The 71,196-nt window shown below is 42.5% G+C and overlaps 3 protein-coding genes and 1 long non-coding RNA gene across 7 annotated transcripts in view; 1 reads left to right on the forward strand and 3 right to left on the reverse strand.

The window, feature by feature from the left end:
• Window positions 1-634: 634 nt before the first annotated feature.
• Window positions 635-5,729, reverse strand: LOC133280582 (uncharacterized). Of its 2 annotated transcripts, XR_009747239.1 has the most exons (4): window positions 5,580-5,729; window positions 4,011-4,222; window positions 2,097-2,520; window positions 635-2,057 (listed from the first exon to the last, which is right to left on the reverse strand). It is a non-coding gene; the product is annotated as an uncharacterized LOC133280582 (long non-coding RNA). The 2 variants fall into 2 exon arrangements; XR_009747238.1 differs by lacking the exon at window positions 5,580-5,729 and having other exon boundaries at window positions 4,011-5,466.
• Window positions 5,730-6,059: 330 nt separating this feature from the next.
• TMEM63A (transmembrane protein 63A) lies at window positions 6,060-35,197 on the reverse strand. Its single transcript, XM_061475415.1, has 22 exons — window positions 34,925-35,197; window positions 32,695-32,774; window positions 31,115-31,178; window positions 29,674-29,711; window positions 28,377-28,519; window positions 25,913-25,964; window positions 24,656-24,764; window positions 24,193-24,263; window positions 23,375-23,455; window positions 22,638-22,761; window positions 21,424-21,557; window positions 19,021-19,158; window positions 18,011-18,164; window positions 17,270-17,376; window positions 15,471-15,557; window positions 14,771-14,833; window positions 13,714-13,876; window positions 12,499-12,604; window positions 10,828-10,995; window positions 8,167-8,282; window positions 7,762-7,824; window positions 6,060-7,161 (listed from the first exon to the last, which is right to left on the reverse strand). The coding sequence occupies exons 1-22, from the start codon at window positions 35,108-35,110 to the stop codon at window positions 6,991-6,993; spliced, it is 2,418 nt and encodes an 805-aa protein (XP_061331399.1). The 5' UTR covers window positions 35,111-35,197; the 3' UTR covers window positions 6,060-6,990.
• Window positions 35,198-37,615: 2,418 nt separating this feature from the next.
• Window positions 37,616-56,600, forward strand: LOC133280533 (left-right determination factor 2-like). 3 transcript variants are annotated; one of them, XM_061475333.1, is made up of 6 exons: window positions 37,616-38,034; window positions 51,517-51,747; window positions 52,309-52,790; window positions 53,656-53,893; window positions 54,722-54,961; window positions 55,250-56,600. In XM_061475333.1, exons 3-6 carry the CDS (start codon window positions 52,526-52,528, stop codon window positions 55,587-55,589), a joined length of 1,083 nt encoding a protein of 360 aa, XP_061331317.1. In that variant the 5' UTR covers window positions 37,616-38,034; window positions 51,517-51,747; window positions 52,309-52,525; the 3' UTR covers window positions 55,590-56,600. The 3 variants fall into 3 exon arrangements, with proteins under 3 accessions (XP_061331317.1, XP_061331315.1, XP_061331316.1); XM_061475331.1 differs by having other exon boundaries at window positions 51,517-52,790; XM_061475332.1 differs by lacking the exon at window positions 37,616-38,034 and adding an exon at window positions 49,206-50,582 and having other exon boundaries at window positions 51,517-52,790.
• Window positions 56,601-63,565: 6,965 nt separating this feature from the next.
• The window catches only part of SDE2 (SDE2 telomere maintenance homolog), a 9,374-nt gene continuing 1,743 nt past the window's right edge, over window positions 63,566-71,196 (reverse strand). The window contains exons 3-7 of the mRNA XM_061475124.1: window positions 69,409-69,520; window positions 68,709-68,878; window positions 67,883-67,994; window positions 66,855-67,263; window positions 63,566-64,269 (exon numbers count right to left, since the gene is read on the reverse strand). Coding sequence (XP_061331108.1) covers window positions 64,054-64,269; window positions 66,855-67,263; window positions 67,883-67,994; window positions 68,709-68,878; window positions 69,409-69,520 — 1,019 coding nt within the window. The 3' untranslated portion in view covers window positions 63,566-64,053. The remainder of the gene's footprint in view (window positions 64,270-66,854; window positions 67,264-67,882; window positions 67,995-68,708; window positions 68,879-69,408; window positions 69,521-71,196) is intronic.

The following is a 71,196-nucleotide window of genomic DNA, read 5'->3' on the forward strand; positions in this document are numbered from 1 at the left end:
AGTCCAAACGTCAGTCTTCAAAATACCTTCCTGATTGGATTTGAAGACATTAAGGATGCTCAGGCTCTTGCCTGTGTTTAATAACTGAATGTCTGCAGTTCTGAGGATAGGAACGATAAATGAGATTTAAGTGATGACTTTCCAGCTTCTTAAATGGAAGATAATCCCCTTTGTAGCAATGGTTCAAACCACTGCAGATGATCAGCGCAAAGGGAGTACAGTGCAGAGAAAAGAACAGAAACACAGAAAGGCAAAACTCATCTCAACAACCAATACAACAAAAGATACCAACAGAACAAACTGAATTGTATGTGAAGACTGACTCAACGACGGTTTTAACAGCACGAAAGTGGTGCAAGATGGCTCTCCACATTGCCTGTGCTTCCCATCCCAGCAGCTGCAAGGGGTCCAGCACCCTGTTTGCAAAGCCTTCTGCCCCTTGTTCCATCTGCTCTGGGCCAAAGGAGGGCCAGGCCCTGGAGGTGAAAAGAGAAACTGCACCCTCTGCTCTGAGGTTCCTCCCAGTCCCTGACTTGCCCCCCACTGGTATCTGCATCCAATGGGAAACCAGCTTGTGCCTCTCCTGCTGATAGGGGCTTCCTTCCTTCCTAACAGAGCCCACCAACCGTTCCTTCATTCCCAGTTATCAACTACACAGGAGTGCGTGGGTATGTCCCACCCCAAGGACTTCAGGTAAGTGACAGATGTCACCATTTTCCTCTGCAGAGAGGAACATCTTAACCCAGCCAACATTCTTCCCACTATGTCTGTATAGCATCCCTTGCTCAGTGTGATTTCCTGAGCTCCAACTGAGCCCAAGCAGTCCCACTCACTCACTTTGGGACTAGAGCCATGCTCCTTCGTAGGATCTCATCTCCGCTCAGAGTGCGCCTACTAACCTTTCAGCTTCCCCACATGGAGGGAAGTGTTAAGAGCAGCTTTATTTCCCAGCAGCTCTCAAGCTCTTTTGCAACCAAGCCTGCATTGTTGGGGTGGGTTTGTACGTAAATACACGTGTATCTCTTGAGTTCTAGAAAACCTGATACAGCCTCAAGGGAACTAAGGATGCTACAATTCTCTCAACTTCATCACTGTGTCTTTTCCCTTTTGAAGATAAATAGCAGGAATAATGGTTTAAATGATTCCTGTTAAAAGTGCACAACTGATTTATTCCTCAATTTTTGCCCTTCCCAACAGATTCTGACTTCTGGTCATAGAAGGGAATGAATTATTCCTGTTTTAGGATCAATTTTTAAGTTACAGATGTCAAATATAAAGGAATAAGAAGAAAACCCTACTCCATTCTATAAAGCTAGAACCCTGTCATAAAAGAATTCAATGCCTGCAACCAAATTATGGTACTTAGCAATTCTTCATATTATTTCCTTCTCCATTTCCCTCTGTGGAGAGAGCTGCTGGTTTTATTTCTCTGTGTCTATAGATGGAGGGGAAAAAATACTGATAATAATACTTAGGGAAAAATTATATAGAATTCAAACTAAGTTTTGACATGGAACATCTTCAACTGAAAGAAGCAACTTGATGCTTTCCACTTCAGGAGAGCAGGCTGTAATAAAGCTAATTGATCTGAAAAGCCACGTATAAAACACCACTAAATGCATGAAAGATTCATGCAGAAGGGAGGCGAGCTGTGTACAAAAATACATCTATCTCACATTCCCTCTGCTCTCAGTCTTCCTGCAATGCAGCTCTTTTTATGTTAATAAACGGCTAAGATGCACAGCAGAGAGATGCCTTTCAAAAACAGTCACTAATTTCCATCACAAACCTTCACTCTTTTGCAGCACTACATGAATACTGAAGGTTCACAACCACACAGCACTAATGGTAAGAGACAGCAACAAGTTCTGGCTCCTGTTTTATTTAGGAGATAGCACACATTAGAGTGATATCCACATGTGATATGTGGACATATCGCACATTAGAGTTCTAGAACTCTTTTATTTGAAACATCACTTTTGGTAAGTGTCTTCATTAACTATTAACCAGCATTTAACTAACCACTAAATATAGCAGCTGACATGAAAATTCACCCTCTCTTCTTCTTGGCTATTTCCAGTCCCACCCATTCCCACCTGAATATCATGCACAGACCTGGTACAGAGCATTCAAGGACATCAGACCTTCCAACCAGATCTTCCTGTGACACTCTGGAAGATGAAGTGTATAAAGGCCCTAAAATGACACTATCATATCCATATTATACTGCATGTACCATGTATCTCTCACATCTCAGGGGAATGATAAAATGGAATGAAGCTCTAGACTGCTGAAGACCACAAACGTTGTACCAGTAGACATTTCCAAACTAGAACTTTAGTGGAAAGGGAACTCCATCCAGAAATGAAGCTGGAGATTTATTTAGTTTTAAGTTAAGTGAAATTCTTACTTAAAACACAGAATTATTACTTTCCACTATCCATAAACACTGGTCTTGAGGTGGGACTTCCAATCCATTCAAAAGGGAGAAGATCAGATGCGTGTTACACTGGAACTCACCTAGGAAGGCAGGAAACAAACGGCTTCAGCAGGGAACAAATCCTCCTCTAGGAAAGCAACAACATTTGCTTTCAACCAGGAGTTCAGAGTCCCCCAGTAATGGGGACTGCAGGCTCCTGGTTGGAAGAGATTAGTAATAGGGGCACACTGAGTATGGAAAAGCACCTTCATATGCTACAGCAGTCAATTCATGGGACCACATTTGTCAGTTCATCAAAGGAACAGAAAGGTACTTATGGTACATGCAACAAAGACGGCTGATCTTAATACCCTTTCTCTCCAAGCAACAAATGCTTACAGACTGCTGACAAAGAACAAGTGACGATAACCCAGGAGCTCTGTGTCTGACCACAAAACAGTTGGGAAGCTGCACTTGCTGCAGCCGAGATGCTATGGCCTAACCAATGGAACATCAGAAACAAAGCAAGAGCCAGGAATTAACCCAAGAACCAAAAAATTAAAGGGAAGAATGTTCTGTTATAGTGACCCAGTCTCAAGTCTCTCCACTTTGTGATTTCCTTTGTTTTGATCTGTCAGACAGCTGTCCTCAGAAAGAAAGAACAACTTCTGTACCTCTGAACTATCTGAAACAGGCACTCACAGCTGTTACAGACAGGTGACATGCAGAACCATTTGAGATGCCTTGTCTAGATTAGAGAGAGAAGGAATTTGCAAGACCACTTTAAGAAGTTAAGCCATGTCCTCTTTGAAAGTTATGACCCTGCCCATCATTTGAAGTTAAAAGTGTGTATTCCCTTGTATTTTTTTCAGTTTAGAGCAATAAAGTGTGTCTTTTCTCTGTACTTGATGGACTTCTGCTTGTGAGACCCCTCTTCCCGAGCTCTCCCTGTGCTTCTCACCTCACTTTTGCTAAGAGCCAGGAAAACAGCTCTGTGGTCCCCTGCTTCTAGCACAATCCCACCTTCCTGAGAAACACACAAGGCTTCAAATGCTAATAAATGGACTATCTGTGGATCATATATGAGGAAGCTTCTAGTTGTGCTGCTAGGATGTGTCAATAAGCAGAGCTGGGACTATGTAAAGAAACAGAAAGAACATGGTCAAATGCTGTGCTGAAGCATTTAAAACCTTAGCCAGCACAGAGATCTACTTTTGGCTCAGGGCATGGGAAAAGCCCAAAGGAAAACAGAGCATGAACGTGTGCACCTAATGCAAACGAGAAACCGCAATCGTTTGGGTGTTGAGGATGTAATAGGGTTGGAGGTGAACCAGACTGGGCATGCATATAGAATAAGCTCTAACTAGCACAGAGCTGGATGTATCCAAACAAGCCAAAGGTTATTTTGGGACTCAGCATACAATATAGCACTCTCTTCGCTATAGAAGAAAATCAGCTAGAGTGAAGAAAGATCTTTGCAGAGTGTACCAAAATGCACAATATCAAATGAGCTCTGTTCTTCAGCTTTTCAGAGCTGGCCCTTCAGTTGGGTCACAGAGAACCTCACCACAGACCACAGAGTAGGGCTTACTTGTGCTTAATGGCCTTGTCCAGATTCCCATTCCACAGGAGCACTGCTGGTCAAGGCTGCCAGAAAACAAGTAAGGACTGAGCAAGGAGTGAAATGGGGGGGAGTTGTTCCAACTGAGCAATGCAAGGCAAGCAGCAGGCACTGGATCTCAACAAATATGGCTTCTGGGAGCTACAATCAGTAACTCCAGCTGGGCCATTTGCTCAGGCTTCCTGCCAGAAGATTTATAAAAAGAACAGTAAAGAATGTGCAATAGCTTTAAGTATGTCAAATACAGCACAGCCAATATCCACATTTGTTAAGGCTTCCATCCCTCAGCTTTTCTGTAAGGCTCAGCAAGGAATGCAAGGAGTTTCTCCTGCTGATCTAATTTTATCCTCTCGGAGACATCCACCAGCAAGAAGGAATGAACTAGAGCCAGTGCAGGTCCTAATTACTTCCACATCTCAGAGACACCCAGAAGATAGTAGGGCAGCAAGCACAACTTAGCAAAGCTGATAAACCAGCCTCTAATCTGTGTGCTGCTATACATGGAGATCTTGTGATAATTCACTAATAGGTGATTCTAGCCTTTACTCTAACTAGTGCATGTCCAAGTACCACAGGCATTTCTATACACTAACTGCAACAAAGAACAGTGGCAAATGAGAATGGGTTGTTCACTTGTACATGACAAGTGAAATATACACGTGGTTTCTCCATCAGACACATGGACTGGTTCCTCAAATACCACCAGTGGCTATTTAGCAAGAAGCATGCTCTACACCTGAAGCATGTTAGCACGATGGAGGTGGGTTTATTCAAGTTCACAGAAGAGCTGGCCTTGTCTGTACCAAACCTGTGCTGGTTACAAGGAGCTTCATTACCAAGGTTCAGCAGCCTTCCAAGCATGAAAAAGGAAATCCAGCGAGCAAAAGAGATTTTTCCTTGCTATGACAGATAGAACCTCACAGTGAATATCAAAAGTCATTTGTTCAAAATAACAAGTTATACCACAGAGCACAAAAATCCTGCAGAGCCAGTGCTGTGAACAGGTCAAGTTTACAGGGAATGGAGTCATTTGATTCCTCAATTAGTATACACATAACGTCCACTGCTTCTGCAGTCACCTGTGTGAGATGGGTACCGAGCTAGAAATGCGTTAGAACAATCACAGGCTTCTGATCTAATTAATGCAACAGGCTCTGTCTCCTCCTTCCATCCTCACATCTGTATGAGAGACCCAGAGACAAGTGAAAAATGTGGAGTTGGTTGTTTTAATTTCTTCTTGGTTTGAATATCAATCTTAAGCAGCAGTTTGTACCTAGGGTACAAAGCACCTCTAGTCATACCATGATCAATAAATCCCCCTCAATGTTCAGTGTACAAGCCACCTCTAGTCATACCATGATCAATAAATCCCCCTCAGCGTTCAGTGTACAAACCACCTCTAATGATACCACAGTTGCTGAAATCAAAACACATGCAACCCCCTCACTAAACTGCCACACTGAAGTGATAACATAAAGAAGCTGACATAAATCCATGTCCCCCCACAAATAGACAAGGCCTTTTAAGCAGCACGTGTACCTTCCACTAACAGGATGGGCTTTTCAGCAGGGTTTTGAAGCTCTGCAAGGTCCTTCTTGCAGCAAGGCAGATCTCCTGCTCAGCATTCATCCAAGGTGCTGGTCTCAGGAAGCTGGAGGCAGTCCTGCAAGACACTGAACATCTGCACACACTTATTTACGGCACAGGTTTTACTCCCACCTCAAGATGCTGCTGCTTTACAGGCATGCTAGAAAAGGTCAAGTTCGGGAGCTAAGGGTTTAACAATGAGCAGGCAATGAGAGGGCTTGGGGGACGACGACAAAACCTTCTCCTACCCAAAGGTCACCAAGATGTATCCCCAGGAGAAACCTGAAAGGATTCAAATCTCTCATGGGACACACTCTCATTCTGAGCCTTATGACAGTGCCCTTATGAAGAGTTCATGACACAGCACACTGTGAGGCAGGCAGCAGCAGAACTGTTTCAATACACAAAGAAAACACAAATTTCAGCCTGAAATTCCTCTGAACTCAGTGTTTTATTGCTTCAGGATTATTAGTTGCACTTTGACACTATGTACTTCGGAGTAAATCGGCACCTACTGCATAATTTAAAATCTTAGTATCTTGCAGCTCATATAGTTGGCACTGTAGAGAAATCCCAGAGTTCTGTCATTTCGACCCAAGATTAAAAGAAAGGTAAAATTATTAGATCCTTTATTGTTGGCAGGTGAACTTTCACTGTGAAAGGCCCTTAAAAAGAGTGAACAGAAACTAACAACCTAAAGACCCTCCAAAAATATATAAAACTAGTATCACATAAAGCATTCCCATCTCCACACCAGTCTCTTTGCTTTGGTACCTGTAGTACCCGAGTGCACAGTAACCCACCCAGTGCACACTGAGTAACTCCCTCATCTCTTTTAAGGAAAAAGAGTAACATGGTCAAGTCTACACTGACTACTTTGGGTGATGAGAGACTCCCACACACCATCCTCATACCCATGCAAACATCATTTTCATCAGCAGTGACACTGCCTGAGGATTTAATGCATCCCAGGAGGTTTATAAATACCTTTTTCTTTTAAAGCAATAATTATTTTGAATAAATAAATTACAGCTGCATTTGCTTTGGTGACCAATTATTTATACGCAGCATAAGTTATCTTCATAAGGCAAGTGATGAGATAGCGTAAGTGAAGTCCCTGAGGATGAGCATCCCCGTGTTCAACAGGTTTGTTTCCCAATGTGCACAGACAGCCTGGAAAACAATCAGCCCCGAGGCATCTGCTTTTTAATCTCCAAGCACAGCTGCAGACCGCACAAGGAATTATTTCTGAACCTCTTCAGCAGGCAGGAGTATGCCAATAAAACAGAATACTTAGCAGACGGTGAGAATCGGTTCTCCTAAACCTGGACCAAGTGCTCCACCTTGTGTTAGTCCTTGGCATTCAAACCGAACTTCTCGTTGCCTGCTCTGTAACTACAGGTCCAGCGGAATAGCTCATGATTCCTTCTGCCTGTGAGGAAGTGTTGTCCATGGTGCCATACGACTGCTGCTCCTTATGGGCGAGCACCGTTCTTTCCGTAGGATGAGGATGCAAGACTTGGGGCACGTACATCTGAAATGACAAGCAATAAGGATTTTACTAGTCGCTCAAATGTTGTTGGGATAATTCTCCCCAGATTAATGTTGGGATATTCACCCTGGATAATTTTTCCCCTTGCAACTCTTCATCCACTTTCCATTCTTTCCCTTTACACATAAGGCCTTTTTCACCCTAACAGAGGCTTCCTGATGCAACTCTCACCTGTACTTGCAGACTGTTGCACAAAGGCCTCTGAGCCTTGCATCCTTTTTAGTGACTTGGCAGATAAGACATGATGCACGTCACAACTTTCAAAGTCACAAAGCTGTGGCAACTGACTGCTTTTGGCAGATGTGCAGATGTAAGGATCTGCCTCATGTAAGGCCCAGAACATAGCATACAGAGCTGCTTAAAGTATTGTCTCAGCTACTCCAAACACATATCCAAGGGTACTTCTGGAACACCACCTGGGAGCAGTCAAGGAGCTCAGCTGCAGAACTCTCTGGTCCCACAAGGAAAGTCCCACAGTCCATTCAGATTAATACATCCTACACAAGCTCTCTGGTTAGCAGGGTGAGAAATACAGTTTTTCTAGGAAGTGTAAGAGAGTATTAGTAACTCTTAGCTTCTTACAGAAGATGTGGTGATGGTTGGTACATCTGTGTCGTTTCCTCTTTCACCTTGTGTGTCTTCTACCTGTAACCAGTAATAGGTGGGGAAAGGAAGGGAGGCAATATCAAGTTAGTAAGTCAAAGCAATGGTAAGAGATGGTAAGAGCCCCAAAACCTGCACAGACAGAACTCTCTTCTCATCCTTTTGCATACTTCTTCCATACTGTTCTTCCCCCCCCAAATTCAGTTCCTGCCAACACTGTGCCTAGCAGCCTACCTCTACTATCAGCCCTCTTTGCCGTCTTACTGGAATGAACCTTTATGAATACATCGCTAGTGAGAAGGCAGAAAGCATCCAGCAGGAATAGCTGGTGCTACACCAAGCACATAGGTAGATGCTGAAAGATGCTGGGTATCCATCACTTACTTTGTAATTCAGTGGGCTCAGGTACTTGAAACAGCCAAAACAAGTATAAGCCAAGCAAATGGCGATTGTGATGTTGACAACTAGGAAGGTAAACATGGTTGTAGGTGCTTTAAAGCCTAGAAAAATATCCAGAAAATACAATATAAAAACACATGGCAAAAAAAAACAAACTAAACCCAACAAACAGAACTTCAGCCTCCCCATTTTTAGAGGCGAGGAAAGGTGGCTGCAATACTTGAACTAGAAACAAGACTCAGAGCAGCTCTTCTCCTTCCTCAGTCTATTGACCTGTGAAATGTCACACACAGAGTCCGTTTATTAATTATTACGATGGCACCAAACTGGATGGCTTGCAAGTAACCCAAAGGATAGGAAATATTTACCTTGGGGGGGTGGAAGAGGAAAAGATGAAATTGTATTTAGAAAATGTAAATAAGGGGAGATTTAGATCAGACATTAGGAAGAAATTCTTCCCTGTGAGGGTGCTGAGGCGCTGGCACAGGGTGCCCAGAGAAGCTGTGGCTGCCCCATCCCTGGCAGTGTTCAAGGCCAGGCTGGACAGAGCTTGGAGCAACCTGATCTAGTGGAAGGTGTCCCTGCCTGTGGCAGGGGGTTGGAAGTGGATGAGCTTTAAGGTCCCTTCCAAACCAAACTGTTCTGTGATTCTATGAAGTAACTACAATTCGGAATGAAATACGAAATGTAGACGTGAGGGATAACAAGCCTGTAGAATTGCAGAATACAGGTGATGATTACAGGCTGGAAAGCAGTCAATAGTGTGATGCTATCATAAAATATGGGCAGGAAATGGGGGAAAAGGAGGGGAAACAAGTCTTTAGTACCTATACAAAATAATTTAGCGCTACTAAGCCTTCAACTTCAGCAGCTTTGTCTGTGTAGGACACCGTGACAAAATAGGGATGTACTGGGAAGAATCCAAGGAAAAGGAGCATGAGAAGAAACTGAGTAAACATGAACTAAGCTGAAAGGTAAGGTTTTCTTTCAGGGTGAGGACTGCATGTGTGTGGTTGATAAGACATTAATGAATGAGAACAGTATTATCACTGTACTCTGCAACCAGACTGAAATGTCCACACCAGGCAAATCATACAAAATCAATGACTAAGCAATCAAGCCTTACACACCACAACTGATTTATTTTGCAGATTAGGAAGCAGAGCACTCTATCCCTTCCTTCTTTTGCTTTGGCACAAGAAGCAGCAGTGAAATCAATGGCTATGAAATCAAAATCTCAGGTTCCTACCCCTCAGACTCATACTATTTGGCTGGACTGCCCTATGCACTGACAAATCATTGAGCAACATCCTGAAAACAGGATCCTCTATACTGACCAGTAATCCAGACTGTATTTTCCATTACTAAGGTCCATCACAGATGATGGTTTTACCACAGATGCAAAACAAAAAAGCCCAGTATAATATAGATTTATTTTTTACTATATCAGGATTTCCTTCGTAACAATTAAAGAGGCACATCAACTGCTGTGTGTTTGAGATGATTTTTCTAAAGCATGCTCTAGCAATTTTGCTGTTATTTTAAAGGGCATAGATTTGTTGGTCTTCCTGGTTACAAAGACATCTCTCAAAGCAAGGGGAAAAAACAAGCTCTCAAATATACAAGTAATACAGGGACATCTGCTTAAACCCAAGGACAGCCTGAAGCAACAGTTTTGAGGGCCTCTTACCTCCACAGGGAGCTATCTCTAACGTTAGAGAAGAGTCTGCCAACATTATTATTTCACTACTGGTATGCTAGCAAAACACAATGCACAGCCAATCATTTGTCATCACTGCTGAGAAAGCAAAGAGGAAAATCCAGCTGGACAGCAAGGGCCTCCTTCCCAAGAAGGGAAACCCAACTCCTCCCAGCATCACTGGCATCCCTGTTCCTTGCTAAATGCTTCCTTCCTGTTTCATGGATAAAAAGCCATAAGCTATCACCTACCTTTTCTGATGTCAAAGCTACTAGTGCACCACAGCCAATATTATCAATGCCACGTGTTTGCAAGATACAGAACATCCCTATTTTTACAATAAATTACACACAAAACATGTTTTTTTATGTTACAATATGGGGAGGAGAGTCACCATCTCACTGCAGTCTGCTATGTGAAGCTTAATGGCTGATGGAGAGCATAGATCTACCCAAAATTTTAGTGTTTTAAGGTTTTTTCTAATGCCAGCTGTACCACAGAGGCAGTAGCCAATTCACCCAGGCAAATTAAACTTATGCACAGAATACATCAATGCAGGTAGTGAAAATAGAGCCCATCTTACTAGAAACAGCTAATTCTGAATTGATTTGGGGTTGGGTTTTTTTTACTGTCACTTTATAGCCCAAATGGCCAAATCAAACTCTCCAGATTTAGGGAACACATGATCTCTGGTAAAATGAAGAAACATAAAGCTCCATGCTAACAGTCTGGAGTGGACATTATCAGCCGCCTCTATCAAAGTATCTTATACAAGCTTTTGTAAGCTGCAAATGTTGGATAATTCTGTGCCACGGGTAACCACTATGACTTCCCATGTAGGGAAAGAAGAAGAAAAGCCCACAAAGCCTCTGAAACTTCACACATCATTCAGGTAAGTTGGCAAGCTGGGAGCAGCTTTTGCATGGGAACAGGTAATACTTACTTACCTAGCCGCAAAAAGGAGAAAAAATAGAGCCAGAAAAGGCAGAGAATCGGAGCCGCAAGGGCCTGATTCACAGCTGCAAAGTGCATCTTCTTCTCCAGCTTGGCAGGCAGATATGCATAGTAAAGGTTGTAACGGTCAACCATGTGCTTCAGGAGTATGTATATTAAACCTGGAAGGAAAAAAAGGAGAGCCAAGGAGAGGCTGTGAAAGAAGACTTGATAAAAAGCAGAAGACTTGGTAAAAGAAGACTTGCTAAGAACCTCACTACTGGAAGAGTGAGGTCTAGATGTCAGTCACTAATCAAGTGACTGAAATCTAGATACCAATGGCAGACACAGCTGAGTGGGGTACAGCTGCATGATGGCATCCTGCTCCTGAGGTTGTTGCATCCCCAGCCCAAGACCCCCAGGGTCTCCCCATCTCTCCTCCTCTCCACATACTTCTCTGTGGCTCTACTTGTCCTCCCAGAGAGGACCCAGAGCTTCTTCCTAAGCCTGGCACATGAGGCCAAACCAGTAGGGAAGACTTGGTAACTCCTCCACCACCGCACTGGTAAGCAAGAAAGGTCTAACAGTGGCTTCGCGTCTCCCCTTAGCTTTCAACAGATTCATGACTGGATTTCAAGTCGGCTATTTCTTATCCTAAAAGAAAGCCAGTTTCTGCTGTGACAGCTACGAATTGCAATAGCTCTGGTGTGCAGCAACACATTCGGATATTTACAACTGCACTTTGGGATTAGAAAGGGAAAATACCAACTCTATAAAATGGTTTCAGTACTACTTATGCCTGATAAATGGGTTTTCAGAGTGGAAATATCTGTAGCTGCTGAAATGATTCCTTATACATAATTCTTATGACAGTCCAGAATCTCTGTGAATAAAAGACTCAATAAAATAAGATGTAGATCATGTCACAGTCACTAAAGATGGACAACTGTCCATGAGTTGTAGACAGATTGCTAAATTTCCTGCACACCCATACAACATTTAGTGGCTATACAGGAAGAAGAAAGTAGCCAAGTCAATGGACAACTTAGGGCAGAAATGTTACGTTTTGTTCATGGGACAGAGATAAACCAAGCGAAATAGAAAAAGGAGGTCTGTGCCTCAGATCTGGAGACCTTCTCAGGGCCCTGTAGGACTGCAAGCTGCATCTACACCACAGAGCAGCTGTATTCCATCCACATGCCCTTATCTCCTAGTGACCTGATTCGTTTTACACACATCATTCCAACTTCAGGTCAAAACTCATTTCAAACATGCCAAAAGGATCTGGGGATCAGAATGTCTCAAGTCAAGTTCGGCTCCTTAAGGTGGACTTCTGGGCTGGGTATTCTCTTGCAGCTTGCTTCTCCCAGCCCTCAAGAACCCAGAGATAAAGACAATCCTCTCATTCCCAAACTGACCTAAATTCTTATGTTTAACTATTAAAAAGCACCACCAGAGCCAATAAGCTCAAACCTGAGAAATAAAATAATCTAACAGACTTTCAACTTCTAAAGCACTACAAGAGCTACATCAGTCACCAGCTTCTGCCCTGTTTTTTCCCCCAAGAAAGAAAGTTGGATTATTAGCATTTTTGCTGGAATAAGCACGTAGAACTGGGCCTTCCAGACCTCCCACATGCTCCCATCTTGCTCTCAACAGTGCCCACAGCTCACTGGAAAACTTACCAAACGGGACAATGATGGGACACGTAATGCTATAGGCCATGATGACAGTGAACACACACAACATCCAGGCATACATTGCTCCAAATTCGTATTCAAACGCTTGTTGCTAGGAACAAAAACAAAACACTCAAAACTCTCATGTCATCTATCAATGTGTCAGGAGTTCAGAACAGATTCACTAACACAACAATTCACCTTCTCTTAATCTCTCCCCATGAGAGATCAGTGATTTCCCCCAGAGGAATAAATGATGTAATTACAGCAATGAAGTATTCTGCATTTTAAGCATCCTACTTACAAAAAATACACTGCTTCTTTCATAGCCTTAAAGTAATTCCTCAGGGAATCTGTTCTCATCTACCAGAAGCAACTGCTTCAAAGCACAAGGCAGAAAATAATCATGCCAAACTCAGAACCTCCATCTTGCTGCAGATTCTACTGAATCTGTACTGTTCCTTGTGTTGGCTTTCCCAGGAAAGTCAAAGGTATCAAAGCTTTGATGCGGTCAGTATTCCCACTTCTTCCTCTTGTGATGAGGAGAGCAATGTAAGTAATTTCAACCACAGCAAGGGGTAATACACAACAGTTAACAGAAGTGAATACCTAAAAGCATCTTTTAAAAATGGAACCCACCCACCCATAAAAAGAAGAACACGGGCAGCTGTAGACAGGCTTAAATTCCCATTTTAACACCTCTGATTTCAATTTGCAAGACAACACACCACCTGCAAGTGGAAGTGCACCACTTAAAATGGAACACAGAAAGTAAGTGTACATTTCGATAGGTGTATGTTCAGATTAGTGCAAGTTACACATGTCTGCAGCTTGACAGAAGGAACTAACTACAGACAGGTTGGAATTTCAACACACCCCCCCCCCCCCCCCCCGAAGTTGAGACTCTAAAATAATTATCATAATTCTCCTATAAAATCCAAATCATAAAACTCCGACTTGGAGATATGAAGAGAATAATACCTGAAGTTCAGAGCTTGGCATTTGCTTATTGCCCATCTCTGACTTGAATAAATACCCCCTCATTATCTGTGCTGCAAATGAAGGGAATATGAACTTGTCATGGCTGAGTGAACAAAGACCAAAAAACCAACCCCAAAACGACAGGAGATGGCAGTTAATGGTGTGAAGGATGGAGGCTCCCACTACTTCTGATAAGGATCAGTCATTTAACTGCCTCTTGCTAAGGAGGTGCTCTAATACCTGTTTAATGTTTTTCCTTTCTGCTGTGGACTTGGCCATTATCATGCGTATGGTGTAAAGGATGAGGCCAGGCAGACGAAGTAGCTCCATCCCATTGCCAACAAAAGCAGAGGCTATCACATAGTTCACAAAGAAGGCTCCCTGGTCAGGCAGAAAGACACATCTGCAAGGAAAGACATCAGACACTGACTGGAAAGCAGACAAGTAAATATAACAATGGAGCCCTATTGCCTTTGGAAATCTCTTATGATTAGAAGTGGCTAGAAGACTCCTAATAATTTAGTTGAAAAAGGGTACTACATGGCTATGAGTGCACTAAGTGGAGTACACTGTACAAGCCCGGCTGAGCTGCAGTTTGGATGAGGAATAAAACTCTTTATGAAAAGATACAGCAGTCTGATGGGTGGCCTGATAGCAGACAAGAGCATCATTTGATGTCTGCAACCTGAGACACGGTAAGACTGCAACAGAATAATTGTCTCCTAGCTGAGTAACTCCTAATTGTATTCTTGCTACTGATTTTGAAACATTTGGAAACCTATGTCCCAATAATAGCATTCTATTCTTTCCCTCCAGCCACAGTCACAAGAGCTTATAATAACCAATAACTGCAACTTCGCAAGGCTGATGTGAAAACATTCACGTTACTTAAAAACAAAGAGTCAATGGATTTCAGAATGAGAACTGCTGCAGCAATTTGGTCTCACTGGAATCCTTGGAAAGATCCCCTTGTCCATGATATGCTTCAATCTCAGCACATTTTCTGGTCCCCACTCACCTACCCCATATCATCCTGTCCTTTCTTCTATAAAACTTGTGAGGTTTGGGGAAAATAACTGTCTCTTTATTGAATGACTGCATGCATTAGCTAGCAGGAAAAAAGTATGGATTTCTTCAGAGCAAAATCACTTGCATTCTCCCCGCCCCATTCAGAAGCTCACCACCAACCCACAGGGCACCAACCCCAAGCAAATTTTAATATACACTAATCAAAGTTAGTCAACAGGAAAGAAAAAAGTCCTAAGTACTCCTTTAGCAAGGAGTTGTTAATACTTACTCCAGCCTAACTGCAGAATCAGATGATTCTCTGTCAAACAGCCAACGGAAAAAGAAATCCAGGCTGAAAGAAAGATGCTTAATGTAATTCAGTCTCCAACAGCTCAGTACTGTGTAAAACTGCTTCTCTTTTTAAGCAGCTCAGATCAGGAGAGTGGATAGAGAATTTAATCAAATAATTTGACCACTACTTTAGTTTTATCGCAATAACTAATAGTCATAAATAGGAAAAAAGATATAGAATCAAACAGAAATGTCTACTTCACACTAAAGTTTTAATGATTCATTTTTAGTAACTATTATACAGAGGGATCAAACACATGTTACCCGGTCAGCCAAGAAAACCTACTATAAAGGTAGAAAGAAAAGGACAGCTACAACTGAAGTATAAGACATAGGCAGGAAACTGGGTTCTCACTATGATAGGGAGTTTGGGTGACTTTCAATTAGTCACTGATATTACAAGGTCTTAAATTTCTCTGTTAAAAGAAAAAGTCAGCCTTTGTAAACTATAAGGGCTAGGAGGTCCTCACATGAAAGGTGAACACTGAAATCTAATGTGTAATGACAACATAACCATACAAACTGGAGGCAGTGGGGGTACATCAACTATACCTTAACTAGCAACTAGAAACCAGAAGTAAGTTATTGCATGCAACAAAAATACTCAAACACTGCAACACTGAACTATGATTCTTTACCTGGTCAGACCAAGGGAGGGCAGAATCAGTACCATGAAAATCAAAAATATGTAGACTTTATGCATCATTATTCTGTTCTCTGCAGATCTACCAACATAAAAAAAAGTAATTGAGTAAGAAACTCATATGAAAGACTTCCACACATGAAGGATCTTGCCTGGGGAATGTCAGTACTCATCAGACTTCCAGCTTCCCCAACCATATCACATTGCTACAAGATACTCCCAAAACAAATATCGAAAGATATTAATATTTGATAATATCTTTCAGATATTCACTAATTTGGACCAAAAAGGTTCTCAGTATCTTCTTAGGCAAAGGAGGTATTTCTGAACATTAATCCAGACCCTGGATTAGCACCATTACAGGTCTGCACCACAAGCAGGAGGATTTGTGACAATCTTGCCTGGTCTTTCATCCAATGACACTCACATCTCACAAGAGCTTGTAAACAGTTCTTCAAGTGTTATGCCAAGAGGGATCAGGCCGTTTGAAAAGGGTACCAGTGCCAAGAAACTTGACACTGAGACAAGCTACTTGACTGTCCTTACCAAGGGTCAAGTCTTCGGGAACAACATGACACTACTAATGCTAGATCCCTCCCCTACAGTAGCAGGAACATCTATCTAGTGAATGCTGGAGCCAGAAAAGTGCAGTGACTGCTACAAACAACTCTGACTGTTAAAGGTGGTATCTCACAGGGCATTAAAACCACAGGGTCTTATTATGGACTCGATGATCCTTGTGGGTCCCTTCCAACTTGAGGTATTTACTCTATGATTACAGGATCACGAAGCCCTTGGGCACTGTGGGACAGATCAGTGTAACTATACTGAGGCTTGAAATCAGATCTGTGATAACTAGACTTCAGAAAACTATTTCAGCTGATTGAGAAGGGCTCAAAGTTCATGTGCCTACTGCAAGCACCAAAAAAATAAAAAGGTGATGAAAAGCATACAACGTTGATGAATAAACAGTACATTCTGGATATGATGGCTTACAAGGGAATGATGCAAGTAATTCAGAAGTAAAAAAAACAAAATTGTTCTTAGAATATAAAAAAAAACAAAACCAAAAACTGGCTGCAGGGACTGTGGAAGAAGATTGAGTGAAGCTGGGTTTCAGTGTGCAGCATCGGGCTTTTATGTAACTGCAGGTAAACTGGGGATGAAATCTGGAGTGCCAAACCAAGCTAGGCTGAGTTCAGATAATCTGTCAATGCAGCATGTCAATCTCTGCAGTCATACCTGAAAATCTGCTGGCCCTTGGTCCCATAGATCTCTTATCACCACTACCAATATTCAACAGCATCCAAGCTGTGTATCAAGAGTTAAGCTCAGACCATCTTTTTCCACACAAAAATAACAAACAGATGGATGCCCTTTCTGTAAGCAGCATGAGCAGTTGGAGCACTTCCTGTTGAGATGGGATTCTGGGGTTCTGCGATGTTCTCAGCCTGGAGGGGATCCAAACCCACATCTCCTTCACAGAGAGAGAGCTAGTTACGGAATCAGAGGCACTTCCCATGTTCCTGTTGAAGCTACACTCCCTGAGCCTGCTTATGCACTTTGTATTGATTAAACACAAAGAGGGGGCGAGCATGAGGTCAGGTAACACTTGCTGTGCCGACAACAAGTTAAACTCCAGGGTGCTGGATATAACATTAGCAACAGACAAGAACATGACATTCCTTGCTACAAGAGGGTCTGTGGATTTAAAGCTCCATGAAAATAAGCACTTTCTCAATTTATCTTAGTAATTCAGCTGATAAGGCCAAAACAGAGGAAGATCTTCCTTACTTTGTCCAGTGGCACTCCAGTAAAGTTGAGTAATAGACAACTGTTGGTAGTAAAGCTGAGAAGGACCAGAGCAAGAGCGTTGGGAAAAACTGACTGACAATAGGATTCTAGAGGGGGGCAAAAAAAAGTAAAAGTATTACAAACATTTTAATGCAGTTGTGGTTGAACAGAGGCTGCAATATTTTGCTTTTTGTAAATTCTAAGAGGTTGGACTGTGGAAATTATATTCAGATACAGTCTTAAAATGAGTGGGTGCTCAGCACCAGTGTGCAAGGCAAAAAAGAGTGGGATTGGGAATTAAATTCCGTGAGAGTGAAGTGTCACAAGCAGCTTATATGTAGAAATAAAATCATGGTATTATATTTCAGAGTTTAAAATCTGACTTCCCCTATTCTCTTATAAAAAAAAAAAAAAAAAATCAAACTACAAGTTGGACTTGAAATTCCGTTTTTGGCAAAGGTTTTTGATTACAGAATTTAGAATTATTTAAATCTAGAATGCAGCTTTTTCCAACAAACAAGATATAATAATATAAAGTCTCAAATTACTTCAGCCTACTATCGAAGCACAAAAGACCTGATTCTGATGCTGCTTTTTAATCAGCAGTTATATAAAGCAATACTGATAATTTCAACTGAATTAAGTTTATAGACATTATTTCATTGTCTTACTATTCACCTGATAGTTTATCAGCATTTTGGTCTGATACACAGCTCTATCCAAACATATGGTGATACTCACATTGAGGTAGTGAATAGGTTTAGTGACATTGAACTTGTCCATAGTTGAGATGATGATGGAAGGGGTAGTAAGAAAAAATAGCACAATAAAAAGCAGCAAATTAATGCAAGCCCATCTGAACCACCATTTCAGTCCACGCACCGAAAGATTCTTCCTGAAAAGACATAAACCCAAGCAGAACAAGCAGAAAGCATTTGCTGTTAAAAACATATATATACACACACACGCTGTCAAGTAACAGGTGGAACTGCTTTTTCTAACTTGAGCTTTCATAGCCTCAAAGTTATATAATAAAGCACACAAGTTTCAGTTGCTATTAGAAATAAAGAAAACTGCAAACTTTCTCCACTGTTTGATAATACGGAAGTACTAAACAAGTTAGGACAAGAAAAGACAGACAGAAGACGATCCAGAGAATTTCTGCAAGGAGAACAGCTATCAGAGGCAGAACCTACCAAGAAATTGTGACTAGAGAAAAATGAAAACCCCTTTATCCCTTCCCGCTATACTAAAACAGCATTAAACACTATAAAGAGCATTAAACCACCTTATTAAACAGGTAAACTTCTTAAATACCATCTGCAATTGTTCCCAAAGGACTGGAATAATTTGAACCCCAAAGCTAACTGTTTAGAACAGATCAAAGAGGGCCAGATCTCCAATTATGGCAACTTTTTGTGAACCTAAGTAACTAACTTGGCAAACCCCTGTGCCTCCTCTTCTTCAAAACATTGGAACGCTAAGGTATAGACATTGATAAGTTGATACTTTTTAGCTTTAGTTAACAGAAACAGCAGGTACCAGAACTCTGGGGTGGCAAAACTCCAAGAAGCCTCCCCAAGGTCAGTGACGCACATCAGTAATGGAAATAAAGATGCAGATTAGGCACATCCAAATACTAGATAATGTTCCAGTTTAGGGTTAAAGAAAAATGCACTCAGCCCCCTTCTCCAGTCCCCATTCTAAACCTACATTATCATAAATAAACGGAGGCAAGGTGGGAATCTTACCAACAGATATTCTCAGGGTAAGGAGCGTATGTAACCTCCCAGCTTGATATGCACAGCTCCTTGCTATAAGGTGATGGCTGAGGCTCTCCTTTACACTTAATACTCTGACATTTGCAGGCATTGAAGTCCTTAAGGATACTGTAAGAGACAAAAAGAAGAGGAGGCTTTTTCCAAATAATTAAAGCCAAAAATGATGCATATGTATTGAGAAGACTGCGAAGAGTAATAACGTGCTTCTGCTTTTAATAACAGAGATCAAGGTAGCACTGAGGTAACAATATATGCGTAACAATGTCACAACCTGGCAAAGTTTGAAACTACAAGCAGTTCTGAACTATTCAGTGCTTCTACCAACACTAACAACAGGAGTAACTCAGTAAAATAGATACCTAAAAAAATAAATGAAAATCTGAGGGCACTGGAAGAAATCAAGATAAAGACTGCCAGTTCTCCAAACTCTTCTTTATGGAATTACAGCTGGTGTTTTCAAATCAAGGCAGACCACAGGATCAGTCTGCACTCTTTTTCATTACACCAGTATCAAAACCAGCCAATTTGGCCTGGAGTTCTCAGCAAAAAAACCTGTACCATGCTGGTATTCTCACAATTCAAAATGTTACCTTCATTTACCCACTCCTAAAATAATCACAGTACTCAATTTTATCTTCTGATGAGTTGATTGACAATCAATGTATTTAAACAAAATTTAAACATGCCCCGAATTAATGCTTTCAAAGACTTCTAAAAACACAGCAACAGTAGTTATAGGCATATATTCAGAGACAGTACAGCTCTGTCTGTGTTACTGTGCAAAAGAAGTTCCATATAGATAAGCTCTATTACACCAGCACAGAAACAGTATATATTATGCTTGAACAGGCAGACTCTGGAATTCCTGAACATGCTTGTTCCTCAGTTGTGTTCTTAACATAAAGAAAAACACACACACAAACACCAAACAAACAAATATAACCCCCCAGATCTTTACCTTACCAGAACTCTAGTAGTGGTGTCAAACTGCCAGCATCTTGCAGCAGCAAGAATTTAAGAAAGTTAATGATACTTTTTGACAGTTTAGGTAAAAACATATATACAGAGCAAGCTTTAGCACTACCAGCCATGCTACCAAGCACTATCATTAACCCAGCTTCTACTGGGTTGATTAATGATGGTTACATTAACCTGACTCCATGAACCTCAGTCCTGGCTTCCCGTTTCCCCCATCTTATTTCAGGGTTTTGTGGAGCAAAGCCTAGTAAGGGCACCAAATAACTTCCTCATTTGCTGGTAGCCTCAGCTTCACAAGTCATCAAATCTAATTTTCCAGAGACTGGAGTCCACTGCATCAGTTCCAAGCTAAACTAATTAAAATCTTTTCAGTTCTTGCTAATTGAACTGCAAAGACGCCTGCAATACAGCCCAAGGAGACTATCCCAACAAAATTGTATATGATAAATCAGTAGCTAGAGAATTAACTTCAGTGCTTATTTCTTCTTTCAGTTTCACATCTTAAAATGTCATTTCATGCTTTATATTCTCTAAAAGTGGTGTGTAACATCACAAAATCAGGAGGGAAGCAAATTTTACCACACAATTATACTTGGGTAAAGAGCAGCAAGCAAAATCTTCTGCAGCATCTCAAATTTTTGCAAGGAATTCTATACCCTAGACTTCATGGAAAAGAAGCCTGAAAGACTGGCTCTCCAACATGACTTGCGGGTCAAAAGAATGCAGACCATTTAAATGAGAGGCTGTGTTATTTTTGTAAGACAAATACAATTCTGCTTCCCTTTGCCCACTTTGTGTCAGTAAAAGATGCTCACAAAGAGCCAACAGAAAACAAGAGGCTACATGCATTTTCTCTACAAATGACCAAGTAAAAAGCACTGAACAACTTCTGATAGTAGGCCTACATATATATCTGTAATAACAGGTAAGAGAGATACATAATGAGTATCTATCACCTATGACCAGGTCAGTCCCTGACTCTGCTTGGTTGAGATGACTAACTAGCAGTGTAATTTGTACCCACTGTGATCATTAAGTAATTGGACCATCTGCACAGTAGAAATGGAGAAATCAGTAACTTGTATTCAAGAGCCAATTAGTCTGGCCTACTATTAACCTACACTGAGGGACTGTATACAGAGAAGAGAAAGGCTCCTTACCCCAGTAAGTGTCCAGACCCATTTAGTCCCTTAGATACATTTCCCACTCAACGCACAGATGCTAAAAGCACACTTACAGGAAAACTTACCAAAAAATAAAGCAGCCCAAATCCACAGGATGGTGGAGAAGAAGAAAGGAAGAAGAACCAACATAAGCACACAAGCGACACAAACAGGAGATCAGTTCTACTATTACAGTTCAAAGAGAATAAACAAGACAGCAGACAAAACTTACTAGGTTGCCATGGATTTCTCCTGAAATGTTACAAAAGCCATTCCCAGAGGGTTATTGTGAACAGCTTGTTCCTCTTTTGAATATTCTTCCATCAGTTCGTTTGTAACTTTGGTATAATAATCTACAGCATCCTCCTGTTGGGAAATTGATGACTGTTACATCCGAATACCAGATGGCTAATATCTTCATTAAAATACAGCTTACACAAACCATAGTCTGTCGTCCTCTTATTACTTCATAGTCTCTCGTCCTGAAATTACTTATACAAGTACACGCTGGGCAAAGAGTAGATTAAGAGCAACGCTGAGGAAGAGGTGTAGGCTGACAAGAAGCTCAACATGACACAGCAATGTGTGCCTAAAGCTCAGAAAGTCAACCGCGTCCTTGGCTGCATCAAAAGGAGCATGAGCAGCAGGTCAAGGGAGGTGATTCTGCCCCTCTACTGCGCTCTTGTGAGACCCCCCCCTTGCAGTCCTGCATCCAGCCCTGAGGACCCCAACACAAGAGGGATGTGGAGCTGTTGGCATGAGAACAGAGGAGGGACACAAACATGCAATGAATGCTGGAGCAGCTCTGCTATGGAGACAGGCTGAGAAAGCTGGGCTTCTGCAGCCTGGAGAAGAGAAAGCTCCTTAAGAGGAGACCTTAGAGTGTCTTCCAGCGCCTAAAGGAGGCCTACAGGAAATGTGGAGAAGGACAGCACAAGGGGGAATGGCTTTAACCTGCCAGAGGGGAGACTGAGATGAAATCTTAGGCAGAAGTTCTTTACTATGAGGGTGCTGAGGCACTGGCACAGGGTGCCCCGAGAAGCTGTTGCTGCCCCATCCCTGGCAGTGTTCAAGGCCAGGTTGCATGGGGCTGGAGTAACCTGGTCTAGTGGAAGGTGTCCCCCATAGCAAGGGGTAGGAACTGGATGAACTTTAAAGTTTCTTCCAACCCAAACCATTCTGTGATTCTTCCACAAATTACAAATCACGTCACAACGAGAAGACAAACAGGAAGTTTTTCTTGTACTTCAATTTTTACACTAAGATTACATTTCAAAACTGGGGGGGGGGGATTCCTTTTCTGTACAATGCAAGAACTTGAAGGACAAGCCATCTGCAACAACTGAATAAAGAATTTTCTGAAGCTCAACAAGACATCACACAAAACCTGCTCTCTACTCTTCTAACAATCTACCCAGCCATAACTAAAAACGAACATGATCTTACCCTTTCACATCCTCTAATTTCACAGCAGCAGAACTGACCACATGGCTTAGGGTTGATCTGGACCCGTTTGCCATACTTCTGATGCAGATGTTCATAGTAAGTCAGGCTTTTTTCTGCCTGTTTTCTGGACAGAAAAAACATTCATAACATTTTACAGGAAAACAGTATCAACATCAACCTTAAGAAGATTATAATCCCCAAGAGAGAAAGTAATGTCAAGGACTGATAGCAAATTAATCAATCACCAAAGATATTCACATACACCTTAATTTGACTACTTAGAATAATCTATTTTCAAGTCTAATAGCATTATACAGCCAACATTTGTGGTGAGGCTCCAGAAAAAAAAATCCTGACCAATGCTATTCTTGTATAGCCCAAAAGTTAACACTCTTCCCTCCTGTGACCAGCATCTCTTCCAAAGAAGCAGAGCCCCTGAGTTATTAATTCAATAGTTGAGTTTTCCACTTTGCACTGCCTGACAATAAATACACACATAAACAAAGTCAGCAAGTCAAAGCTTATCTTACGCAACACACAATGTATCACACAAGAAACTGAACACCACAACTCACTTTAAAACAGAGCTGAATCTAACTGAAGTACAGACTAGGACTTGGAGAGCAGAATTCATTTCTAGTGTGTGCAAGCTTAGCACTAGTGGTATATGTTGATTAAGGACTGGCAAAGCATTCATGAAATTATGCTGAACTTGTGTAGCTTACAGAAACAAATACCTTTTTTTGAATAGATGGATAAGCTTGGCTACATCGTAGCACAGCTGCACCTCCAGCACAGTACAAGTTGGGTAGGCAGCCCTGAAAAGGAAGCAGTACAGGAGAAATATAAGAAAGTACAATGAAGAAACTGTTCCAAAGAGCATCACTGATGTCTAACCAATATCTCAGTCATTTCATTTCTGAAGGAGGTATCATACAGGGGAGACTTCCAAAGAGACAGTTGCTAAAAATTAATGTGAGATGTGCAGCATTATTCCCAAGTAAAGGCTGTGTGGGAGCCTGGATGGAAAGCATGGATACACAAGACACTTCCTCAGATTCTCATTTTAAGATCAGCTAACTATTGAAATATTCCTTAGACAGAATTGAGAAAAGATTACAAGACATGCTTTTAGAAGACTGATAATACAGTATGAATTTTAAACGTGCCAATGGTCAAAAAACCGTTTCTGCATGGGCAGACAAAACTAGTAGGACAATTTTAAATCTCTTATTCCTAATGATTCTACTCAAGTACGGACTTTCTATATGGGCATATAGTCACAGGACAAGGGGGAATGGCTTTAACCTGACAGAGGGGAGATTTAGATTAAACGTTAGGCAGAAATTCTTCCCTGAGGATGCTGAGACGCTGGCACAGGCTGCCCAGAGAAGCTGTGGCTGCCCCATCCCTGGCAGTGTTCAAGGCCAGGTTGGATGGGGCTTAGAGCAACCTGCTCTAGTGGAAGGTGTCCCTGTCTGTGGCAGGGGGGTGGAACTGGATGAGCTTTAAGGTCCTTTCCAACCCAAACCAGTCTGGGATTCTATGAACTTACGTGAAATGGCCATGTACCGTCTCTTCTTTTGCATCTTTTGGAAGACCAGTTATAAACAATGTGCACTTAACCTGCAGGAGAAATTGCAATTCCAATTCCAATTTAAAGAAACCACAAGCATACAAAGGCAGCAGTGACACAGCACAAGCAGGTGCGTTGTAGAGGGGAAAAAAGGTAGGAAATTTTGATTTTGATGGGAGCTGCATCTATTCAAGACAGCACCAGGTTCACCTTCTACTCTGGCAATAGGGTACACCAAAATTTCACAAATCCCTCCTCAACCCCCTTCTCTCCACTTATTTTCACAATTAATTCACTCAGTGGAGCTTTGCTTTCAGTGAGTTTCTTCACAGTTACATCACATTCTAGCAAGCAGGAGGCATGTTAGCAATTTGGGGGTTTAGCATTACCCACTTGCAAACATGCTGTATGATTTTTTTTCCACCCCAACAGAGAAACTTACTATGTTTTCTTCTTTATAGGTGACATACTTCATGTGATGTCTCATGAAGACAACAGTCAGAATCAGGTAAACAACAGCAAAAACCGTGTGCAGCCAAAGAAGATTATTACTGTTGGACAAAACATTATGAATATGAAAATTAGGAAGAACTAACTGTCCAACTGATACAAGTAGCCATCAAAATGCTAAGCAGATCAGAGCCTCTCACTGAACACAAAAATAAAGTTAGTTACTGGTAGCCAGTTACTCCTATGCAGAGGCACTGGACAGTCATTAGGGTTACTGGCTTATCAAAAAATTGTATGGGTAACAGGCTTACAGAGAATTCTGTGACATGGACATTTTCAGGCAGCATTTGCCTTGTGCCTTGTTCTTCAGATGACCAATAGCCCACACCATGTCAATTACCAAAATGTTTTCTATTGGCCTTATTATTTACTGTGCTGAGTGCAGAACTGAACTCTCCTTGAATACAATCCTTACTCCAATTGATAACAGCCTAATGCAGGGAGTAAATTCTGCTTCTCTGACAGCTCCTTCCTCAGAGCTTGCAGGAGTTCTGTTCTGCAAACACCTCTTCAATTTTGCAAGGAGCATTAAGAATTACAAATAACCTAAAATACAGGAACCTGTTTTACAGATAAATAACCCAACCAAGCAAGAACTCTCCATCAGTTACTAGGCTTTGTAACACGGTTAAAAAAGCCCCAAAGTGCATTGGCAGAAACTCTGTGAGAAATAGGGTCATGGATAGATGTGATCAAAGTAATAAAAGAGAAAAAATGTACAGCTTTGTACTTCAACTATTTTAAAGACTGTTTTAAAACACATATAAGTAATTTTAATTGTGATCTCAGATGGGAGAGAGATGCACATGCATAAATATAATATATGGGAATTGAAATCATCTGAGTTACACATTCTAGTAAAGCTGTCAGCCTTATTTTCCAATTTTCCTTCTCAAGTATGGTTTCTTTTAATGTGAAAATTTCTGAAATTTCTAGATGTGCAGTCATGAGCCAAAAAAAACATGTGGTGTAAGAAGTAAGAGCTGAGAAAGAAGGAGCCAAGCCTCTAGATTTCTTATCAGCACTGTAACTGCATAGCCTGAAGCAGAACGTATCCCCAGTTTCAGTTGATGAAGCGTGAATAAGTAAATTCTACCCCATAAGCCATGCTGCAAGCATCAATTCATGTGCTAGAGACTATGGCAGGAAACACACATAAGCATAAAGGTACTCTGAAAGATCTACTTACCCAGTTTGCAAGTTTACTATAGTTGTTCTTCCAAAACTATAGGGATCTTTATCTAAGAAGGACAAAAATAAGCAGCATAATTAACTGGTGCAACATTCACATGAAAATTAGAAAGGCAGCTTTTATTCTATTTTCTTAAAAATATTGATATGCTTCTTTTTAACGCTGAGCATATTCATTATTAAAAAGATGCAGAATCATAACCAATGCTGGTTTCCTGTATTGCGTTTTAAAGTTGGGAAAAAAGCCCCAGGATTATACCACATTCAACTCATCAAGAGAAAGATTAGTTTATTTTAAAAGCCTAAATGCTACACCTTTTCAGGGTCTCCCTTTCTCTCTCCGATCTCCGTTGATGCCCATTAGCAACACTACTCCGGGACTTGAACATATTTCCCTCACATTTTTATTTCATCTTAACTGATTTCTTATCTCAGGTTTTTATATTGCATTAATTCAGTGTTGACAAAATGGCACTGATAACCTTACTAAGGTCAAGGAGGAAAGAGTTGATATGACATTGTTTCTCTAGACTGTCAAGTATTTAAAGAAAATGATAACATGAGTGGAAACTGAGTACATGTTCACAAAGGAAAAAGAGCTAAGTGTATCTGGAAAACCAAACAGTCTTTTAGCACAGTCTGTTGAGCCACATTGCAAGTCATCACAACAGAAAGAAACTGCAAATGCACAAAATCAACATATGGTGGAAGGGGAGGAAGAAGGGGAGAAATACTAAAACTTCATCTTTGATTTTCAGCTGTATTTCCTACCATCATAAAAGTTAATGCAGGAAAAGAGAGGCTGTATTATCCTGCTTTAGAAGGCCAGACATGCTCTGCCATTTGAATTAACAGAGAGCATCTACTGGTATCCAAAATACAACTTTTACAAATTGTAGTTAGAGAAGGACAGTGCACACAAATTTATGTGTATTACAAAATCTATTTTGGTGTAAATGTACAGGCAGAAACTAAACCAGAAGAGAACTACATCCTGTAAGTTCTTTGAGGGCACTGGCATTTCCCTCTTTACAAATGACATAAGACAGCAACCAGGGCTAGAGCTGTGTTGCATTCGATCCTCTACAACTAGGCTGACAACACAAAGATGTAAAGCAGGGAAGGAGAAGTGACTGTGAAGTGATAAAGTGTTCTTTGAAAGAACAAAAAGAGAAATAAAATTCAAAAAAGAAAAAAAAAAAACCAAAACCAAACCAACTTGGCAACAGTCTTTAAGAAAGCAGATCTCAATATAAACAGGAAATTGATAAGAAAGAGCTTATAAAAAGGAAGTCAGAGATGGCAGTTCCACAAAGAAAGTGTATTAAAGGCACAGGTACTAAATATTCCATTACAGATGAGGGCTAAGTCACAAAGCTCTTTAAAACACAGGTAGAAGTAAACCGAAAACAAGAACTAAGACACATTATTAAGGACAATAGAAGAGAGTAAATTATAGAGACAAAGGTCAGCAAGATCAGTACAAAAAATAAGATGCAACTGTTGTGGTATAACAACAAACAACACAGGTAAGCACTCTGTTTGAGAACCCCTGGGGAAACCAAATGAATTAGTGCTTTTTCTTTGTATCACTATTCACCAAGATGATTAATTATGAACAACTCTGCCAACATCATCTTGACAAGACAGTCAAAATAAGCAGATTCATACCAAAGCCATCTTAATGGGCTTGTAAGAGCTCATTATAAAAAAAAAATTATGGAAGAATGTTTAACAGACTTTAACAGCATTCTGTCCACCAGTATTCTCATTAGCAACCTGAATGGCAGACTAGAGGACATATACATTGTATTTGTTGTGAGTTTATAGTGCAAAGAGGTGTCACATTTGCAGACGTAACCAGGACTAGATGGCAAGAAACAGGAAATAAATCTTTGTCTAGTCAGCACAAACACAGTCTCAGCAAGAAGATTTATCCAGTTTTGGGCTGCAAACCAAGACAGAAAGGAACAACAGGAGACAGCCTAGCTAGATTTATAAAACTTCATAGGATGGATGATTATTTTATTGATCTTACAAGCAGCCAAATGGAAAGTATTTCTCATTAATGACCAAATTAACTGGTCTGATTTATCAAAAAGATGATGACTTCATAATCCTTAAGCAGTTTAAAGGACATTCAAAGAGGAAATGAATAATCTATTCTCCCCAGTGACAGGTCAAAAAATAATGATCTTAATTTGCAGCAAGAGATTCAGACTGGACACCAGAAAAAGATTTCTCAGCTGTGAAGTCAGTTTCCACTGGCAATCATCACCACCAATAAAAATCCTAAGGAGTGCCTAGATAAACACCAGTTAAAGAGCGCACAGGTAAAGTTAACCCTGACTTGAGCCTTCTAGGTCTAGCTGTCCATGTCTGCATGTGGTTTGCCATCTAAAAGCTTTTACCATTGTATAAACCACAAAATTCTTTTCAGAATACAAAATAAAACTTCTTACCAAGTAGATCACCCGACAGGTTGACAGGTAATATAACACACACAGACAAAATGCTGACAGCAATCAACAAACAGATGATGTGCCGCTGGAAGGCAAGGTAATGTATGGCATCTTCACCACATCTCTCATGGATCTCATCATCACTGCATCACAGACAGAAAAGTACATGATCAGTCTACTTGGTATCTTTAAGGTTCTAGGGGATGGTTTCTGAATATATACTACTTTCTTAGTCTACCCAGTGACATCTCCATCAATCCCTATCAGTTTTCAACATGGTTGTGTTCTTCCACATAAAAATTTAACTTCCAAAAGTGTTTTTTTTCCTTGTGCAGTATCACCACCCAAAAATTAACATGGGGAAACTGAAGATGGAAACAAGTAATCTGAAAAACAAATAAAAATCCAAGGTCTTTTTTATCAGCCTGAAAGAGAACAAAGTCATTTGCTGTGACCTCTTGCTTTATGACAGTCACAAGGTTGAACATCTAGCTCTCAGAATTTAAGATCACACTGTGATGGGTGTTCATTCATCTCCATAAAGGCTCCCCATGAGGAAAATTACTATACAATCACCCTACTCTTATCCAATTAACAGAAGATATGAACAGGCTTCAGAATGAACTCTCATCGTCTACCCTTTTTCAGCAGGACAGATCATTAAAGTAGGAATTCTTGGAAAAGGAAGGAACTGAACTAGCAAAAATGGAGAAAGCCTCAATCTCCACTCCTTCTTGTTCCAATGTACCCAAGCTGGAAACTGATTTTTTAAAATCATGATTTACTAAACCCTAAGAGATGTAAAGAAAGAACATTACATGCCTAATGCTCAGTTTCTGGGAAACAGTGGGATGGGTTTTTCCTCATCAGTCACTTCCAGCCTCAACTAAACCACCTATTCTCCACAGAAATCCTTGCAGGGAAACCCCACTTGCTGCCTGAGGCCCTGCTGGCTTCAAACAGGGGAACACCCACACAGTACTCTTTGAAGAGTGAAAGCCTAGAGCCTAGTTATCAGCTCAGAATCCATATAAATGCCATAGATTCACACACTGTCACAAGATCAGGAAGTCCTTGGGCTGCCAGGAGGATAACTGCATCCTGAAGAAGTATTCCCATTAGCTGTGTTTTTTATATTCTTTTGCCAGCCCACCAGAGGCACCTGTATCACTGTTTGCATTAAATCTTATCTACTAAAAAAAAATCCACCCCAAACTATTTTTGAATGCAACCCCCCTTTTCTAATTAAAAAGAGCAAAGCCCAGGACAGCTCACTATTTCTGTTTCATATACTTACTGCATCCGAAAAGCAGCTGTCATCCAAGAACAAAACCCCTGTAAATTAAGAAGGAAGTTCTTAGGAACTAACATACAAAAAAACATAGTCTCTACACAATTAAGAGAAGTGTTGCCATTAAGCCAACCTCTTAGCTAAAAACCTGGCAGTCAGTTGCTCCAAAGTCAGCATTTAGACATATATAGAAAAAATACCTAATAGTCTACGTATTTTTCACAGGGTACTTCATATGTCTGTTTTCAGAGAGTATTTAAGGGTTGTTGTTTTGTTTGTTGTTCTTTCTCTCATTACTTACGTGTTTGTCACTTGGGCTTCTTAAATTTATACAAGCATGCCCAAATCCCAGTGAATGGAAGTCAAGATGAGGCTTCTAAAGATTTATTTTTAATGGATTGTTTTAGAGCAGGAAAGGTGACTATCTTTTCCAAAACCATTTCCAGATACTCTCCAATTTTAAGGATAAACTCCATGAAAGTCTAATACAAGTTAATGAATTAAATAGCAGTTAGAAACAACACTGTGATGACATTAGCAGAAAAGCTTCGTATATACATTTACAAGTCCTCCTCTGAAACTGTGCAGCAGAGATCACAACTCATTGAACGTTCCAGTACAGCTCAAAGAACACCCAAAACCTTCTCTCTCAAAAGACCTCTTCTTTCAAGCTAATAGGAGCCAAGTAAAGAGACATTTTTATTCAATAGCTTCAGTGACAAAGTTGCTTTAGGGTTTTTCAAAAGATGAAGAAAACTACACAAACAGCAGAGCAATCCTGATCAAACGCTAGTGTGCTTTTGATGCTCACACAGTTATTTAGTTGCAAAGCTAGATATTAAGTCGATGAATATATAAAAGGTTAAAACATAGGCTGCCACAATTGCACAACACTTGCATGGCTCACTCTGAAGCTGCAACACAAAATGATAGAGGTACATGAATTCAAAGACTCCAGAGAGACCAAGGAAGGAACCAATTAAAAGTCTGGCCACAAAACTATCTTCCACTCCAAACCAGCCTTAATATTAAGAGTACATGGCACTATTACTGGCCTGACATTTGCAATCCAGTTTCCTCAGCATTGTGAGGAAAACAATGTATTATAAAGACCAGCTGGGTATTATTTGCAATAATGTAACATTGAGCTGTTAAGTACAAAATATTTACTAGATATCCTTTGAAATAATAATCATAATAATAAAGATACTTAAAAACCATGAGGTAAGACACCAGTTTATGATATAGGAATAGTCTGTCAGGAAACAGAAATAAATTACATAGGGTCCTGTAAAAACACAGTAAACAATGCACTATTTATTTTTGCATATAGATGGCCTTCCAGTTTAATGACTAGATCATTGGGCTAGGTGGAACAGCAAATTACAACAGATTCCATTAAACAGCTTACATTTGAAAAAATGTATCAAAATTCTATAATACTTACTTTATCGTATTCAAGATCTTCAGGTACTGATGAAGATGTTGACAATCTGTTGTATCTTGATTCACTAAAATATATTAAATGCCGCCTTTAACTATCTTTAATAACAGATGATAGAATTCCACAGAATTATTTCAACTTTAACAATTCCGAAGTAACTACAAAAACACTTTTTCACTGTATTTCACAACTATGGTTTTCACCTTGCAGCATATGCTTAATTACAGAAATATGTGCTATGTCTGATCTTGAAAAGGGAGGATGCGAGCTCCTGATGTGAGAGTGTATAATTGAGCTAGAGAGAAAATAATGTTTTATTGGGCTATTAAAACCACAGTAACATAGAGGAACGTAACATGGGTTTGGAAGCCTGGCAAGGATCAGATTTGCAAGCTAGCTTCCTGTTCAGATATCCCTCATTAAAAGACATCACCTCTTTTCCTTCCACCTTTCTTCCTTCATCTTACAGCCACTGCTTGGAATTTCCCCACACAATTAAATCACTTACCTGCCAAGCCACTTCCTCACATAAAACCAAGTCCTGCAGCAAGGCTAGACTCTGTAGCCCTCAAAAACAGCAGAGTATCTGTTTTCAGTTGTTGCTAACTAGAAATGTTGCAATGGTGATGTGCCCATAATTACAGGATGATACATGTTAAAATGGAGTGTATTCATAGGTGTATCTGTGATAGTTTTGACCTAGTGGCTCAAATCACAGACCAGCAGGGACAGTAACATAGGCTCCTGGATGCCTGACTGCTCAAGGATCTGTTTGTCCCATGCAGGCCTTTACAGACTACATGGAAGCCTATACCAGAGCATCTTCATTCTTCCTGACTGAGCTACCTGGATTGAAGCCATCTCAGTTGCCATTCCTTTTTAATCCCCACCATCTTTATTTCACAGCTGTAATAGATTACACCTAAAACCACATTTTGAGTTTTTTCCTGATGCTTAGTTGTGAATTTACAACTTAGTTACACCACTAATACCAGGAAGAGGCTTGCTGTTAAAGTTCACCCACTTCATAAACAGACAGCTAGCTTTTAAACACCCTAAGACATCATCCTGCAAAAATAACATTTAAAAATAAATAATCAAAAGCTTATTTACAGTAATACTGAAAATCAGCAAAGAATTCCAGAAACCTGCAATGATACATTTCTTTATTTAAAAAATAGCAGAGGTTGCAGGGAGCTCTGGAAAGACACTGGGCTTGAGCCAAGATAAACAAAATAGTCAATATCCTTCTATCACAGAAACACCTTTAAGACATCAATGTGTGGGTATGTGACATGTTAGCAGACAAGCAGCCTGTTTTCTTACCTCCACTTCCTCAACCCACAACTGTAAAACGAAATTTATGATGATGCCAAACACACAACTCTATTACTGAAACCACAAAGAGTAACTTTGAGTGGGGCCTATTTCACACAAAGCAGCACAAGGACATTTTTAACAAATACGTGCATGTGGTTCCAACCATATCTGATGCAAATGCACTTCATTTAAGCCATATTTACTGTACTTAGTTACACATTCCCCAGTTTCAACAAATCAGTCTGACTGCCTATCTTTTTTACCTTTCAGCTTCTGACACCAGAGCAACACGACCGTAGTCCCAGAATCTCTTTCTTATAACAGAAAACAGTAATATTAAAACCTAGAAAAGAAAAATAAGAATCTTTGAATATTGATTTTTCCACTTCATAATAATTTTTTAGGTGTGTAGGAACCGTCAAAAAATGCTGTCCTGGCTCCTAAACCAATTGTCATATGCTAACCAACCCAATGGTGGCCATGCCACAAAGAACACTGGGACCAAAGGATGAGAACACCTGTCTTCCTCTTTTAATTTATAGAGGAGAACTGCATGGAAAAGTACTTCTGAACTGCAAGTGTATGAAGGTTGGTGACAGGAAAAGAAGCAAGCAGCACTTGAGGGGAAATCAGAACTTTCATAAATACACCTTTACACATTCACGACTTAATGACCAGAACTATGATGGAAGACAGTGATGTAAACAGGCTGCAGCGGGTTCAGCTACTTTCTCAAGTATGTGACTTATTTTTATCCCTAAAAAAGTAATGTATTATTACAACTCATAAACCCCAGAAACTTGTATTTGATTTCTGCAATGTATTTTTTTATCTCCCCCTGTATTTTTACTTTTTAAAAGATGACAATAAACCAAACACTGTATTTCACAGATGCATTTCTTTCTTTAAAAATAAGTTGCTTTGTACACTGAGGCAATGAAACAGAAGTAACAAGGCCTGTTTTCTATGCATATGCATCATATGCCTTCACCTTCCAGCCCCTCCTACATCCCATACCTGTTTGGCTAGAAAGTGGTGTAACTTACCTGGATCTATGCAAACACCAACTAGCCAGCTGGGATATGCGTCAAGATTATCTATGTGTCAGGATTACACAGCTAATTTACACATTTCACAATAAATATAATCTTCTTATAAAAGCCTTCGCCCCAACAAGGGTTATTAATTTAAATCTTCCTTCTTCAACTTGCCATTAAGCTTAATGTAAGCAGGAAAGCCTCTGACAACTTTGGTTGAAATTGCATAACATGATTTATGGTTATGAGGAGGAACTGACAGGCAAAAATGGGAAGAGAACATAATATATAAACTTCACTTCCGTAGGAAACCAGCCTAGAAATAATATTCAGAAACCCATCAACTGACAGTTACTGAGGGGATCTGCAGTAAACATGTCATGAAAACAGGAATACAGGAGTTGCTCAATAAATTGCAGTATTTGGCACTTGGAGAGAAGCCTTCTACACTGCATCTAACTACATAATGCTGCTTGATAGGAGAGTTCAACAGCAAGGAACTCAAAAGCAGAGACTCAGTATCTTAAAAACCAACCACAGCTTAAAAATTAAAGTTGTCCCAAACACTCCAACTAAATCTTACCAAATGTTGTGCCATCAGTCACAAACAGCAGTAAACATTGTACATCCTCCAAAAATGGGTTTATGGTAGCATGCTGCATACACCAGATCAGTAACACTTAATGCTACTCCATGACTGTTAGGAACATACTCTACATTCCCACAGAACTATCAGCTCAGATCTTAAACAGGTAGGTTTTTGTTTCTCCACAGAGGCTTTCTAGAACTCAGGAACTATGTCATCCCTTCAGTCTCATTTTACTACCACAAACCTCACTTATCAGGCCAGTTTGGAGGTCTACAGCTTTTTCATGTGGCTTAAGACCATGTAGATCACAGAAATAACTAAGTTTTATTGGAGTCTCAGGCTTGTCCTGAAGCCTCCAGAGCAGCAACTAATCCTCCTTTTGTCAGGACTGAGCTGATCAGAACATTATTTCCTTAACAGCTTCATAAAATCTAATGTTTAAAAAGTCTGTGAAATGACCAATTTTCCATATAGTATTCCCTTTGGAAAACCAATCAAGTTATTAATGATGTTCCCTTCCTGAAGAGGTACCTACTACTTAAACCCAGAGTAAGGAAAAAATGTTGCTGCAGTTAAGACAAAACATAGGACTTTGAGCTACCACTATAAAGCTTACCATAAATCCACATACAGGCCCTCTCTCTACATCTACACATTGAACATCCAGTGACACAGCCATCCCACGTATATGGGATCCTTTATCAATGCTTGTTAAAGTGTTTTGATGCTCCCAGGATGGCCCTAGCACATTTCTTATGTTGAAGATCCTCAGAAACAAATTTCCTGATAAATAAGAGAATTCTGAAGAACTTCACTTTTGAGAAGGCCACAGATATTTTCAATACAAGAAACAGAAACTGGACTTACAAAAAAGAAGGTTACATCAAGCAGCAGTACAGTTGGGATTCCACCAAAAGTTACGCCTTGGAGCACTGTGCTGCCCTGGGCAGTGCTATAGCAGTATGTCTCATTTGTTGAGTTGAAAGGTAGACTTCTATTCCAGAAGTAGACTAGATGAGAATGTCCAAAACCCAGGAAAAAGAAAGGGTTCATTTTGTGTTTCCTTTAAAAAAAAAAACAGAAAAGAGAAACAACCATGTGAAAAGCCTGCCTGGTATTTGTGAGATATACTAATACTGCAAGTATAAAAAGAGCAGAAAGATTCAACCAGGAAGCTACTTTGGAAAAGAAGTTATATTTGACAAACTTTCCCCTTCACCTGTAAAATATTACACAATACCTGACAGCCCCAGTTACTAGCAGTGCCCAGTGTGAGTTCCAGGCATCCAACCAACCACGTTCTGTACACACACTTGAGGAAGATGACTAAAGACCTACACAAACTAAATTCTCTGTCTTCTGAGCTCTAGTATCAAACTACTTATCCCTGCCTGGGTTCCGATTTTAGGAGTAACATGGGACATCAGATATTCCAACAGTGGCAAGTTGAAGATTTTACTCCTAGTTGATGAGCATGTGTTGAATACACCAGCTTGTGAACGTTGTATTAAAAAAATGTCAAGACCTTGAGATTATTAACTAATTTCCTACTAATCCCACAGGAAAGAACTACTACACAAACATTCATCTCTGCTGTTAGGATGCTGTGTGATTTTCCTTTGTTAATGGTATTCAACTGAAAGAAGTGCACAGTGCACCACAAACAAGAAAGAACAAAGAATATTTCTAAAGAGAACAGCCATCTACCTCATTTTAAGTCAACTGACCTGCTCAGATAATGCGGTAACATAAAAGAATGAACAAGATTTGGCTGCTGATACAAACTTTTTTTATCAGCGCAGGCAATTGCTCACTTATTTTGGGGCTTTCCACTTCAAGCATTTCTTTTCTTGTATCTTACTAGCCTGATGGCTTCAATGGAGTCTGGACAAAAGCATGTTTCATACATAACACCCTTCTGACTGACAAATTCATGAAAAAAGCATACTCCAAAAAAATACCCTTTGAAAGCAAATAAGGCACTCATCACACAGGTCCAGGGACACTGCTTTTGGGATACCATGCCTTTGTAAGAGGAACACACGTGTCTGATGGCAGCACTATTCTGGATGCTGAAAACAAAACCAAACCAAGATTATTTATAACTGCAAGTTCTCCCTTTAAACAGCAGGAAATCAGCGTGGAGAATACTCCTTCCAAACCAGCTTTTACTAAAGACTGGACTGTGTGACATGGTGGGAAAGAAATTCTGTCCCAACTGACACGTTTCATCACAGGGAAACATATAAACAAACCAATGCGTGCCGGGAATCTATACTTGCTTTCTAAGAATGCAAACTGCTGACAAAAGGTACACTTCCGAAACCTTCACCACAAGTGCACAGACAGCACACCAAGTTTCACGTAACATACGTATCTTATCAGACACAGTTTCTAGTTCTTAAAAGCGATTATTTTAAAGATATTTTTAAGCTATATTTATATTATTATCCGGCTGTCAGGAAGATAAAGAGAACGGCAAGACCTGCCACGGGTGGATTTGCGCTGCAGCAACCAAGAGGCACTTGGCCACGTTTCGAGGCAAGGCGAGCACCGGTGCGGGCTCCATAAACGAGAACCCACCTCCTTTCAAAGGGCTGGGACCCCGATAGTGTCTCCTGCCCGGAGAGGGTGTGAAACGGAGGTGTCAAGGCCCGTTTCTCGGGCGGCACACGGAAATCTTGCAAGGAGCCGACCCCTCAGTTCCCCGCTCGCCTCAGGGCAACGAACATGCGGGGGCAGCCCCCGCCCCACAGGGAGGAGACGCCTCCAGGGCCGCCCGCTCCCCGCCCCGAGCCCGCCGAGGGTCCCCTGCGGGCACTGACGAGGAAGCGGGGAGGCGGCCCTGGGAAAAGGCCGGGTCCCTCAGGAGGGCCGGGCGGAGTGGAACCGGCAGCCCGGCCACCCGTCAGGGCTCACCGCAGCCCTATCCCCTCCCCGCGGGCACCTCAAGTAGCCTCTGCCCCGCCGGTGCCCGCACAGCGCAGCTGACAAGGGCTGCCCCCGCCCTCCCTTACCTGCACCGCAGCTTCTCCCTTCCCTCCCGTCCCGTCCCGTCCCCACACGGGGCGCCGCACCACAACACCCGTCCCAACCCCGAAGTTACGAGCTTCAGCAACAAGTCCCGGGAGCTGCGCATGCGTGACAGGTCGGGGCGGCGGCCATAGCTCGCCCGCCTTCTGTCTTCCTGACGGGGTGGTATGGCGCCGCAGAGCAGCTGTGTTCGTGGTGGGGAAATGGCTGCTCCGCTGTACCCTTCTTTTCCAGACCCTGGAGTGTTCTCCTTAGGGAAGGGACCATGTAGTGAAATAACCGGCGGCGACTTGCTGTCGTTTTTCGTGTTCCATCTCATCTGTCACCAACATGGCGTGGCCGGGGGGAGATGTGATCACCCGGTTTTAGTCAGCGGAGTTTTGCTTCAGACACCCAGAGCCGTGGTGGGAGCTGGGTTTATTCCCCATACCACAAGCGAGAGCTTCAGGTTAGAGGCCTGTGTATGCCAAAGAACCTGCCTTTAAAGCATAGAATCACAGACTGGGTTGGAAAGGACTTAGTCCTAGCTCCCTGCCATGCACAGCTTGAGCCAAGCATTCCCTTGATGAAACAATGTTGAAATGGCATCTACAATGGTTTACAACAGTTATTTCTGATGTTCATAGCTAAGAAGGTTTTATGCCAGATCCTACCGATAAAACCTTTGGTAAAGAATGAAGGATTTCAAAACTACTTTGTGGTTTCTCAGTGTGGGCTACAGTGCTGTGGTTTGGAGGAAGCCATTTTGTGCCTCTATGACTCGTTATCCATTAACATTGAAAAAACCTAGACCCAAACAGAGCTTTTTATAGAAAAATGATAAAAAAATAAATAATAATAATAAAAAAGAAGAAGATACGTGAGATTTCAAGAGAGACTTCACAGTTCCAGTCTGGTGAAGTGGACAAGCGTGCAGGTACAAATGGAGCAGCCCATACACTAAGGTAACTCTGAAAGAGATTAAGTTATAATAGTAACATGGCTGTTCCACAAAATATTCGAAGCCTTTTGTCTCCACACGCCTGAGAAATAGCATTCCAGTGTTGTAAATTGGAAAAAACAAAACCTAGGGAGTTTTATCTTAATGTGCCTATGACAGATCTGGGAGGAAACTGATTCCCAGCCCATGGGATGCTGGGGATCAAGGCATCTCTAGCAGCAGAGATGAAGAAGTCAGGCCACACTTGGAATGTTGGGTGCTTAAGGACTGAGCATCGCAGCTGCCAATAAGCCAGTATCTCCTCCAGTTGACAGTGTTGCCCATGCCTCTCCATCTTCAGCTCTTTATGTTCATGTCTATTCAGACTATATTTCTTAGGGCCCTGAATGCATACCTGCTATTCAGTTCCCTGCCATTTTATTAATCCACAACTGTTTCTCTCCGTCAAATTCTTGTTTCACTTTTCAGGGATGGCTGCTCAATGGAGAGCAGCATTTGGCTGTACATGTTACCTGCCTTCGTTCAGTCTATCCCACAGAAGGGGAAAAGTACTATTTACCTGCAGTAACTGAGAGACATTTTAAGATACAACTCCGTAATTTATCTAGCAGCTGCATTGTAGATAACCTGTAATTTTACACTGTTAGTTGGAAAATGGCATAAAAGTTCCAGCTCAAAGCAGAGTGGTTCAGATTCACTGCTGGAATAAAGAAATTCCACTGTTGTTGAATGATACTGATTATTTTAGCTCTGTGCTTAGGGATATGTTGGTGCTAAGGTTGTTTGGTGTGAGTGTAGTAATTACTCCATCTTGGCTTCTCTGGAGTAACTGTTCCTGTGGACAGTGTATTTTAAAACAGAAATCTAAAGTGGATTAGTTGTAATTGCTTTCTTTTAAATAAAGATTACTGATGTAGCTGCAGCAGAGTAGACCTATCACATAGGTGAAGCCTCAGTGTATGCTCACAGCTCTTACGCTGCTAGGACCAAAATCCTTTTGGTTGATTTTCTCAGTGATTTCCTTAGCTGTTTGTACTTTTGAGTCTTGCCTTATTTTTTCAAAATTAAGAAGGCCTTGCTGTGGATAGATTATCTTCCTTTGGAGTGTAAAATAGGTGATATTCAATGATCTTGACATTATAGTCTTGATGTTCTGCATTCTGAAGACTTTTGCCTGGCTACAAAATCATTTTCCCCTCTTTCTCACAAGAGTAACATCAGGCTTTTGTCATTTGGGTTTTTTTTTCTTCCTCTGTCTAGACAGGCTCTTTAGCTAAGTGGTGTGATTTTGTTTATCTCTAATTTCAACAGCAGAGTCACATTTCCCTCTTCCCTACCTCTTGTAAATAGGGTTTTGTTTACCACTGTCTGTTCTTTTGGTGACAAAAGCCGCATACTGTCATTAGTTGGCAAACGTTTCATTCTGTTGCTCAAGCAGATGGAAGTCCAGCCTCAGCACCTGGGGAGCAGGCCAACAGAATTTCAAATTCTTCCATCTTTCTTGTATTTTGCATGTTCCATATTCACTTCAACAGCTCTTTAGCACCAAGCTGAACAAGTGTGCTGGGTGTTTACACTTACGTGTGCGACTCTTCCCTTGCTTTATTAAATGACCTTATGTCTGAAGAACTCCTCTGTCACTTTAGTTTGATTTATCACAGCAGGACTTCCCTTGATGGGTGCACTCCCAACAGGACATCAATAGTCTCTGGACGCGAGTAGCAGGTGGCCTGATGCTTTACCATGCGTGGCAGCTCTCACTGTGGTTTCTTCTCTCTGAAGAAACTCGTTAGCCCAGATTGCTGCTCCTTACTTATCTGCCTATTCAAATATATCTTAATGGATTTAATTCAGGCTTCTAGCCTGGCAGCCCTTTGCTAGCTTTTTCTCCTTCATCTAGCAGTCTGTTTACAAGGCTTGATATACCCAAGGATTTGGTGTGGGCGTTAAGGAGTCTGCCTTTGAAAAGCCTGAGCATTAATATGTGTCTAATAAAAACAAACCAGTAATAAAATCTAGACAGATAGATTTAAATGAACTATAATCATAATACAAATCAGCAAGCAGCAATGTTGATTTAAATTAACAATTTACAGTTGGTTTCTTGCTATACTTATTTTTGTAGTGCTGCTTCACATTCATAGATAACATGTTGATTTTCAAGGTAGAAATAGCCTTGCATTAAAGTTGGAATGTATTTCTAGTAAGAGAATTCATTATTTTACAAAATATTTAACCTACTATAGCTATCAATATATGATAGAAATTTGTCTTGCTTTGCTTTTACATTTTGTGTCAGGAAATGGTGAATGGAGTGTTAGTATTGATGCTTGAGCATGATTGATTTTTCTCATGAGCTTTGTCAAGATAACAACTGGAGTTTTGTCAAAATGCACAAGTAGCTGCAGTCAGAAATAGCAGCACTGAAAAGTGCAGGAGAAAAAAAAAAAGCTTATTTCAACATATTTTGCATTTAAGCTTGATTTATGAAATGGTGAATTATTGTCCCTACTTTGTGCACTGAGCTCAGTGGTTTTGATCATCCTGGTTGTGCCTGAAGAGGCATCCCAGTGAGTGCTTCTGTACAACACCCCAGCTATGAACACTGCCAAACCTTGTCATAGGCTAAGCCAGGCCTGTGCCTTACCAGGGGACAATGCATGGACTTCCTCACCCCTGTGCATGGTGTGAGGTTTTATGCCTCTGTTCTGTGGCTGTGGAGGATCTCTTGCTGATTTTTAGGTTTATTACTAGCTCGTTGAAATGCAGCCGCTGTTGATGTGACACACTTCGGCACAAAACTAGGACAAGGTGATGTGAAACATGGATGACTTCATGATTTTCTGAATATACCTATTATCTTAATGCCTATCCATGTGTTAACCGTGTGTGTATAGAACCTGAAGGGAGTTAATGTATGAGTGGCGTAGCACTAACTATAATTAAGGCAGCTCTCTGAGAGAGAGGGAGATGGAGAAACCATCTGTCACAATGTGGTCTCTCCCAGTGGAGAGGACAGCACCTGGCTGCATGACCCCTTGGATTTAGGTGAATCAGGGAGCAGGTGTGTTTGTCACCAGTATAAAATACAAACCACTTACAGCTTGCTCTTGGCTGCAACAGATGTTAGTTTTAGTGAAGAACTCTGGTGTCCTGTAGAGCCTCTGTGCTCCACAGCTTTCCTGACCATAAATAGTAACTCTCGTTGTACCAGTACCAGGGTGAAAGCAAACCTGGACAGATATTAAGAACATCCTGCCTTGGGTTCTGCTTTCCTTGGAGCAGAAAGCTGGGTGATTGCTTTTGCAGGAGCCACAGAACGCCCCAGGAGATCTTGCAGTCTAAGCTATTGGAAGGTGAAGTCAGCAGGGTTTGCTGGAAGCTTGAATTCAAAGTACGTATTTGTTACCCAACCTCTCAAATCTTGGTTTTAATTAGAAAAGATTGGAAAAGGGAAAATAGGGTTTAGTTTTTTTTCAAATACTACTCATTCTGAGCAAACTAGTTATTCCATTGATTGGTCTGCTTTATCCACTCTCTACTAAGAGTCCAGTGAGATTCACAGCTTTTAGACTTAAGAACTGGGTTTCAAGGCTTTGGTGATGGCTCTTCCTTGTTCACTGGCTTGACTTCCCTTCAGGTATCAGCATCAGACACATTACTTGAACCTTTATAAATGTAATTCACAGTATTTTTAAAGTGTCAAAAGCTGAAGCCTTAATATAGATTCATAGAATGGTTTGGGTTGGAAAGGACCTTAAGATCATCCAGTTCCAGCCCTCTGCCGCGGGTAGGGACACTTCACACTAGACCATGTCACCCAAGGCTCTGTACAACCTGGCCTTGGACACTGCCAGAGATGGAGCATTCACCACTTCCCTGGGCAACCGGTGCCTCACCACCCTCACAGTAAAGAACTTCCTTACGTATTTGAATAGAGATCTGGATTAAATGATTTTTAAAGGACTTCTAAAACGAGTAATCTTTTTTCCTTTAGGCAGGAAATCCTGCTTCCCACTTCTGGACTTAGGAACAAAAAATCAGAGTGCAGACTATGAGGATTTCAAAGAGCTTTGATTTTATTTGAATCCCAGGTTCACTCAAAGCAAACCTAAAGCAGCAGAAGAGTTATGCTCATTAGCTTCTGTGTTCCACCTAGGAGCTTGCACCAATAATTACCTCTGTAGATTTATGTGTGTTGGCCTTTAGATCTGTTAAATTCAGATTTTGGCTTTGTGAAGAGCTGAGAAGATCTCTGTTACATTTTCCACTGCAGCAGTGACTTGGCTCCTTTGCAGATACATGCTGTAGCAGGCGAGTGCGGGGTGCCACTAATGACAGCAGGATGAGCAGGATCCTGGTGAGCCTATGCAGGGGGTCAGGTGCCAGGTACGCCAGGCGCTTTGGTGACAGGATGCAAAGTGGCTTAAGCAGGAGGCCGTGAAGAGCCATTGCAATGGCAAACAGCCTTGACTAAAAGAAGTGTGGCTCTTTCCAGCAAGGAAAATCCTGCACCCAGGGCCTGGCTTTACTGGAGCATGGCTGGAAATGGTGAGGTGCTGAAGCATCCATGCTGCTTGAGGCATGCTGCAGGCATGTGAGTTCTCCCTGGACACTTCATGGGACCTGTGCTATAGGGGAACGGTAGAGTTACCTAAATACTAGCCATTCCTTAGCGTGTGATCACCTTTTGGACATGTTATCACCATACCTTCTGATTTTCCCATTCTCATCCCTCCCTATGCATTCTTTTGTTCCTTTTTTCTGCAGTAGTTTATTTCCTCCTTCCATTCATTCTTTCTCATGTTTGCTTTTCTGTGATGATTTTATTTTCTCTGAATCCCTTGTTTTTCTTTCTGTTCCATCTTTCTCTTCTCAAACAGTTGCAGAGGGTATAAAAGTATCCATGTGGCCTGATTTGTGTAAAAAAGTAATGTAGTCACTGCAAGCGGAGCTTAAAGACATGGGTGATCTGAGGACCAATGGGGAGAACTTTCTTCCCTGTACATAAGCAGTAACAGATGGCAAGAGGGATATCTCTTGTTTTACTGAGATACTCTATGTACAGTTACTGTTAGAGTCTACTGGTGATTAGGGTTTTGTTTATAGAAGCTGTGGTTGGCTGGTGCCTTTGAAAATCAGGTTATTTATTTTGGTGTCTAAATATGGACTTGAAAATTTTGGCCAGGGAGATTTGCTCAAGGTCATTATTCTGACTCAGGGACAGAACAAGGAAAAGGAAACAAACCTTTTCAGCTCTGCCTTCCTATTGATACTCTATACAGTTTCAGTAAAGTAGATGTTTAGATACCCAGATTCAGTAAAGCAGATGTTTATATATCCAGATTATATACCAGATTATAATGAAGTGAGTGATCAGAATTGATTTGGGAGGAGTTAAAAGCCCATCCTGTAAAGTGGCACAGTCACTTTGTGGAGTTTCTGGAGTGAGATGGACCCTAGAGCAGGAGAAATGCTCCATGTTGCATGGGAGCATCTAGGCCAACTATTCCTGCCTTCACAACATGGTGCACCTTTTCTTCTACATCCTGTCTGGGTCAGTTTCTGGGACTGTTTGGGCACAGCTGAGAGGGTAGGTTGAAGCTGTCACTGCTGCACTTGGAGCCCTGAGACGAGCAGACTTGAGGTTTAAGACCCTGATTTGCCAACTGCTCCGGGGAGCAGTGAGCCAGGTTGATCATAGTCCTTTTGCGCTGTAATTCCTGTGAAGATCAGAAGGGTTTCATACGTCAGTGTAAGACCTTGAACTTACTATTCAGTTGATCACAATGAGAGCATTTCTCAGAGGACATGAAATTATGTTAAGAAACCAGTTTCTTCCACTATCCTTAGGAAACAAGACAACTATGTCTTGTAATTGCTGCTGTTTCTGAATCACTTTCGAGGGAAACCCAGGCAATAGTATATTTTCATATTCTGTTGTGAATTGGAGCATTTTCTTCTTTAGGACAGCATGTGTTTAAAAGAGTTACCAGCCTGGGAACACAGTGAAGTCCAGAGGTAAACTTTCCTATCACAAGGGACTGAGAACAAATCAAGCAGTGCAGCCTCCGAAGAGATTTAAGAGCCAGTCTTCCAAGTCTGCTACACATAGTGATTTTCAGATTCCTTCCACTGGATTTGTAGAACCTGAATGTCATTGAAAACACCGTTTTGCTGTAGTCTGAGGTGTCCTAACAGATCTGGTCAAACTAAGTAAGAATCTCAAATTCATTCCTGGGCCATCCAAGTCTCCTCCTTGATTGTAGTAATTTATTTCTAGTTTTCCTGTCGCAGAGGTAAAAAGATTCCTCAGGTTTAGAATAAAAGCAGAGAAGAGGGACTAAGCACCCAAATTTTGTCCAAATAGAGAAAAAATGGATTCTGAATTCCTTTTGGGCATTTAAAAATCTTCCCCACATGTATGATTCGTCCAAAGATCCTGGATTCTGTACTGGCAACTGCTGTACTGGTGCTGCGTAAGTAAAACAGATTTTAGTCACTATGTCTTTACTATAGTTATTCAGCCTGGAAAGCTGACAAATACCAGCTTCAAAGGCATGGCATTTCCTACAGAACCCCATGTTGAATCCAAAAGTAAGGTTCAGAAATGCATTTGGTTGCTATGAGGAAATGTTGGTAATTCCTGGATTAACGCTTGTGAATAAGCAAATGGCTAGGTAAGAAAAGAAGAGACAAAAGCAACTGAAGTTTGTGTTTCACGTTCAAGTGACTTGGCCAAGTGTGGTTACATTCCCTTTTAAAATCAAGTGGCCACGGTGCATCTCCCAGGGTCCTGTAGTATGAATGCTAAAAGGATTAAAAGTAGCCAGGTCACACAGCTTTATTTTACTCTTTACAAGGGCCACGTTAAATCCAAGACTTTATACCCCTTGTTTACATAGATATGAGTACATAGCAGGAAATTACATCATTTGACCTGTGTCATGAAGTAAAATACCCCTTTGTGTTCTGTTTTGGAGTCAAATATGTAAGGAGGTGTGTTTTATCCAGTGCTTTCATCCTGAAGTCTTTTTCACTAACAAGTAGTAACATACCCCAAAACGTTACAAAAGCAATGCAGTGATAATATAAGTATTTAAGTGAAAACAGCTTTGTAATAACTGCTTAAGTGGTCTATACACACACCCTCCTTCCTGCACATTGCAGCATTGTTTGAAGGCAAAAGAAAAGTAGGGGGATCTTTTAATACTTGTTATTACGCACTTCTCAAAGGTGTAATAGGGTACCCAATGTAGAGTGAAAGGTAATGGAATGAACAAGATAAATAATAAAACAGTGTAAGTAGGAAACAGCTCACTAGCGTCAAAAATGAGTTAATGATCTGAAATTTTATAACAGGTCTAAAATCTTTTAAATGCATATCAAATACCCTGTCGCCCTTGAAGACCATTCTCAGAACTCTGAAGACGAGATGCCTGCAAAGTTCAATTCAGTGTTTACAGCAAGTTAAGCCTGCATCTTTCTGTTTAAAACCAGTGACTATGAGGATGAGGGATTATAGTCTGATTCACATCACCAGTTCCAAGAAGACTGTTTTGTACCTCTTGAATCTCCTGCACCCTCTGAAGCTTCTCAGACATTCTGCCCCAGCACCACCCCAGCTCACCCAAAGCTCGGGCAGGCAGATCTGGTGCTGTTGCTGCATCCATTCAGAATTCCATTTCATCATCCTTCCGATCATGGCACTGATGTGCTGTTAACATCAAGGAAAACAGCCATGTGCAAGTAATTCTTTGAAACTGAATACATCTATGTTCCACGGTGTAAAACCCACTGACACACAATAGCCCCTGAGTCACTTTAGCAGCAGATGTTACAGATGGAAGACAACCATACAAGTAGTTTAGCTCATTTTCCTGCTGTTGCAGGCATCTTTTTTCCTATCAATGTGTTTGCTAAGGCGCTGCCCAAGTTAATTTTAAGTATCTCAGTGAGGTCTAACGGAAGCCTTTAGGCAGTTACTCCACACTCCATCTGATGCACCAAATTAGAGAAGTCTAAAGTATTTATCAGGTCTATCTTGTAATCTCTGTGCACGTTATGACTTCATTTTGTGTTCTATGATCTTGCAGTATTTGTTGTAATTTTCCATGCAAGGAAGAGCCTTTTTTTGCACTACACTAATATTACTATACTGTATAACAGCTCACAGGGCTTAACAGAAGAGGTTCCTTTTAAATCTCACTCATCTTGGCCTTTCATCTTTATTTTTGGCCTGCAGAACAAAAACATCTTCCAGAAAAGTTAGTAATGCAAATTATTCGACTTTCATTAACGTTACTTCATAATCTTTCTGCTTTTTCAGCTTCTTTTGGTAATAGAAATAAATTACAGCTGCTAAAATACAGTGTTATTCTTTATCTGACTTGGGGAAAAAATGGTTAATTTGCATGGCAAAAAGAGGGAATTCTGTTCAGTGAAGCAAAAGTTACTAGAGTTAAAATTAACTGGAGGCAATATGATCCAGAATTAAGCCAGGCTACTTGCTGCCACAGATGAAATATGAATAGTGTTCCAAATGTATTAGCATGACAGGAAAATGGGGGCATTTCTCAGTCAGTGGAAGGCCACTCAGTACACAAACTTGGCACAGAATCTGTAGAGGGATTGGGACAGTGTTGTTTAGGTTGGAAAAGATCTTTACGATCATCAAGTCCATTTGTTAGCCCAGAATTGCCAAGTCCACCCATAGAGATGGCAGCTGACAGGGTCACACACTGAGCCCTCATGGTGACATTCACTGGAGTGTGTTGGTTAAAGGCCAACTCAGCAGCACGCACCACCAAGAGCAGGGAGAGCCTATGCAGCCACACCACCCCTGCCTGGCCCAGAGGTGGAGTCTTAACTTCCATCACCAAGGCAGGAAAAACATACTCTTAAAAAAAGGCTGATAAACTTTTAACAGCATCAACACACAGCTGCAGAGAGAGGAGAAAAGATGCAGCATTTTAACTAGGCAGATAAATGGAATCTCATTAGAAAATTAAATGGTGCTCCTAAAAAATACAGCTATTTCTCAGTAATGGAGACATTCCTTAATGAAGTGGACTGTGGTATAAAACAAGCCATTTAGGGACATATGTTTATTTGTCTGATTCAGCAGTATTTGCTAAATGTCAGTGGTTTTGCCTTTTCTGTAGCCATCAGAGTGGTAACAAATCCTGCTTCCCCAGCTCCAAACAAGGCACAGATAAGGGCAGTGGGGAGGAGACTGCAGAGGGGACGGAAAAAGCTGTATTGAAACAGTTGTGTTTGCTTTTCTGTTAAAAAAAAAGTCTTGGACATCTCTTTTCTGCCAGAACACTGGTACTTTGCAAATGCTGCCAACACAAAGTCTGTGAGCAGGCCAGCTGACATCAGCTGACCAAGGACATAGTGGGACATTGGATGTTATATCCATTCCTCTTCAAACAAGCAGCCTTTTGTCTGGGCTGTTTGACCAAAACAAGCCTGTGAGTAAAAGCAGGAGCCTGCCTATGGAAGGCATGCTGAAGTCAGTGCAATCTGAGATACATAGCACCAGGAGCTGCATGAGCTGAGTTTAAGATTAGACCAGGTTTGCAAAATCTCTCAAATAAAATGGGGGATTTACTATGCTGGATGCATTACAGGATAAGTGCATAAGGAAACATTATTCCTGTTGCTGCCTGGGGCTTCATCATCAGCATTTTGTGAGAGGAACCCAACAGGACATGCAGTTTGTAAGACGTTTCATTGGAGATAGCCAGTGCAGTCTAGCGTACGCAGGTGTTGAGGAAAAGCAGGCTCCTGTCCTAGCCTAGAGTAAATGAATTGGATAATTTCTGTATAGCTCAAGTAGATGATTTCTCCACAAAACTTGGTACTGGAATTGGCTCCTTAGCTGTCAGGCAGAGCAAACGTTAAGAACTGAGGCTGTGGTTGCAATGGTATGGGTTTTGTGCACTGTCAGGTCGGAATGAACGTGGTTCAGCTCAGAGAAGGGGCACAACGTTCTATTTCCCAGAGTCCTATTAGCCGGAGTCCACAATGCAGATGTAAAGTCCATATTTATGCACCCACTCTGGGCATGGGGTGATGGTGCATGGAAATGCTTAGATAAGGACAGGCAAGTCAGGCACAAAGCCTTTTGGCACAAGAATTAACACAGCCAAATTCTGGAACAAATCATGACCAGCAGAAAGGATTTAGTGCAGATCAGTGCTCTGCATTGAGTGGCTTTGCTGTTTGGAGCCTGGCCCTGGGAGCCAGATAAAAGTTGGATGTCTTGTGCTATCATGCCATGTCTTATGAACCTTTTCCATGCCAGGTTCTAGCAGAGTGGGCTGAAGCCATGGGGAGCAGACGTGCAAACTTATGAGCTATGCTGGCCTCACCAAATTTCTGGGTGCTGTTCTTCTGACTCTGCACACTGAGCAAGCTATTCATGCTCTGATGAAAGAGCAGCTTCTCTAGAGGTAGAGGAGGACTGAAAGCCACTGCCCCAGCGAGATGGTTTCCCAGTACCTTTCAACAGGCATATCCCATTTTCATTCATCCCTGTCATGGCGGTGATGCCCTGGCATAGGTTGTCCAGAGAAGCTGTGGCTGCCCCATCCCTGGCAGTGTTCAAGGCCAGGTTGGATGGGGCTTGGAGCAACCTGCTCTAGTGGAAGGTGTCCCTGCCCATGGCAGGGGGTTGGAACTGGATGAGCGTTAACATTCTTCCAACCCAAACCATTCTGTGATTCTATGAATTAGCGCTAGTTGTTCTGCATCATCCCTGGAGCCACACAGGCTGGATGGAGTGAGGCATATACTGCCCTTCTCCTTGCCTAAAGGCAACATCAGCATACAGGTTTGCCTCTTTGCTGGGGGTGGGACAAGTGTTGCACTGTGTTACACCTCCAGCCATGCTTGCGCTGAGGGCAGGCTAAGCCATGAGCCCTCAGACAGTATTCATGAGTGAATACTGCCTGCTGCACTTAGTGACATCTCTCACTCTCATCCTGCACTGAAGCTGCTGTGCAGCTTGGGAGGTGAGAAATGGAAATGCTTTTTGCCTTGGTCACTGTTTAGAAATTAGGCTTAAACCCAGACTGAGAGAAGTGAAGCTGCTGTGTGCTGGCAGTGGGGTGGCTTTCCAGCTTGGTGAGCTCCATGTTCTCTGTCTGGACTTGCTTGATGCAGGGCTGGTCTCTGCAGAGGAGTGGGGGTTCCACCGCCAGCACAGACTATGCCAGTCAAGAAAGAAGCCAAAGATGCCTGTGAAATCCCACTTAAAGATGTGTAACCTGGGTTTAAAATGGATATCAAGATTGAAGCACTGGCTGGCGGCTGTCATGGTGTGTTAGTGAGGCAGCACGAGAAGGGCATAATTTCATGCATCAGCTGCAGTTTGCTCCTACTTTTGAAACCCATAACCCAGCACTTCACATGACCAGCTTATTTTGTGGTGGTGTGTTTGTTAGTTATGTAAACCTCAGTGTGCTTCAGACTGGAAAAGAACATGAAACAGAACATCTACTTGAATTCCTTTCTTAACTTGGCAAGTTTATACCTGCATCTTAACTACTACTGTTTTTACTTCCACACTCCTGGATTCAAAAGACCCTGATCTGGGGGCATATCAGACCAAAATCTACATAGAGATGCGCTCCCATCTCTGTGCAACAAACCTGTTGCACAAATCAGGGCATTTCTTGGAGCACACAAAAGCTGCTGCCTTTCACACCACTCAGGCAAAGGCTGTTCTGCAATTGCAATGCGAAAGAATTGTGTCCGTGGAAATTCAAATCTTGAAAATATTTAGATCCTCGCTGACATACTGCAAATACATTTGAAACTTTCTTGTATCCCAGGATAAGGGCTACATAAGTAGGCTAAGACTTTCACACTTTCTCTCTGAACCTGTTGGATTTATTTGCCAAACCCCATTGTATAGATATAGCCAGCAAATGTCACGGGGAACCATTTGTAATGAAATTAAAGCTTAAACATAAAGATTCTCTCTTCCCTAAGCACTGGCTTCTATTAAAACTGGAAGTTGTTCATATTTAATCCCTTGCAGCCTCTGCAAATCCTCTGTTTGACATTTTGAATGTGCCATACAGGTTCTAATACACATTACACAAAAAGAGCTATTATAAAATTCCTGACTTTTTCTTGTTTGTGTGACAAAGGGGGAATGGCAAATCCTCCAATTGGACCAGATAATCACTCTCCTGTGAAAAGCCTACAATCCACATCCTCTGTTTTCTTCTTAGCTGAGCTTCAACTGTGTTTGGTCAATAATTTTGTGTGTGAAGCCCATAAATCACCTTCCAATACACACTGGACAGTGGAGAGTCCTGGTGGATTAGACATCAGCTGCAGGAGAAATCACGTCACGTCCGGATCCAGGAAAGCCAAGTGCTGCTGGAACATTTCCATTTCATGTTATGGTTTTCTGAAGAGCCCTCTTTACACAGTAGGACCACTCTCTGGAGTGAAAGATGGATAAAGGTTTACAGGATCAGGTCTTCTGACATGACAGACCATTACAAATCCATGAATTGCAGTTTTACTTAGGTGACTATCACTGTATAAATAAATTCATTGCTGGAACTGAGTTATCCAACACTTACAGAGCAGATCTAAAGAAAACTTTGTTAGCCACCCAAACATTACTTAGGTGCAGTTTGTGCCCCAAGTCTCTGAAGTGGTTCATGGTGTGACTGCATTGGTTTCATGCAATGAGAAGCAGCCGTGCTGTTTAGCTGGGGAGGCAGTACAGGGGGAAAAGCCAGGCATACTGAGCCTTCCTAAGGGGCTGAGAGTGTCACAAAGATATCACATAAACCCCTTCCCTCCTCTTGCTTGCAAGAGCAGGAGTTTCTGACATGAGTTAAAGTTGAGGCAGTCAATGAAGTGGATATTTTTCACTGCTATTTGTGTCTTGGGAATGAATATAACAGAAAATATGGAATTGTTCAGAGGAAGATGCTCTACAAAGGAAAAGATTAAAGAATGTACTGCCTTGGGCTGTGCACAGACTGTTAGTTTGTAGTCTATGTTTCCATTTTAGCCTTAAAACTCAATTCAGCTAAATAAGGTGCCCCTTTAACATTTAATGGAGGCTTTATCATGGGTAAGGAGAAAAGTTTCTTGCAAGGTTATAAAGACAAAATGTTCACTAACGCAAGTGTTTAGTTACGCTCTTTCAGGCCACTTTGTTGCCTTCCTCTGTGTACAAACCATGCTGCCTTGGCCGATGCTTGTTTTAAGGAGGGATAAACCCCAGTGGGCTGCTTTTGTACAGGTTCTTCTAGCCAGGCTTTTCCCAGGGCACACTGTTCAGCCTGGACACTGGATCAAACTGGACAAATTTAAAACCATTTACAGAGACATTTAATCCTGAAGACATTTGTATGTATGCTCAGGCATGTCACTGCTGCAGAGCATGAGAATTTGCCCAAGTGCCATGCTCCATCACTGTTATCAGTTACATTTTATTCTTTTCCAGTGTGCTGCTCCTGGGATTTGTTTCAAAACCAGACTTCCACATCTTATGCCAGCAAAGGCCAGGGAAGCAGAGAATGTGAGCTTCAAGTTTAAAGGTTGACTTCAAGGCAAACATTTGTACACATCCCCCAGCCTCCAGGCCAGCTCTCCAGAGACTGAACAGCATTCAAAATACCAATATTCCTCATCCATGCTGTGCAAAAGCAGAGTGGTTTCTCATGTTCACTGAAAGGTGATCTGCCTTTATATAAAGCCTTCTTCTCTTAAGCACAAGTATTATGAAACCCACAGGAATCCATAAAGAGTGATGGGACATTTTTCTAAAATGCCAGACCTGTACATCTTCCACCTTCTGTGATTCAGGAGCAGCATAAAAGGTCATAAACCATTCAGCTCCTGTGATTCACTGCATTGATTCATGTGCTTAGTACAAATATTCAGAGATCAAAGCAGCACCTACCCCCCCAAAAAAAAGATTTTAAATGACTTTTTAATGCTTGCCATAAAGATGGACTTCCAGCTAAAGCATTATTCTCCTGATTGATAGTGGATATTTTAGGTAGCAAGTCCCCTACGGTAAAGATTGATGCTTCCTTTAAGAATCATATGGTGTGTTACCTAAAGCAATGTACTCTGCAGATGTGTTTCCTCCCTGACCTAGCCTGAACATGAGACGCTGATCACACAGGGGTTTTCTGGGCAGAAGTTTACAGGGAGTTAAAAAAGAATGGAAACTTCTTCCCTGTGAAGGAATCTGGAAGCTCCCCTAAACCGTTTTGTATTAACTTTGCAGTGGATGAAGGTGTTAAACTGGCATGTGTCTATTGATGGGGAAGTGATCCTTTCAAGTTCTCTGCTTCATCCCCACTTGTGGAATTTGTTGTGCCAGTGGGACGAGGCTGGCTATAAAACCCCAGCATCCCGCTCAGGCAGCCTGCCACCACATCTCTGCTGAGAGACATCCCCCCTTCATCTCTGCTGGGCAGGCAGCTCTTTGCTGACAGAGGAGGATGGATGTGAGGTTCACCCGGATGCTCTCCTTGCTCTGCCTGGTCATCACAGTCCGAGCATTTACCCAGGAGGGGTTCAAGGAGGTGTTGCTGAAGCAGCTGGGGCTCTCTGGGGTCCCTACACTTCATAGGAGAGACTTGGTGGATCTGGTTATCCCAGACCATGTGAAGAACAAATACATCTCTATGCTGAAGCGGCAAAGGGTGAAGCGCCGAGCTTTGCCGAGCCTGGCCGGCATCCTCAGGGGGATCCCTGGCAACGCAGGTAATGTTTCTGCTGGGAAACTCCTCACTGTTGGGAGCTTGGGAAGCGTTGTGCTGTTGCCATGGGAGGCAACAGGATGGGCACAGGCAAACCCACGTAGGGAATGAAGTTTGGGTCTGGCTCCAAACCTGAGCTGAGTAGAAGAGGGGCAAGTAACACGCATGAGTAAGACCTTGCACCTGGAGAGCGGGTCCCAGAGCGGGGCAGGCTGCTGCTGGGGCTTAGTAGAAGGGAAAAGCTTTGGTACCCAGGTAACATTTTGGGCAGGTGGAAAAGTGATGTTAAAAAAAAATCAGTACAAAGTGCAGATCTGGCAGGTTTTGGGTCAAAAGTCTAGAAAGTCCTCTGATAAGAATCACATCTCTTTGAGGATATTTCATTCTCCCCTGTATTTTTGTTTTGATTTGTTTTTGTTTGCCTGGGAAGAACATCAAAGAGGAAATCAGCTCTGCAGACACCATGGGGTTTGCACAAGGACACTTGTTTCAATTCCAAAAGGCATACATAGCACCCTATGCAGCAAGTGAAAGCACTTTTTCATTGCAAGTGGGGCAATTTCCTGCTCTTGTGCCCAGTGCTGGCACAATGCGATGTGCACCTTTTGGGGTTTACTGGATTTGGCGTCAAATGATATAGGAGATTTCTTTCCTTCAGATTACAGAGGCTCAGACATAGAAGAATTAGGGCATTTGCAAGACATTGATTTAAGTATGCATTAGAAAAGGTATGTTTAGTGGCTGTCTCTGCCACAAGGGCTGATGTGGAAGCATGGAAAGAGTGTGTTGTGATGATAATAGTGGATGATGTGTGGGGGCATTGCTCACTGGGATGGCAATGACAGGCTGTCTATTTTGTTCCTTGGCAGGAGAAGCCCTCTACTCTGACACGACCACACGCCAGAACCTGATCTTTGACATGGAGGGCAGAATACCTCAGAACAGTGAAGTGACAATGGCTGAGCTGAAACTCTTCAAAAAGCCTTGGGACAGAGCAAACCTGCCTGCCAGGCAGTCTCACAGGCCCATCTCCAATGCTAGAGTCAGCGTGTACTGGGTGCAGCGGCAGCACGATGGCACCAACAGGACCTCCCTAATAGACTCCAGGTAAGAAAGGGACCTCTCCTGAAGGCAGGACTCTAGTTACAGGGTATGGGTCCTCTGGGCTGGGTTTGGTTGTCATGTGTTTGTGCCTGCGGTCAGTCTGATGGGGTTACATCTGTAGAATCAGGCTCTATAGCCTCTAAACCCAGAATGAGTTTGTAAGAGCAGATATTAGGTTGAGACTGCAATATATGATGATTCATTGAAATGATCGGTTTCTGTGTGAAACTATGCCATGTACTGCCAGATCTTCCCCTTTAAAACACTTTACCTGGTTCACTTCTGTCTCACTCTTAACTCACATGGGTTACTGGCAGCTGATATGCTTTCAATTGGCCATCTCATTGCCTGGTTTCAATAAGTAAACTATGCAAGAAGCATCTGATTCTGTAGCCTTGAGCTCTGTGGAAGTTTTACAACCCTTGAAGGCAGAATTAGACATCAAACCAATTTTCTGGATGGGTAGAAACTTACAGCCCTGATGCAGCCAAGACAGGAGCAGAGGGGAATGCTGTGGTGTTTAGCAGCCTCACTAATCCTGAGGCTGCATGTAACCCTGTACTGCCATATTTCTGTATGAGCACGAAGTAATACCTTAACATGAGCACACAGAATTTTATTTGGCCCTTCAGTGTCTGTTAGATCCCCATGCTCCTTTCTGAGGTGTGTGTTAATTGCTGTTGTGTTCATCAGAGTGCTCAGCAAAAATTACCATGTAATCAAGGCATGTGATAATCTATGGGGAGCAAATTATTCTGCTGCAGTGACAGTGCTGCAAGCCCAGGCTTTGTGTGATGGGCTTTTCTCTAATGCCAAGCTGTTGTCGTGCAGGCTGGTTCCTATACGTGAGTCGGGCTGGAAGAACTTTGATGTGACACAGGCCGTGCATTACTGGCAGCGGAGCAAGAGGCAGGAGCCAATGTTCCTGGAGGTCTGGATTGAGGGAGAAAGGGTAGGCAGCTATGCCTCAGAAATGGCCAAAGCCGTGCATTTCACCTCTCAGGACCCCAGGGATAAAGCCTTAAGCAAACCTGAACTGGTGCTTTACACCCTCGACTTGGAAGACTATGGGTACGTATGAAAGGTAAATCTGTACTGCCTCTAGTATAAGAGTGCCCCTGAATTATTGTGCTTACAAAAGGTGTGCAGCTCTCGCCCTCACAAGTGAACTGGAGGAGTTAGAGAGTTGCTGCTGAATCGCACCTCTCCTCTTCCCATATTTGTTGCCTGCCTATTCAAATAAAACCCCATCACAGCCCCAGTTTCACATGGCAGGGTGCTATTAACAGGGAGGGTTATTTCTCTTGCATCCCGCTTTCCAGTTACAGCATCAGTTCTTGTTTCTCCCTTGGCACACAGGGGCCCTGGGGACTGCAGGGAGGAGGCAGTGAAGGGGAAATCCACCTGCTGCCGGCAGAGGCACTACGTGAATTTCCGTGAGCTCCCCTGGGCGCAGCACTGGATCATCGAGCCAGCAGGGTACCAGGCTTACCGGTGCTCGGGGGGCTGCCTGCAGGCCCCCAGTGCCCTGCGCCGCTTCGGCTATGGGGAGCGTGCTTGTGCTGGGGTGGAGAGCTCCCCACTGCCCATGATGCTGCTGGTCAAGAGGGGCAACCGCACAGAGATCGAGGCGGCCGAGTTTCCCAACATGATCATCGAGAAGTGCGGCTGTGTGACAGATGGCATGGCACTGGTGTGAGGTGTGGGGCCAGTCAGGGTGCTACCCAGGCCCTGGCTCCTCACAGCCCTTCCCAAAGACACCCCAGGCTGCAGCCATGCAGTGATAAAGGTGCTGGGGGGACCCCCACATACCTGTGTGCAAGGGACAGCATGCGCCCCACTACCCTGCAGAGAGCTTGCACTTAAAGCCACTGTCCATATAGATGGGCTCAGAAGAGCATCCATCTTCATGTATAACTGTGTGAGGGGTACCTGTGGAGCCTAATGCTTCTTAGGACCCTCTTGGTGCTAGCCAAATTTCACTGAATTTGATGGGCCTGCATCCAGTGTATTTCAGTCCCTACCCTGGAGTATTGCAAGCAGCTACAGGCAAAGGAGGAATGATCATCACCAGATAGAGAAGTAGTACATGGGTTCAGCTTTTCATTGTTAGACTCCTGGTTTTGGTCCTTGTCTGTCCAAGTCATGTTTATGATGAACTGGAGAGCAGAAGCACTTACATGTATATATTGTATACACACACACACGTGTACATATATATAGTATAAGAATATATGTATGTATTGTTTACATACATATTGGATATATACATATTGTCTACATACATATATGTAAATAAAACATTGTCTAGAGCTCAAAGGAACATAGATATGCACGTATGTATCATATACATGCATACATGTACATAAAATATTACCTGGAACACAAAGGATCGTATTTTTGGCCCCTGCTCCATGAGCTTTGGAGAATTTCAAACAGAATTTAGAGTTCTGAAGTCAATGGGAATATTAGGACTTAGGTTTGCTCACACAAGTAACAGTTTGTAGAATTGTAGAATCACAGAAGCAAGTAGGTTGGAAAAGAGGTTTTAAGATCATCAAGTCAAACCATTACCCTAGGAAATCAGACCTTTATTTTTCTGGTTATGTCTTGCAGTTGTTTCAATTTAGGGATATTTTTGTGTGGTTACAAACTCAAGGCAATAATAAACCACAATTAAAGTAGCCATGTGTTTGCTTATATTTATTCTTAGGTATTAAAGTGGAGGGGAAGAAAGTCTCTCATGTTTCTGAATGCACCCAAGTGCCCAGCTCGTGTGAAGCTGTTACACACAGTAACAGCTCTTCTCGGTTACCTGTGTGATCCTGCCCGCTTCTGGCAAAGCTCATGGACCCAGGCGGGGACTGGCACTGGGCTGGATCTGCAGGTGAGCAGAGCCCACACCACCTGAGCTGCTGCAGAGGTTAAGCCAAGGCTTTCTTAAAGAGAAAACCTAGAAACGTACTTGTGTGTGGTGTCCCTGCCCGTGGCAGGGAGCTGGAACTAGATGATCTTAAGGTCCTTCCAACCCACCGCATTCTATGATTCTGACAGGCAGGAGAGGATGCTCTGGGTGTAAGCTGCAGCAGTGCAGTGCCAGAGCCCGCAGGCAGTCACCTGGAGCTGTACTGCAGGAAGAGATTAGCTGCTCGTGCTCCTCCCTTCCCAGGTGAAGTGCTTTAACCCTGACTGTTCCTTACGGAATGACATCTGACCAGCACATCCCCTGGAGAGATGCAATGACAATGGCTTTTGAACTGTAACAAACTGTTGGCCCGGGTGTCACCAATGATAATGATTTCCATACTTCGTGTCAGACTTCTCAGTAGGCAAGTGGCTCTGGGGATGAAGAGGTCACTGCCATCCATCTCTGTAGGATGTGGTCTCCGAGGCCCTGACTGAACCTCATGGGAGGACTCTGAAATGAGTTTGTCTGACTGGACAGGGTGGCCATGGGCTAGCTGAAAAGAGGGACCTGTTGGACCCTGTGGTGGCTTTAAGTCTCTCATCGGGAAGGCTGGATGTCAAGTGTCCCTGCTGCCCCGCAGGACCCTGGCTCTGAGGTCACCCAGGCATCTCTGCAACCACCATCACCTTGGCCTCTTGGTAGGCAGGCACCTTCCACTTGTGTAAATGTCTGTGGCAAAAGAAGAGCTTTAAGGGGAGAGAAGAAGGCAGAAGCACAGACTCACCAGTCACCAGCGCTGGGCTATAGAACCATGGGTTACTGGAATCAGAACTGGGCAAGCCAGATTGATCCCGGGCCATTTCTTCCTCATGACTAAGTAGCATCTATCTTAATGGCATTGGCATTCAGTCCCAGTTCCTCTCCTGGAACAGGGCATAGCCTGAAGGCCATGAGCTCAGCTATCTTTTGAAGAACAAAGCCGGTGATTTACCCGCACTGCTCCTGGGGAAGAAAGTGTTTGAACTGGTTCCTGCCTAAGAATTAAGAACATTAACCCTGGCTGCCCTCCAGCACTTGGACTCCGGACATCACCCCCCAGGCCTGGGAAAAATCCCATCCAGTGCAGTCGGCACCAGGCTGCAGGGAGCAGAGCACTGCACCAGGGATGAACAGTGGAACCAGAGGGGTGGACAAGGACTGAGCCCTCTTTTTCTGCCCTCCATGAGGATTCTGCACCTTATCTGGCTCCCCTTGCTTTACTTCTGGCTCCCTTTTGCTCTGCTGTCCTGTGGACACAAGGTACCTAAAAGCGAGCAGTGGGTCTGTGTGAATGTGGGTGATGGGTGGCTGGGGAGGGGGATGCAGTGGCAGAGGAGACCCATTGTTACTCTGGGGCCCCATCCAGGACCATGAGGCTGGTGGTAAGCACAGAGCAGAGGCCTGGGGAGGAGATGATTTATAGAGAGCTATAACCATAGATAGCCTGGGTGGCTGCACAACAGGCTGGGCATCACTAACACCCATGTCCAGGGTGTGGGGAGGACTCCAGAGATTTCTACAGTACAAACCCCTCAGCCGGATGCTGTGGATGCAGCACTGCCACCCAGACACCAGCCCGTGCTGCGGGAAGTTATCTCTTGTCACCTTCCATCCTGGCTGCGTTTGCTGTGATACTTTCTGCGTGCTCCTCACTGCTTACGTATCGATACAACCTGTCACACGTACAGAGGCTGTGGAGCTCTCATGTCATCCTTTCTGTCTGAGCAGCACCCACCTGAGGGAAGGCAGAACATCTTACGTACCTGGCAGCAGTGTGGTTCAGCAGTAACATCTATGCTGTGCTGTAACATAGAATCATAGAATGGTTTGGGTTGGAAGGAACCTGCAAAGCTCATCCAGTCCAGTCCCCTGCAGTGAGCAAGGGATGTCTTCAACTAGATCACGTTGCCCGGAACCACATCCTGCCTGGCCTCAAAGAGCAGTGCAGCGGTGTAGTGGACCATACATAGGCAGAAATGATGTCCAAAAATGTAAAGGTGTTTTAAGGCAAACCCAGTGTTGGAACACTGAGCATTCTCCCGTGCTACTGACAGTGCAGAGCACACACACGGCACTCAGGAGGGGGTGTGTGCTGCTCACAGCAAGGCCTTCAACAGCCTGTGAGTCCCAGGCTTTAAGTTAAGCTCTTGGGTAGGTGCTGGCAGTGGCAGCATGTCTGAGTTACAGCTTACAGCAAGCCTGAGCTCTGACCTGCCTTCACAGCACTGCTCGCAAGATGATCTGTGATGTCCTGCAATGTTCAGTGGAGCTGGACATGAGGAAATCTGTTGGTCTTACAGGAGCTTTTCTCATGAGGGAGGCTTGGGCAGGGCAGCAGTGCTTTCTCTCCGTTATCGTTACATTTTAGGAGAGATAACAGAAGATTCAAGCCATGTCAAACACCACTGCTGGCTGGCTGACACTACCCTGTCTAATCCTCACATGGTTCCATTTGAACCAGGGTTGCTCTCCCATTTTCTTTCACAATCCAGGTGAAGTGACAGCTCTACCCTGCTGCTGAGACCTTATTTCCTCTCCTCTCTTTTTCCCCCACCCCTTTGCATTTCACAAGCCCCTACCAAGAGTGTCTGACACTTTGCCTTTCAGAGCAGCCTTCTAACTGCTGGTGTAAGTGGAAAGTCAGATTCCCAATCCACATCCCAGCAAGGGTGATAATCAGTGCAGCTCCTCCGGCTTTGGCTGGGAACAGCTGGAGTCTGGGAAAGGGGAACCCAGGACAAAGCAAACAACAGCACAGGCAGAGATCCCACAGGACTTCGAGGTCTTTAGGGTTGTCCCTGAACAGTCTCAACATCCAGTTCTTGCCATCTAATTTAATGTGAAGTTACTGTGCACAGTGCTGTGCCTGCCTTTAAAAGTTTCTCTGCTTGTTGAAAATCACAGAATCACGGAGTGGTTTGGGTGGGAAGGGACCTGAAGGATCATCTCCTGTGGGCGGTTCATCATCACTACTTCCCAGATGACTGCCAGCTTCCAGCCCAGCAGTCAGTAACTCTGCCACCCTTACGAGGTCTCACTGGTTACCTTATGCTGACTACAATATCACACAGGCCATAAGGTGCCATCTACAGCCACCAGACATAGTGTTTCCACTGACGTGTGGTATTGCCAGCAGATGTCTCGCAGCTAGCTTCTGCCTCCTTACAAACACTGCCCTTCTTTCCATACATCCCAGGTAGGAATGCTTGTTGCTCTTTTTTGCGCTCCAGGTTTTGTGCCAGTTCAGTTCCTTGTGCCTGGTTAGAGGCATGGAGTGAATTCTTCCCTGTGAGGGTGGTGGAGCACTGGCACTGGGTGCCCAGAGCAGCTGTGGCTGCCCCATCCCTGGCACTGTTCAAGGCCAGATTGGCTGGGTCTAAATCCAGACTAAGCATCCTGGATTAGCCAGCCCCTGGCCCTGGCAGTGGCTGGAAGCTGCGGTGCCTGGCCAGCACCTCCTGGGCAGCTGGAGGAGCCAGGGCAGTTGTCACCTCCCTGCCTCTGGTGCCATTAGGTATGTTAATCTGCAAAGCCACCCTCATTGCTCAGCTGGAACTGAGGGCAAAGCCGTGTTAACTAAGCAGGGTGCAGTCCTTAACAACTCAGAGTAAATGTCTTGGAGGAACCTTTAAGGTTTAAAAATAGCACCTTCCTGAGAACAAGGCACCGCTATGAACAAACCTTTGAAACACCAGCATTCTCCAGGAAGCAAGACCTTGGATAAGAATGAATTTCACTGGGGGATCAAGGTGGTTAATTTTGGCTGTTCCTGGAATAGGCAGAATGACATAAACGTGACCTAATACCCCACTGCGCAGCGGCACCATGCCCATGGGGCAGGGAGGGCCTGTGTGTATTTGATCACAGGGTTGTGGATTTCATCTGCTGCTGAAACCGGACACAGCCTCTGCTGTCAGCTCAGTGCCACCTACAGCAGGAAGTGGAAAACTAAAGGAAGAAATACCTGCGTGCTCAAAGTGGTGTTCAGGTCAGGACACCAAAGTAACTCGTGTATTTGTACACAATGGCGTGGGCTGCACAGCAAGGAAAAGGGAAAGGAGCCTTCTGGCTGGAGGTTGCCAGCTGTGTCTGCTTTGGGATGACCATTCTAAACTTCCACAGCTTATTTCTCTCTGTCACTCATTCCCTGCTGTTTTCCATGTATTACATGTACTTGTATGTCTTTGCAGGGTGTAGATGGATCCGTTATGAGCTGAGGAAAAGCCCTTCCGCAGGTTTGTGCCAGTGTTTTTGCTACTTGATTTTCCTCAGTCAGTAACTCTGACATGCAACAGGAACACGAGGCAGCACTCTGGATCTTATAGATGTCTTTAATAACTGCATTTAAGTGACACTTGAGAAGCATTCTGTAAGTCACACACTTGGGGAAGTGTTTGCGTGGGAGCACAAAGCTTTGCTCTTGGAAAGATGTTCACAGTTTTGGTGTATTTACAACCAGAAACACTTTGGGTATCCAAAGCTGCATTAATCCCTGGGAAAAGAAAAGTACCAGCAGGGTACTGCAAACTCTGCTTTATCCCTTGGACTAGAAAGATCACCTGTGCTGTTGTAGGCTAACCCTTCCTGCGGATGTATCCCTGGGCACACACTTGTCTCTATCCCTTTTTCCACCCATTTTTTCCCCAGATATTCCAAGACTCCCTTATAGGTTAAAATTTCAGACATGTCAAGCACTTTACTCCCACCAAGCATCCCCTTATCCTACTGTATCATTTACTGTGTTTAAGTCACTGCTCATCATATAAACTAGATTTTACCAACAATTGTTACATTTTAGCTGCAAAATGCCGAGTTCGTCACTTTTGGATCCCATATGCAGATAAACAGGAAGAGTTTGTTTGTGCTTTCATTTAGCCCTCAAGTGCCACAAATTTACGTTTTCAGGACACTGTCCCAAAGAGATCCGAAAGTGCTGGGTTTGTGTACGATGGTGCAACGGTCACCACTGCAAGTACCTGCCCCTGCTTCGGATGCGAACAAATCTGATCTTGTGGATGCGGGTTTAGAAGCTGGGGACACTCAGTTAAAGGGATACCATGGACTTCAATTTAACCCCATCAAGTAAGCCTGCAAATAGGTAGTCTCAAATGCTGCAGTACACGCAGCGCTGCTGGCTTGCTCAGACATCGGCTGCTCTGTTAGAAATGAATTCCGGGCTTCCCAGTTCCCAGCGCTGCGCTCAGCACGGCCGAGCCCCGTCTCCTAGAGCCAGGACCCGTGCGGAACGAGAACCGCTCCGGACAGGCAGAGGGGAGCATGGAGAGGGGGCAGCCCAGGGCCCCGCAGCCCAGGCCCGCAGCGACACCTGCCGGTACCGGGACCCGCACCGGGGACAGGACACAGAGCTGCTGGGGAGAACCCAGAGGAGGCCATGGTACTGCGAAGGCTGGAGCAGTTCTGCCGTGGAAACAGGCTGAGAGAGCTGGGCTCTGGGCTCGGCCTGGAGAACAGAAGGCTCCTTAAGGGGAGGCCTTAGAGCAGCTTCTAGTGCTTAAAGGGCTGACAAGAAAACTGGAGAGGGGCTTTTGATACAGGCCTGTAGGGACAGGACGAGGAGCAACGGCTTTAAATTGACAGAGGAGGGACTGAGATGAGCTCTTCGGCAGAAGTACTTCCCTGTGAGGGTGGTAAGGCCCTGGCACAGGGTGCCCAGAGAAGCTGTGGCTGCCCCATCACTGCAGTGGTCAAGGCCAGGCTGGATGGGGCTTAGAATTAGATGAGTTTTAAGGTCCTTTCCAACACAAATCATTCTGTGACTGTATCACACACAAACCTGCAGGTCATTGAGCCTTCCAACGTCATTGTATAACACAGCCTGCCTGGAAAGCCATGTTGGTGCAGGATGAACTATCAGGTTAACCAGCATTTCAGAGCAGCTGCACCAACCCAACTGTTCAGCAGCTTGCCTGTGGAGTTCATCAGGAATAAATCCTTGAGCTTTTAACACCCTCTCACAGTCCAAAACTTCCACACATCAACAAAATGACTTCTGAAGAAAGAGGTTTTAAGACTGCAAAACTGACTGAAGCATCAGATACAAACTGCTCATGTCAGAAACATCCAATACTACAGGAGTGAACTGACTTCCCAGCATTTGAAGCACATTTCTTGCCAGTACTGCACTTCAAAACCCGATGAGCCAAACGGATGGTGTGACATCAGGGGAGAGAAGCTTTAATTTTTCAAGTGTCTCTACAAGACAATCTGAGAGCAGATCACAAACACAACATTCTCCAGCATATGGTGGTAAATGTGAGATCTGAGGCACTGAACACTTTAAAGCCTCTCAAACCAGAGCTGTGGCAGCTGCACCTATGAGGGGCCCTCACCACTGCACCGAAGGCTCCCAGTGCTGGGGAGAAGATAGTGCTCTGGGATAAATGATTGCAGTGGTGGTGCTTTTAGTCTTTCGAAGTCTATTCCACTGGTTTTAGATAGCAAAGGAATTAAAAAGAACATCCTGTATTTCCTATTCAGCTCAGACGATCACTCTGTATCTTAACTCACCTTCAGCAGCCAGCCAGTGTACATTACTCTTTTTAATTCCTTAAGGATGTGATTCTCTTTTTCCCTCACTCAGATACTTTTCCAGAGTAAAATAAGTAAATACCCTTGTTTAACTTCTTCTAAAAGAAACATTTACTCATATTAAGAATTTACATCATGCCTGACATCCCACAGAAAAGCAGTTATTTATACTGACCTCATCCATATAAAAATGTTGGGTTTATTCAAAGAAACTTCAGCTTTTAAACCTAGATCATAAGTTCAGTATTTCTCATTTGACAGTTGTATCTGTGGTAACTGCAATTCACATTAAAGGTGATTCAATATAAAGCTAAGAAAGGATTGCTATTTTTCTTAAAATAGGTGATGACAGTGCCATAAAACCACTTTCCAGAAAACATTAAGGCTATTTCTGTCCATATACAGAGAGTTTGTTTTACCTGTTGCATTAAGACTTGTTACAACCATTTGCAAAGCTGATCAAAAGAGAAGTTTCACTCCCTTAATACTGAACATACTGAATGCATGACTAACTCCCTATCTAGCGACTCACTGTTACATCACTCAAACTTCACTGAGAATAGAAACCAAAACTATTCAGGGATGCCAAAGAATTACATGTGGCCATACAGAATTTCAACAGAATAAGAAAAAACAAAAAGCACATGGATAGAAAATTGAAAAAAAATCACTTTTTTTTCCCTTTGGAGGGCTTTGCAAATAAAGCAGGATCGATCTGGTCTCTAGACAGACCTCGCACAGAGAACAGCCTTGCTGCTCTTTCCTTTAAAGTGCCTCCACATTTCAGTCCTAAAGACATCAATACCATCTTCAGTTTGTCTAAACCCAGGGCTTCCATTTCAGCAGCAGAGTTGAACACTGTCAGGTCTATCGGTTCCACCTCCTGCAAAGAGAAAAACATCCCATCAGACTATTATTGTTGTCTTCCTGATTGGTCTGGGGAAGAATAAGCACAGACAGAATGCTTCATTTTATAGAAGACCTTCAATTAGCATTGTCTCAACCTCCTAATTACTTACTATAGTTGAGCAATGTCTCAATGTGTATCATGCTGCATATTATTAGAGGTACTTATGCCACCCAGGCAAAGTATTACTGCATCGCTGTAGTAACTGAAGCTAGTCAGCAGTAAGTAAGAGCTACAGAAGTACTCCCCAAAAACATGACTTAAGCCAGGCCCCCATCTCACCTAGCACTTCAGTATCTTACTCTTGGCTTCCACAGACATGGCAAAGCCAACAGCCCCTTCTGAGCCCAACCAATATACCCCAGCAGGAGCAGAAAGGAGGATGAACAGTTATTTCTAGTGCAGTTACACTGTAATTATAGAAATATATATAAACCCACCCTCTTTTTAGTAAGATTAATCAAAAGCAAGTTCTGAACTTCACATCTCATCCTGCCACAAGAAAATGGATTAAAATCACATCTTAAAAGGCAGTTAGTATATCTGCAGAGTAATCGAGGGTGAAAGGGACCTCTACAGATTGTCTAATCCAAGCCCAGAGCCTTGTCCACAAAAGAACATGGACAAAGACTAGATAATTCAAATGCTGGAAAACACAAAGCATGAACACTCTAAAAAGGACACAAAAATCTATGCCTATTTCACTAGATACTTAAAAGCATGTATTAGTTTTATGGTACGTATCATGATGGAGTTATCAAAGAGACCTCAGACAACATAATGCCAGCAGTGGGAATAAGACCACTCCATTATGCACTCAGCAAAAACAATTAGCTCTAGCAGAACTGGAACCTTTGTCCTGCTAAGCATACAAAAAGAGACTGGTTGCCTCATTATTCTCATCCTACTTGAAAGAAAATATCCATCCAGGGCTATTATAAAAGTATTTCCACCTGCAATAGCAATCTGCCACAGCATTGGTGGAGTTTCCTGTTCTAGGAATAGAGTCTCACAAATACTGAGCAAAAGGTAAACAGTGAAGAATGGTAAACATCCTGTTTAAAATTTGCCAGCTCTAATAGGTACAGTAGATGACAAAGTTCTAATTTATCTCATTACATCCTTGGTTGGTTTTCCGTTTAACTGTATTAAACTTCCACTTATCAGAATTCAGTCGTTGGCAGCGGTAGCTGATGGTAGGCTTGAATCCAAGCAACTCCTTAGCCCGAAAAATGAAGCCACATTTTGTTTTACTGCTAGAATAACTCTAGATTCACTACCCCTAAAAATGTTTAGTAGTAATATCATGCAAGGAGCAACAAAGTACAAGTATGGACATCTTTCACTGCCAAATATTAATTGGGCTTTCATCAGTTCAGTGGGAAAAGCCACAGTCTCTCTTGGCTGGAAGACTGATCCAAAGCCTCTTCAGCAAAAGAATCCCAGCCATCCTCCTGTCAGAGGAGGATGCTCCTGTTCCAGAGAAGGAACTTCATGGTCAGCCCTTCTCCTGATGTGGCTGAGGGCTGTGACACCAACCCAGACTGCCAGCGTGGATAATGGTATGGCAACAGTACAGACCTGCTTCCAACACAGATATAGCAGATGATTAATTTTAAAACCCCTCTTCCCCCACCCTCTGCAGTTCAGATGAAGCCCATCATTTTACACTAATCCTGTCTCTCTAGTGAAGGAGCTGCTGCTTCCAGACCTTCAATGATCAACAAAGAACTGAAGTTGGCACAAGACCACCACAGTTCTCTATGAACTAGACTCAAGTCTTTTCATAATAAAAACTAAGAAAGATTGATCAGCCAATTGGTTTAGGGGATGTCTACTTAGAATAAGTTCTAATTTAAACAATGAGGTCAACTATAAACATTAAACTCAAATTATGTTATAAATAAGATTAGCCAAATTGGACTGTGTTTGGCAACATGCAAGAAGTATTTATAAGAGCTTTTCATTCTACAGAAGGATTTTATTTTCCTTTTTCCCCATCCATGAAGAATTTTGGATCTAGAGTGTAACTTTTTATGTAGAAGAAGAAAAACCAAAAACAAAACTAAAACACCCCCAAGGAAACATGGATCTCAGGAAAGACAACACTAGACAACCAAGAGCAACTGCATCTTAGTAGAAACTCTAGACTATTACAATCTTAATAACATTTTTCCTTGACCAATTCTACTTAGCATCTTTCAAGACAATGCTACTACCCTACAACTCAACCTTCTCCATGGAGACACTGTCAATGAAGAACGTTCTTTGGTTGCAGTTTCCATTAACTTGCTACATTCCCTTGTCCTGATTTGTAGGATGCATCTTCAGTTAAGCTGGTTTTCCTTTTACCTTTGGGATTTTTTTGTGCTCTGAAGCAAACTCTGGAGATTCCATTAGCTTCTTAGGGAAACTATGATCATTCAAGCACATGCATCTAATGCACTGAAGTCATAGATACAAATTCCCTCCCCTTTTATCCAGTACACAAAGGGCAAAGTGACTGAATAAAAGCAGCTGAAGAAAACTACATGACACATTTTGTACTGCTTCATACGTACTGTGCTCTGTAACTGGTTTGTTTCCTGTGCCTTCGGAGGAACACTTGCTTGCTCCTCTTCTTTTGGAGCTTGGGCTACTTCATTCTTTTCTTGGGTCTCTTCCTTCAGGGGCTTTGTCATTGTACTATTTCCTTCAGCTGGAATTTCAGGTTGCCCACTGGTGCTTGTCTCTCCTTGCAGATCTCTTCCACTACATTCCAGCTGCTCCAGAGGCTTCTCAGTTGCACTGGTAGCTGGACTATCCTCTGCCGGCTCCACAGAGCTGCTTGAACATGCACTTGAATTTCCAGCATTTTCATTACATCTGCTGCCTGATGGACAACTTCCATCAGATGCATGAGGAGAATCATCTTCACTGTCATCCTCAGAGTCCAAACTGTCAGAGTCATCCAGTCCTTCCAGCCCCAGCCTGGCACAAACAGTATGTTACACATTAACGTTCATCTATTTTGTTTTAAAGAAAAAGGTTAAAATAATTATTTTTATTGTCACTTTTCTCTTCCCAAACCTCACTTCAGAGAGATCTTGTGAACTACTCTAGTTAGGAGAGTTTAGTAAATGGAACAGCTGTTAATACTGAACAGGACCCAAGATACCCCAAAAAATAGGCTTTTTTTTTTTTTACAGCATTCCCAATACAGAAATGTGTGCTACCTATTGCTACTTGAAACACTGGAATCACTAAGATTCCTCTTGCATGTTACATTAGGTGAAAGCTGCCAGGAATAAAAAAAGGAATCTTTTTTTAATTCATTGTAAATTGAATTCATTAATGAAAAAAGGACAATGGGAAGGAGCAGAATATAACTGTATTAGAAGAGTTTAGTTCCAATAAAGTTTTCCTGCTCCAGCTGGGACAGAACTGTATGAACACAGCAGCGTTTACTTTGAGTTCTCCAATTTAATCAGTTCAATTTCCCTATTCCTACTGAAGTCTACATCTAAGACATTGCTCATTTGTATGTACCTAACCTTTCATCCTGTTCAAGGCTTAATACTAGAGTATGAAAACAAGGCATAATGCTTACCAAAAACACTTTCTTTTTCGAGGTTTGGTTCCATTCTTTCCAGGTTCACCTGCACGCTTCCGAATACTGCTGCTCTCTGGTGACACCATTTTGCTTGAAGAGGCCTGCAATCCTTTAAAACAGAATTAAAAGCCTACTTCGTCAGTACACAATTCATATCTTACGAATTCTACTTTCCATTTCAGATGCAATTTAAAACACTAACTGAAAACAACTGCTATTGATGCACATGTGAAGCACTCAAAGATTCAAGACTCAGCAGCAGCAAAAGCTTTTCTACATGGCTATACTAAGGCAAAGAGTGAATTCAGCTTGGAGTCCTCAACTGAACTCTCAGGTTCTACATCCCATTCAGCCTCAAGTTTCACTATCAAGCTGCCAGCAAGGGAACAATCCATGGATAAATAAAGTAACTACAAAGAACAGTAAAAGAAATAAGGTATTTTCTAGTTGGATTCTATTTCTAGCTTTTACATAAGACCCATTTATATTTTACCATGTCACTAAAAATGACTGCAGAATTCTTATACCTGAAGTAGCAGTACTTACAGAATTTTGCTTAAAAGCAAATAATAAATAGTGAGGTAACACCATAGCACAGCAAGACAAAGCACCACTTGTATGTGTGTTACGCTGTTCAATAAGAGAGCCAGCAGGCAAAGGGGAATAAACCAAGTTCAACAAATTTTACTGGAAGTTAACATTTCATTCAATTGACAGAGTTACTGTCAGAATCAGGGTTTATTTTCCATTTTCATACTGGAGTGAGGCCATAGGGACTTTGCCTTAATTTTTGAGGAGAGGAAGTGAGGTTAAACTATAATACCTTTAAGGACTGAATCTTCCAGTCTCTCAGCCATTTCATGACACTGCTGCTGGTAGTCTGGGTTGGTGAAAAGGTGCTTTGGCTCCGCAAGTTTCCGCTGCAGCCTTTCCAAGCGCCTCTGCTCCTTCTCTGCTTCCCGTTCTGCTTGCTGCTTCACCCATTCAGCCATCCTGCACATGACAGAACCATGAAAATGAGTGTTTCCAGCATTTAATGCAATATCAGTTTGTCGCTTGGCAATTACTGAATGCTTCTACCACCTGCTAGGATGGGAAACAATGGGAAAGGACAACTAACAGCGCCCAGGGGAATTACTGAAGAAATATATACAGATTCTGCCACAGAGAAGAGAGTAAAGTTTATTTTGGAAGCTAGAAACATCAGTAAGGTCACATATCCCCAATACCACAGTCTGCAGCTTCCGAGAGAACTGTGAGAATTCCAGATGAGAATCTCAGAGGTGCACATCAGCCTCTCAGAAGCAGGCTGCAGTAGAACCACTCCTACTCTGCACTAATATACTTATAGTCAAAGAATCCTGTTGGCTTCCAGTCCATTTGTGCTTAAGATCTCACTTTTGCTCTTCTGTGTTATTCAAAATAAAATGTCATTTCAAAAAAAGGCTCTCATTTAAGCTCTTCTTAAGTGAGCTACATGGCCAGTGTATTTTATAGTTTGAGCCCCTAAGAAAATGCCTTACGCTTTCTCATGGTTGACATCTCGAAGTCTCCTTCCACTGAGATCTCTGCAAGCCTCTCTGTTTGTTGTCTTCTCAATCTGGGCACCAAGTGCTCGCAGCATAGACCCAAACCCTGAGAAAAGAGACATCAAGAATTAGCTAAGCAGAAAGAAATGGAGACGAGCTATTACACAACAAAAGAGTTAATTATGGATAAAGAATACAGTAAATTCAATACCTTCCTCTCCCTCAATGCAACTGAAATAAAGGGTAGGTTGAAAGCTGGAACATGTCAGAGAACTGTCATTGGGTGAAATGCTGAAAGACTAAGTGGAAAGAAAAGGTACCCAGCATTTACCACTCATCTCAGTTTTGTACTCCTGGTATCGCAAAAGACGGACCCCAGATTTACTAGAACCTGTGCAGCACTTCTAACACGAAAGCCTATTTCTGGACACACACACACACACCCCCCAGCAAAATGTTTTGAAACCTTTTTTGTCTCAAGATAACATTTTGCCAGGATAGACCTCCCCCTTAAGCCCCTTCAGACTCCACCAAACTTAAACCACCTTTCAAAAACCTAAAAAACCAACTTTTTTACAAGATAGCTTTAACCACTTCATCAAGGTGGTCATGACGTACAATATTATGCTGGAGAGCCTCCCAAAACAGATTTATATACACTACTCAGCCACTAATTACTTACAGGCAAGAGAGCTGATTTCTCTCACTTGGTCCCACCTTATGTTGTCTCCAGCTGGAGAAAGACACTTGTTCAACTACCTCAAAGAAACACACTGTGGATCAATACTAATATAATCCAGCCAGCAATTTGGAAGTGCCAAGCACGGTTTTTTAACTAGAAGATGAAATCTGTGCTTTTTAGCGCCCCACAAGTACTTTTAAGGAGTATTACAGTCACCAATCCAAACAGCTTACTGTATCAGGAAGCAGAAAAAGCTTTGTGTTCAGCTAATAAAACCAATGGCTGTCATTAGTGAGGAGAATTTTTGTAGCTCAAGAAACATGCTATTGAATTTTACATTCTGAAGAACGTGGACCTAGCTGCTACACCTAGCCAGCTGTGTTCCCAAAACTCAGCTAAGGTCACAGGTGATAATAAAATACTCAGTTCACTTCTAAGCCTGCAAAATCTGTACTCTGCTGAGATCATACAACAAGTCCCAATAGTTTTGACCTGGTTTTGTTTGCCTGGTTTTATCAGGCTTTTAAGTTACAAAGTCAAAACAAAAGGAACCCTTTAGAAAGCAAACAAAATTGTTAGCAATTTCAAACTGACCCCAGTGGCACATCAGTAACACCGAGTGAATCACAGAATGCACATCCTATGTTGCATTCTGTCATCTGTTATCCCAGGATAACTGAAGCTGAGGGACAACAGGTGAGGAAGAAGCATTTTGTATTATGAACTTCTACCATATGCACCACTTTTAGGGCACTTAAAGAAACCACACCACCTCCTAAGCTATAGCAACAATATTTTATTTCCAGTTCTATCCAAAACTGAAGGCAGCAAAGTAAACTGAGCTGCAGTCTGATGCAAGGCTGACCAGGTATTCAGCACAGCTGCAACAGCTGGAAAATTCCAAAACTGGATTCAGAAAACAAACATGACTCCAATTGCACTCAAATACTTTGCTAAATTTGCTTCACCCATCATATTCCATTGTGGGGAATGCCCACATTGCCAGCGGCTGTACTGCTTATATGATTGATGTACATCCTCAGTAACACAGTTTAAATATTTTATCAATATAAGGAGTCTAGCTTAGATTGAATTCTTTA

The sequence above is a fragment of the Pezoporus flaviventris genome, unplaced genomic scaffold (genome assembly GCF_033815535.1).
Source record: "Pezoporus flaviventris isolate CSIRO_AGI_PZ_B2104156 unplaced genomic scaffold, CSIRO_AGI_Pfla_v1 ptg000083l, whole genome shotgun sequence".
In the NCBI taxonomy this organism is placed as follows: Eukaryota; Metazoa; Chordata; class Aves; order Psittaciformes; family Psittacidae; genus Pezoporus; species Pezoporus flaviventris.

Coding starts and splice junctions, on each gene's coding strand:
- TMEM63A (XM_061475415.1), bottom strand. CDS start 35,110: ATGAACCCTTTCTTTTTCCTGGGTTTTGGACATTCTCATCTAGTCTAC. Junction 28,520..29,673: donor ACAGCTGCTTTTCGGATGCA/GTAAGTATATGA, acceptor TCTGTGATGCAG/TGATGATGAGATCCATGAGA. Junction 22,762..23,374: donor ATCCATCTATTCAAAAAAAG/GTATTTGTTTCT, acceptor TTTTCTGTCCAG/AAAACAGGCAGAAAAAAGCC.
- LOC133280533 (XM_061475331.1), top strand. CDS start 52,526: ATGGATGTGAGGTTCACCCGGATGCTCTCCTTGCTCTGCCTGGTCATC. Junction 52,791..53,655: donor GGGGATCCCTGGCAACGCAG/GTAATGTTTCTG, acceptor GTTCCTTGGCAG/GAGAAGCCCTCTACTCTGAC. Junction 54,962..55,249: donor CTCGACTTGGAAGACTATGG/GTACGTATGAAA, acceptor CTTGGCACACAG/GGGCCCTGGGGACTGCAGGG.